This window comes from Phocoena sinus, chromosome 11, assembly GCF_008692025.1.
Source record: "Phocoena sinus isolate mPhoSin1 chromosome 11, mPhoSin1.pri, whole genome shotgun sequence".
In the NCBI taxonomy this organism is placed as follows: Eukaryota; Metazoa; Chordata; class Mammalia; order Artiodactyla; family Phocoenidae; genus Phocoena; species Phocoena sinus.
This window is the reverse complement of record NC_045773.1, coordinates 70619574-70688641: the sequence shown is the minus strand read 5'-3', so window position 1 is coordinate 70688641 and position 69068 is coordinate 70619574. Positions and strand designations below refer to the sequence as shown.

Genomic DNA, 69068 nt, shown 5'->3' with positions numbered 1-69068 from the left:
CAGAATATGCATCTCCCATCATCTCCAGTGGTACAGGGAGGGGAAGGGGCCTGCCTGCACAGAGTAGGGGAGGGATCTGGAGGACAAGCTGCTCCTTAAACTGACTTTCAACTAGTTTGCTTTTTTTTTTTTTTAATAGACTTTATTTTTTAGGGAAGTTTTAGGTTCACAGCAAAATTGGGTAGAAAGTATAGAGAGTTCCCCTATACCCCCTGCCCCACACATACCCAGTCTCCCCCGTCATCCACATCCTCAGCCCAGGGGACATTTGTTACAACTGATGGACCTACAGTGACGTATCATTGTCCCCAAAAGTCCATAGTTCACATGCAGGGTTCACCCTTGCTGTTGAACATTCCATGGTCCCATTGGGTTGGGACCAATGTATAAAGACAAGTATCAACCATACAGTCTCACAACGAGTATTTCCACTGCCCTAAAAATCCTGTGTTCCATCTATTCATCCCTCCCTCTTCCCAGCCCCTGGCAACCACCCACATTTTACTTTTTAAAATTCACCTTTAGGGCTTCCCTGGTGGCGCAGTGGTTGAGAGTCCGCCTGCCGATGCAGGGGACACGGGTTCGTGCCCCGGTCCGGGAGGATCCCACATGCCGTGGAGCGGCTGGGCCCGTGAGTCATGGCCGCTGAGCCTGCGCGTCCGGAGCCTGTGCTCTGTAACGGGAGAGGCCACAACAGTGAGAGGCCCGCGTACCGCAAAAAAAAAAAAAAATTCACCTTTATCCCTACTTCTAGAGGTAACCAAGGTAACCCATGCCAACCCTCCCCTGAGCTCTGGGCCCTGAGTGTGGAGCGGGGGGAGGCAGGGAGATTGCCTCTCAGCTGCCCTCTTCACTGGCTGAGGACTCAGCTTTCTCTGCCCACCCTCTCTCCAGCTTCTGAAACTTGTTGCTGTTGTCTTCTCCCTTGAAACTTGTCTTCTCCCTTGTCCTTTTTTTTTTTTTTTTTTTTTTTGCTGTGCCATGCATCTTAGGGGGATCTTAGTTCCCCAACCAGGGATCTTGCAGTGAAAGCGGAGTCCTCACCACTGGACTGCCAGGGAATTCCCTCCCTTGTTCTATTCTATTTGTTTCTATGAGTCTACACCCTAAAACAAGTCCCTCTGCTGTAGTTTAGCAGGGCTTCAGATGGCTGGAAGGGAAACGCATGAGCTCAACTGGCCACCTTTAATTAGAAGCTGCTCCAGCTGGATTTTCTGTTGTCACCTCAAATTCAACTTGACCCAGACACCCCTCCCCCACCCGCCCCATCTTCTCCTGCAAAATAAGCTCCTTCTCTTAGGAGATTCTTAGTAGGTTCTGATTTCTGCCAGTGGCTTCCGCTGCTCTGTTACCTAAGGCTTAACACCATAGGGTCCTCTCCGCACCTGTGCGTCCCTTGCCTCCTGTTCATGAAACTAGTCTCCCCTCTGGTGTCCTTCCCATTTCCCCTCCTCTGTTCACAGAGGCGGCCAGATCCAGCCTCTCACACCCAGGCCTGAAGGAACGGCCTGTTACTGACCTTCAAGCATCCTCCCTTCACAGTTAACCTACGAAATGTCTTCAAACAAACTTGCCATGGTCATGTCATTCACGGCTCCAAAATATTTTGTCTAGAGTAAAAAGTGCCAATTTCTGAGTTAGGTAGGGGAGTTTCTACAATATGACTCCTATCTGCCTCTCCTGGCCTCATACTCCTGCTAGGACCGCTGGGCATGGTTACGGCCACTCTGAACACACTGGCCCTACCTGACTCTGTTCCCTCTGCCTGCACACCTTTCAAGACTGAGCTTAAATGCTGCCTCCGACACAAAGCTTCACAAGTTATCCCGGGGAAGTTGCCAACACCCTCTTCTGTGTTCCCAACCTTAAGTCGAATGTCCTAGTGCCATTTTTCTTTCTTTTTTTTTTTTTTAAATTAATTTATTTATTTTGGCTGCACCAGGTCTTAGTTGCGGCATGCGGGATCTCTAATTAGGCATGCGGACTCTTAGCTACAGCACGCACGTGGGATCTAGTTCCCTGACCAGGGATCGAACCCGGGCCCCATGCATTGGGAGCGTGGAGTCTTACCCACTGGACCACCAGGGGAGTCCTGTATTGCCATTTTTCGGCTTACATATCTGTCTGTCTTTGGGGTTCTCTGAGGGGAGGGACTCTGTCTTATCCATCTTGTACATTCAGGGCTTAGCTTGGTGCCTAGTACACATTAAGTTCTCAATAAATGTTGAATGTATGAGTGATTGACTTTATAGTTACACTTCATTATTTGTGTCTATTCTTTTCTATGCTGCTGCCTTCATTATCACCATATTAATAACCCTTTGATAGGAAGATCGTTTTAATAATTAAACTCCCTGCAAGTGTCATTAGAAGGACCTTCTTTGTACCAAAGATTGTTCACAGCAAAAGGGAAAAGAGTATGTTCCTTCTGCATGTTGCCTAGCTTCATTTATTATTTTACATATCCGTGTTCTTTCTCCAGCTGCTCTGTAAGCCTCCCGAGGGCAGGGCCTGTGCCTAGCTCTTCCTTCCAGCATTCTCCATAGCACCCAGCACCAGCCTAGGTAGAGAGTAGGGGCTCAGTGAAGATTTGTAGATGGAACGTGTGTGCTCTGAGGGGGTGGGGAGGATAAGTGGGCCGGTCTGGGGTGACTCTCTGATGTGAAGCAAAATCGGGAAGCCCAGCTGGGCCTGGGTCAGGCCTGGGAGGAGGGAGATGGCAAGGACCAGCGTGGACCATGGGAGAAGGCATCCGGGAAGAGCCCATCACAGCCAAGTGTTCTTTGGGAAGCAGGGAGAAGAGGGAGATGAGGAAGGAGGGAGAGGGAGGGAGGAGAGGAATGTGTGTGAAGCGAGTGGCAGTGGGGTGGGAGGTGGCCAGTGCAATGGGGGAGGAGCTAAGTGGGTGGGAAGGCCTCCAGGCTCAAGGCCTCAGGGCAATTACTTCACTCTAGGGGCTGACCAGCCCCGGTCCCCCCACTCCCCTGCCTCTCGTTCGCCTCCGGAGCCCCACTTTGTAGTGTGGGCATCAGAGCCACCTTCAGCTTCACTGCTGCTGAATCTTTCCTGCTCCCTCCGTCCTCCCCTCCCTCCCTCCCCTGGTGAGTCCCATGACCGATTCCAGACTCTCCCTCCCAAAGGGGGCCCCACCCCTCTTCCTGAGCAGCTGTGGTCGAGTCCTGGGGGAGATACTGAGAAAGGAGATGTGAGAAACACCTAATCTGATGGAGCAAGGAGGGTCCACTCACAGGCACTCATGGGAGAATCAACCCGAACCTCTGCTGCCCTCTCCCCACCCCGCTTAAATATGTATCAGAAAACACAAAATCATTACAGCCGAGAAAACTAATAGCAAAACCTTTTCTTGACATTCCGTGGCGGTGTCTCCTCCCCTCCACCTCTGGGGTCCTTCTTCTCTCTCTCCCTTTGCTGCTAAACTCAGTGAGAGAGAGATTCCCCCCTCGCCTCTGTTTCTGCTCCACACAGGGACTCCTTCATGCAGCTCTCCTGTGCTCTTCCTCTCCTCGGAAACTATGCTGTCCTAGGGTGCCAGGGGCCTCCTGTTGCCAAGTCCATGTTGGTGTCGGTGGCATGGAGCCCGAAGCTGTCCCTGGCCTTGCCTTCCGTGAGCATTGCAGCCCTGCTACTGCAGAGCCCCTGCCTTGGCCTCGGGACCCCCTCTCACCAGTTCTCCTCCCTCCTTGCCCCCTGACCATCTCTGTCTTCCTTCACAGCCACGCCTCTTGCCCCATGACCAGATGTGGGCCCAGATGTGCTTCACCAAGGTCCATCTCTCCAGCCCCTCTGCACAGGGCCAGCTGGCCATCCTGCCCCTCCCTGCAGGCCCAGTTGAACATCGAACCTCTTCCTTGGCTCTGTCTTGAGCCCAGAGAGGGGCTGAAATGAGATTTCTTCCTCTGGCCCAGGACCCGAACCTTGGAATCATTCCTCTTTTGTTCTTAAATGAAATATTCCAGCCACACAAAGGTACAGGGAACAGTGGAATGAACCCCTGTGTTCCCACCAGCTGGCTCAGCAATAAACCATTATCGATATACTTGAAGCCCCTTGAGTACCCCTCCCCAACGCATCTCCCCTTCCCCAAAGAGGCAGCCACCATCCTGAATTTTTTATCATTCCTACAAATTCTTTAAATGTTCGCTACATGTGTATATGCCTTACATGATATATAGCATTCATACGCATGGCTTTAAGCACTATGTAAATGGCAGCACTATGTATCTTTCTTCCACCTTCTCCCCTTCAAATGTACCCTGCTGCTGACAAGTAGCTCTGGTGTATCCCTTTTCTCTGCAGTCTAATATTCCATTGTGAAAATGTGCCACACTTGACGTCTCCCCGTCCTGTGAATAGACATTTCAGATAACACTCAGCTGAGGTCATTCTGGACCTCTCTTCTCTCGTGCAGTCGCCTGGTCCCAGTTTCTACCCTGTTGTTCAAAAAGCTTCCTGATACCATTTTCCAAAGCAACCTCCCTATTTGGGACTCCTTCGCCCGTCACCTGGACAACCCCAGTAGCCACCTAATGGCCCCCGCAGCCCCAGCTTAGCCCATTCGCCCCACAGCTACTTTCTCCCCGCACCTGATGTCAGTCGGTTCCCCTCTGCTCTAAACCCTCTCCTGAGTGCTGCCCCTGGCCCCCAGCCTGGACTCCCAGCTTGCCTTTGGACCCTCCAACAGTCACTCCCACTGGCTTTCCAGTGTCATCTCCCAGTCCTGCAGCCTCTCTGGCCTTCTTGACTCTCCCCTAAATGCCCTAACCCATCCCGCCCCTGCTTTCTCTGGGTGGTGGCCCCGCTCGTCAGGCTCTCCTGCTGAGCCTTACCTTTCCCTCGAGGCTACTACAGTGCCGTATCCTCTCTGAGAAGCCTCCTCTGAACACCTCTGCAGGCCACAGCATGGCGTGATGGAATCACGGATTTCGCCCCTGCCAAGCTCACTTATGTATTTATTGAAGTACCAGACTGTCCCCCTCTGAGGTGAACTCCTCCGTGACATGGGCCACAAGTTTGAATCTTCAGCAGCACCGCTGCTGACAGGGTATCAGGAGGCGTGGGCCCGTATGCATGCTTCACATCCACGATTCCATTTAATTCTCCCCTCGATCTTCTGAGGAGTCAGGGCTTCTGATCACCACTTTATAGATAAGGACACTTCACCACAGTTCACGCGCCGGGGGCCTAGCCCGGTGCCAGAGGAGGTGAGTGTGGGGCGGCAATGACAGCGGTGGGCTGGGTTTCTGCCAGTCCACTGGCTTCTCTGCCCCTGCCTCTCTCTCCTCACTCAGCCCTTTGTTTTCTGCCACGTAAACCTTCCCAAAGCTCCATCTAGGTCTACCTACAAGCTTAGAACGTTTCTCCTCTCCCCGCTTCCTACCCAAGTTTCCCCCTCCCAGCTGCAGCTTCTCTTCCAGGGGGTCCTCCAGGAGCACACTGGTCTCCTCACCCCCATGGTAATTGGCATCCAAGACCACATTTTGTTAACAGCTATTATGTGCTGTGGGCCTAATATGCACTAGACATGTTTTGATATGCTGTATAATTAGTCTTCTCAACAAGCCAGTGATGATCGTCCCACCCGAGTCTACAGACAAGGAAACTGAAGCCCAGAGGGGTCAATAAGTTTTCCCAAGGCCACAGAGTCAGCAAGTAGCAGAGGCAGGATCTGAACCCCTGCAGGCCCTGAGTTATCTCCCCTGCAGTCCTTGGCACTTGGCCGATCACCGTCAGTTTCCCAGCCAGAGAACCGGCTCTCTGAGAGCTGAGTCCCGCGCGTCTCTGGTGTCTGCCCACCCGTGTTCCTGCGTTTGGCCTGCTCCTGAGCCCAGGCAGTGCCCTATGGAGACAGTCTGAGTTCCAGGTCTGAGAGCAGGAAGGGCCCTGACCCCTAGCAGGGGTAGAAGCCTTCTACTCAGGGCCAGGAGCTCCAGAATGCCCACCCCACCCTGTACCAATCTTGCTAATTTGACCCATCTCCCAAAGGTGGCCAGTGCCCCCTCCCCACACCCCCTCCCCGGCCCCTCTTGGGTAGGACGGAGGGCCTTTCAACCTTGGCTGCCACCGTGACCACCTTCTTGGGAGGGGCTGTTTTTCTAAACTTTTGAACCTGAGGTGGAGGCGGACCGCAGGCGCGGAGGGGACCTGGGCCTGTGTGATGGGATGTCACTGTGACTACCGTGTGGTATGTGTCCCTGCCCTGGCTGGCCACAGCATAATTGCAGCCTTTCAAGATGGAAGGGACTCTTGGTGTAAACGTAGCTAGCTAACCAGCAGCACGTGTGTGTGTGTGTGTGTGTGTGTGTGTGTGTGTGTGTGTGTGTGTGTGTGTCTGCAGCCACTCCCACCCCTGCCCAGGGGCCTCTTTGCCTTCACTGCTCAGACTCACTCCGTTTTCCAGCAGAAGGCCCCCCAGTACCCCCCTCCCAGCCTGATTAGTTTTATAGAGCGTTTCAGCCTTCTTTCTCTGGTTCCCTCTGTCCCTCAGTGACATTCCAAGCCCCAACTCACCTCATTCTGCCTAGAGAAGAACAGCATCTGGGGAACTCTGAATTCAGGGCCTGATTCCTGGCTCTGAGGCACTCTGTACCTCAGTTTCCCCTTTGGGAGTCTCCAACAAGGGGTGGGGGGCAAGCCAAAGTGTATAGCGTCACTAGAAAGCTGAGACTAAGGCACCGAGCTGCTGTCTTCCCTTCCCCCACTGCAAACCAGATTCCTCATTCATAATGCTTCATCTGTTAGCCTCTGAGTCCCTGAGTCTCAGTTTCCTCATCTGTCAAACGGGGATAATAACAATATCTAACTCAGAGCTGTTGTGAGGATTACATAGAATATAGGGCTTCTAGAATAGTGTGTGGTATGCGATAAGAACGTTAAATGTTAGTAATTATTGTTACCATTAAAAACCTTTACTGAGCCCTTTGTGGTGCGCAGTGAACTAGGCTCCAGAGGCATCATCTCTCCACATCCCGCTCATCTCTCTTCTTCTATTTCTGCTCAGGGTGCTTCATACGTCACAAGTTGGAGGGGGTCTGGAAGCTCCCAAACAGCAAGAGGAACCCTCTTCTGCCCTAGGCTAGAGACTGCTCTCGGGGACATGGGGTTGTAGGGCCGTGGTTGTCACAGGAAGTTGAGCGCCCTCTCCCCACACCCCAACCTCCCATCCTCCCCTGGAGGGCAAGTTTGCCCAAAGAGGAGCAGAAGCTCGGCTTTGTCTGAAGCGCCCTCTGCTGGCCATCGGCGAAGGCCTTGGTCAAGGGCAGCGAGTTAAATAGAAGGTTGGGAGAGAGTAGAGCCTTCTGAATGTGAAGGGAAGGGGACTTCTGCCCGATGCAGAGCCCACAGTGCCACCTTCTCACCCTCAAAATGCCTGGCTTGTTTTTTTGTTTTTTTTTTTTTAAACCAGCCTGAGAACAGTTTCCAAAGACAGCTTCTCTCTCCCCTGGTAAATGCTGAAATAGACCAGGGCAAGCAGCCAACCAGAGCTAACAACCTGCCCCGCAACAGCTGCACAAAACAGTAGGAAGGAGAGCAGCTAGACAGCATGCAGAACTTCCTGACAGCAAAACATGATTGGGGGCGGGATGCGGGAGGCGGTGCTTATTTAGAAGAAGGTAACGATGTAATGATGCGGAGGAGTGTCCCGCGTGGGATCTGTCAGATCAGAAAGGAAATAATTATTGAGTCTGTACTCAGAAGACAGAGGCCCACAGCAGCCTCCTGTTCCTCATATTGTAAGACCTTCTTCTCTGCCAACACCTGGGCTAGATCTTCACCCCATGTCCAAATGTACTGACCAGACATTTGCCGGATCCCTGTGGGAAGGAATCAAAAACATGGACTCAAGTTTGAAGCAGGAGTTAGATCACTGGAAGGACTGTCCTGGAAGTGAGGCTGGGTGTATCCTTGTCCCTCTAGTCTCCCACGTGGGAAGGATGCTCCCAGGGCCAGCCTAGAAAACAAATCTTCTTCCGTGGGTGGAGTAGGGAGTTTGGCAGCCAACACCTCTGGATTTTCTAGAAGGCTGGTGGGATCCAAGGGGAAGGGGGGGAGGGGAAGCGGCGGCTGCAGTGGAGCTGAGGGTGACTGCTTTATTGCGTTGTGGAGAATGCCGTTATCCACACCAATTACAGTTCTACCGTACAGAACCCTGGCGGCCTCCACGGAGGGCGAGGTGGGGCAGATTACTATATCATCAGTGCTACTTGCTCATAGCGTCTGGCGGGCGAGCTGGTGGGTGGAGGGTGGGGATTCTGAGCCCCCAGGCTGAGCTCCCCTGGCCTGACCCAGCTGGCTCCCTCCTGAGATGCCCTCTGAAAGGAGGGACAGGGGATTCACCCTGGGCTCTCCAACAGTGTCCAGAGGATTAGAGCAGGGGGAGGAGGCAGGGTGGACAGAAAGTGGGGAGAGTGAGACAGGACACAGATGATGGCTGAAAGGAGCAGGAAAGGCCTGAGACCCGTAAGTCAGCGGAGACTCCAGCTCCAGCTCCTGCTGGCTCTTTTCTGCTCTACTTCCCTCAAGCTTGGCTTTCGGAAAGTTCCAGCAGTTTGGTGATGTGTGGGGTTACCGATGCCAGTTCTGCTGCTTTCTCAACGTCTTCCCCCCTCTCTCCGCACTTCCATCAAGTACACACACTCCTTCCTGCGCCCTGCTCTGGAGGAGGGAGTGTCTGGAAGGTGAACACAGTGCGGGGAATAGGGAACTGGCCGATAACCCAGTAACGGCACTGGGGTCTGAGGAAGGCGGAGGGAGCTCCCTTGTTGGGGTGGGGCAGCAGATGGGGAGCCGGGACTTAACGTGGGCCAGTGTGGTGGTGCCCCCCACCCCACCCCTTTACAGCCTGCACCTTTTCCTCCCCCAGCTGTCGGGGTCCAGACTGCATGGGCTAGAATAACCTTTTTCGACCTGAGCCCACCAGTGTATGACACCGCACACAGGGGTGGGCGAGCATTTCAATGCCGCACACACACACCTCTCCAGGTAGCCCCCAGGAAGACACCGGTGATGGGCCCAGAGGACACCTGGGCATGCGGTCCTGCAGCAGGAACCCTCTCCATCCCCAGAGGAAATCTACTCCCTGATGAAAAACATCCAGGCCAGGAACCTGGATTTCAAACCCACGAAGGAACCGGGGCAAGGAGCTGTGACCTTGAGAGAAAACAGGAGAAAGATGCAGAGACCTGGTTTGAAATTTCCGAGAATGCTAAGATGATGGATGGAAAAGGGGGCCAGGCGGAGCAGAGAGGAGCCAGAGCCCTGGCTGGGATGAACGTGGAGGTGCCGGTGCCCGGGGCTCAAGCCCACTCCCGTACTTGCAGGAAGTGCCCTTTCAGGAGCCCCCAGCTGTCCAGAGCCATCCTTGTGCTTTCACGCCCCTGCCCTCCCTCCCCTTGCTGACACACGCAGGGCCCTGTGAATAGAGGACGTTTAATATTTCTGTGCTGGTCAAACAGAACACAGGTGGGGAGTACATAGGGGAGGGGGCGGAGGGCCCCCTGCCTCTTGGGAAGGGTGGCTTGTGAAGGGGTGTATGTGGGGGGTTTCTTGGGAAATAGTCCAAGGAGTCTTCTCAGCAAAGGGGCCTGGCCTGGGGTGTCACAAGCATCAAATACACCCAGTCCTTGGCCTTAAGTTGGGGTCCCCCATAGGGGGTCTGTGGAGAGTCTCACTTTTTTTTCCAGCTCCTTCGCTGGAATCCACACTCCCAGTGCGATGGGGGACTTGGTCCTGGAGAGAGGGGTCTGGAGAGCCCCCAGTAAGCAGCCCAGGGTTGGGAAGAGGGCTCCCGTGCCTACCGCCCAAGGGGCCGAGAACCCCGCGGGATGCCGAGGGCTGCCCCTCTCCTCCCCTCGGCCTGCTTTCCTTCCCCCGGGCTGGGCAAGAGCAGAGGGGAGGTGAGCAGGGCCGCCAACCTCTACTGAGTCCCAGGGTCCTCAGGGTGGGGTGGAGGGAGGGTGGAGAGAGAGGGTCTTGGCCACCAACAGACACTGTAAACTTTGGTTTAAAACAATAACTTAAGTTGGGGAGGGCTTCCAGCCTGGGGCCGGGATGGGAAGCGGGATGAGCAGGGGGTATGGGAGGCGACAAAGGAAAAAGCCAACAAAAAAGTTTTGGTTTTTGCTTCCGGCATAAGAAAGGTCTTTGGTCATCTGTGTAACTGGGGGGTGGGGGCGCAGGGAAGGGGTGCTGAGGGCGGGTGAGGGAAGACTGCGATGGGGCACCTGAAGGCTGGGGTGGGAGTGACCTGCCGGGTCACAGCAGCCGCCGTGTTCATCCCACCCGCCCCTCAAGCCTGCTTTCAGCCTGGCCTTTCCCTGGACACAGGCAGGTGCTTCCCGCAGTCCTGGCACCCCGTGGGGCCCCAACTCCAGCCTCAAGGGCAGCTCGGCCGCCTTCAGCGGGTCCACCTCTACGAGTGCACCGGGCACAGGCCTCTGTGGAGGAGGTGGGCACCGGGTCACTTTCCTATGCTCCCTGGCCTGGGGGGCAGCACCCAGCAAATGGGAGTGGAAGCCCAGTTCCGCCTGGGGGGTGGACCTGGAACCAGGCAGCCCTACTCCCACGGAGCCCCCCAGGGCACTCCACTTGTCCCCCCCTCACCAGCTGTGGCTCTTGATCCGGCACAGCTGAGGGGCAGGTTTTTTCTGGGGCTGCTCTGAGACTGTAGCTGCCCCCAACCCAGGCCAGGGCAGGGGTAGGAGCGGGGGTGGAGCTACTTCTTCACAGTCAGGACAAGAAGGTGGAAGGGAGCACAAATTAGGGAAACGGGGGCCTCTGGCCAGAGACTACTGCCAGAGCAAGATGGGGGGGCCCTGGGTGTGAGAGGGTGGCTCAGCCCCGCCTGCGGGTCTCCATGGCACTGAGGGGCCCTGCGGGGGCGAGCTGGTGGGGGAGGAGGGCCCTGCTGCTGCTGCTGGTGGTTGGGGGGCGGGGGAGGCGGGATTCGGATGTGGGCGGGGGAGTCTGAGGAGGGGTCTGGGCCCTCCGTGTCCTCTGCCAGTCCCAGACCAGGGGTTCTGTGTCCCCTAGGGGGCGGCCGGTCCCTGCCCCTCCCACTCCGAGCGAGCGTCGTCGTAGGTCAGGTCACCTTGGGAGTTGCTGGCCCAGCCCCCCATCTGAGTCCTGGAAGTGCCTTGAGGTTGGGCGGGGCGAGGAGTCGGGGTAGGTGGGGCCTGGCTTCCGGGGGAGGGAGGGGTCTCACCCCTGCCCTGCCTGCCCCTAGAGGCCCTTAGGACAGTTCCTCTCCCGGCAGCTCCTCCTCCAGGTCCCTGTCTTCTGGAGGCCCCGAGGTGCTGGGGTTAGGGGGCCCCAGGGGGGGTCCCGGCCGCCTGTCTTCCTCCGCCTCAGCTGGCTCCTCTTTCACCTGCACCTGGTGGCTGTGACAGAAGGGATAATGTGGACACCCTGGAGGTCCTCTCCTGCCGGCCCAGCCCCAAATGCATCCAGGATCTGGGGGCGCAGGGGTGTGGCCAGAGTTTGCCTCCCCAGGACCCCCTCATCTCTGAGCCGCTGGGGCCTGACGTCTCAGGTCTGGTCTCCCTTCAAAGGAAAGGAGGTCTTGGGATGGATAGAGATTGCTTATGGTTGGGAAGGAGAGAGGAAGGGAGATGACAGAGGATGGAGAAGGGAGGGAAATAAAGAGTGGGGGGGGGGATGGGGGCGGGGAGGTGAGCAATGAGAAGGAAGAGAGGGGCCACCTGCCCTGGGAAGAGAGCTGTGCTGAAGGCGACAAGATGGGGATCCCAGCTGCAGGGGGAGAAGATTCTGCCTTCCTAATGTTTGCGGGGAGCACGGCGGTGGGCTGGGGTCCATGCCATGGGCTCACCTGTACTGGGGTGGGGAGAGGCGAGGGGGGCTGCTGCTGCCGTTGCTGGGCAGTGGCTCCATGGGGGCGCCCATGTCATCATGGCTGAGGGGCAGGAGGCTGCTGGCGGAGCCAGGGTTCAGCATGCCAGGGCTGTTGAGGAGGGGGAAGCTGCTCTCGGCCAGGGCAGCCTGGAGGGCACAGAGTTGGGGCCTGTCAGCGGGCTCCACCCAGTCAAGTACCGTCCCTTCCCCAGCCCTAGAGAGCCTCCCGTGTGTCCACGGGCTGCCGGATCTCTGGCACCCCCTCCCAAGGCCAGAGCTCCGAAGCTGAGCTGCCTCCCAGCTTTCCTGAGAACCTGGGCCTGACTTCTTCCCTTCCCGGGAGACAGAGGACCCCCCCACCCCCTGCCCCCGCTGCCACCCCAGATCTGTAAGCCAGGGAAGGGATCACCACTGGCTATGCCAACCTACCCGCTCTGTGCCCCGTCTCTGCCAGGGAGGGTGGGGGAATGTCTCTTCTGAAGACCAGTGTGCTGGAGGGAAAGTGAGGGGGTGGGAGGGCACTGGGCGGGGGACCAGTCCACTACCTGGTAGCTGGCGTTAAGTGCTCCATAACTGAGGCCCGAAATCATGTTCTTCACCAGCGTGGGGCTCCTGGAGGAGAAAGAAGGCAGCGTCTGCTTCATTCATTCGCTTGTTCCTCATTCAGGTCTGGACCCTAACTGAGGGCGTGCTCTGTGCCAGGGACTGTCCCATTCATTAATCCTGGGAGGCCAGAGTCGGCTGTGCCCCATCTTATTCAATCCTCCCACTGACCTGGCACATCTGGGACCGAAAGCCCCCTTCACAGGTGAGCTGCCGGGGCTCCTAGGGGCCCTGGAATGTGCCCAGGGTCTCAGGGCTGAGAAGTAGGACCCAGACCCCTCCCAGTGTCTGTCTCCACGTCAGGTGGCCCAGTATTTTCTCTCCAGTCTAGATTTCCCGATGTCTGGCAAGGTCCGAGTGATAACCTCCATCGTCCCCTACTATAAAATCCACTTTCTTGCCATCCTGAATTTTGGGACATCCAATAAGCTGTGTGCTCAGCCTGTGCCCACATGCTCCACAGCAAAGGCTTTTCTGCACAAAAAAGTGTTTAGGAGTTGGGTCAGGAAAAGCAATGGCTTAAGGCCATCCTTCCACAGTGACTATCCCCAGTTTAGAGGGTGTCTCAGAGAGGTTAAGGAACTGGCCCAAGGTCACACAGCTGGTGAGAAGCAGAGGTGTAATTCGAGCCCAGGTCTTCTGATTCCAAGCTGATAAGGGGACAGGAAGATTCCAAGCATTGTGACTGGCACATGGGGGCACTCAGAATGGAATGGCTTTCCTTTTCGGGTCCCAACCCTGCCCCAGCACCCACAGCTGCCTGAGGGTAGAGAGGCTCTTGTCTGGGGTGAAGGAATCTTTGAGGGGCACAGGCACGCACAGAGAGCCATCTAACTTGCTTCAGAGGCCCAAGATGTGCAGGCAAGCCCATGTGGGGTGCTCGGTGTGGGGAGGTGGTGGTGCTGGAAGGGAGGCTGAAAGAGGAAACCTCCCCCAGATTCCTCAGTTTCCACTGAAGTGCTGCATGGTAGAGGTCAGAGACCCAGCTCTGCCAGGAATCTGCTGTGTGACCACCCTCCAGCCCCTTGTCCTCTCTGGGCCTCCTCTCCCTGTAAAATGAAGAGGCGGGGGCGGGGGGCCTGGAGATCTCACAGACTGGCTCATCCAGCAATAAGATGGGGGAGAGTGGCCCTGGGGATGGCAGCCCCCTCCCCAACGGCCACACTGGCTGCCATCTGCCCATGCCCCAGCTCCGGCCGGGGCTACTTTGGGCTTCTGTCTCTCTCTGGTGCCAGGTTCCCCTCAGCTCCTTCCCTCAGTCAGAAGCAAAAGACAGAAATGCCCTCTTCCTAATCATCTGTCACTTCCAGATTCCAGGCTCTCCTGGGCTCCTTCACCCCTTTCCTCCCCCCACCCCCGACCCCACAGTGGGAAGGATCCAGGGCAGAGAGGTACCCTGGACAGGTCTGGGGGGGGGTGGGCCCACGTACCCCGTCATCTTTGGTGGTCTCCGCTTCTGGTACTCCCGCTCGTCCACGGTCCACACGGCGCCCTTGACGTTCTCCACGCGCACGAAGCACTTGTGCAGGCTGAGGTTGTGTCGCACTGCATTCTGGGGGCGCAGTGACAAGAAGCAGACGCTCAGAGGTGGCCCCTCCTCCGCTCGGGGGAGCACAGACAGGAGGGTCCTCAAGTCCCACCTGGTCCCACCTTCCCCAGCAACAAGCAAGGGGAGGGCCGGGCAGGAGAAGATGCAGCCGGAGCCGAGGGAAGACCCCACTGGGCCCTTGGAGCCAGGGGCTCCGGCATCCTCACCACCGCCAACCCATTGTATTGTCTGCTCCCTTCTCCCTGCCACGTTTTGGAAAACTCTGTCTACCAAGTGAAGGATACCTCGTTAGCGATAATCTGTTTTCTCAACATCGTTAGATGCATGTAGCTGTTAGGGCTTCTGAGCGGCACGAGACCACACTCAGGTCCTGGCACCTCAGTGAGCCTGGGACACCTTACCTCAGGTGCACACAGAGTTCCCACTAAGCCTTTGAAAGTTTTGGGAATAACTCAGGAAGCCTCACTGCAACCTTCCTTGACCACCTTGGAGCGTGGGAGCCTTGACTTTGGGCTGTGGCTCAGAACAGACGGCTTACTGAGAGCATAAGGTATACAGTAGAGGCCTAATACATACTTGTTAACATAAGGAAGCTGAGAGAAAGGAGAGCCTGGGTTTAGTGACTGTACAGCAGAAAGAGGAGGGACAAGTCACCTTGTCGGTCCCGCCTCCTCCCAGCAGGATAACTTCAGGAATTGAGGTCATCCGGTTTGTAGGACACTTGGGTGGGGGCAGGGGTGCTTGGCCCAATTCCCCCCCGCACCCCGGGAACCTGGGCTAGGGCCCTCATCCACCCCCCCACCGCCCACCATGTGCCTCGCTCCTGTCCCCACGCTCTCCTCTCTCAACTTCACAGCCCCAGCCGTCCCCGTCCCTGTTACCTGTCCCCCCCTCAGCCTCCCGCACCTCATCTCCATCCTTGTCTCCTCTTTACATTTCTAAACGGGGAAGAAAGCAGGCTGGGCAGGCAGCCCATGCCCCTGGAGATCAATCCCCTCTCCCTTTCTCCCTTCCAACTCTTGCCACTTGCAACTGGCCCGATTTCATTACCAATTTTAATTTGCCTCTAATTAAATCCTGTGTATTTTTCCGACTCGCTTGCTAATCCACGAGGGAGGCGGGCGGCTGGAGTGGAATCTCTTGGAGCGATAATTACAAAGGGCCTAATCACGCCGGGGCTCCTGCCTTGGAATAAATTTGCCCGCATTACGGGGCTCCGATCCTCTGCTTTGCAAATGAGAATGACCCCAATTTCCAAGGATGGCCTCACTGGGGCTTTTTTCCCTCGTTTCGAAGCCTGATTCGTGATGAGAGACTAATTCATTACGCTGAAACATTAACGGCAATTTAAGGGGTCTGGCAGGGGCTGCGTAAACAAAAGGACAGGCCCACAACATGGGCCCTGGGAGGGGACAGACACGGCGGGGGGGGGGGGGGTGGCTGGCGAGTACCATCAGCTTGGCAGATGGCAGCTCTGTCCCCGGATGAACGGCAGCTGGCCTGGCCCACGCCAGCTCCCAACCCTTCTGCCCTGGTCTGAAGTGGACAGCATCCCAGGGTGGGGGCCCAAGAGAGTCAAGGAGGAGGAAGGAAAGGAAGCTGAAATAGTGGAGGAGAAGAGGAGGGACCTCAAGGGGCAGAGAAACGGGTCGGAAGTGGGGGCGGAAAGAAAATAGAATTGGGAGTAGACAGGGTGCATTTCCCAAGTGACGCGAATGGAAGCTTGGCAGCAAAAAATCCTGAAGGTCAGAGTGGACCGCAAGCTGAGGTGGATTCTGCTGGGCCACAGGGAGGGCGCAGGCAGTGCCCCCAGTGACAGAAGCAGCAGCAGAGCACAGTTAAATGGGAAGGTCACTCAATGAGCTGGCTGCTTGCTGGGACCTAGACTAGGGGAGGGGAGATGGAGGTGAAGACCTGGGAGGGAGACACGCCGCTGAGATGACCAAGGCTGGGCCACCAGTCGAAGGTGGTATGAGGCCCAAGGGGGCTGGGCTACAGGAGAGGTGGCTTCAAGATGGTCATCGAGGGGTTTAAGAAAGTCACCTAAACCAGCTCCTCCCGACCTCAAGAAAGGAGAGAAGTAGAGACTGCAGAGGGTGATGCAGTTAAGAGAGAACAAGAAAGGAGGGTAGGTGGATGAGAGGCACTCTGCCCCCAAGGAGGAGGTTGTCTAGGGCAGTGAGGCTCCACACTGACTCCCCTAAAGGTAGACGATTAATATACAATATTAAAGTCAACATTACGTAACAATTGTAATGATCCCTAAAGTCTGTTCAGGACTCTATCATTTATGAAACGTGGTATCCAAACTGGCCTGCAGGTTGGAGACTGAACCAGGTGGCTCCAAGAAGGCCCTGATGGCTCAGAGAGAGGGCAGGACTGTGGTTGGCAGGAAATGACATCACTCGCAGCCAATCACAGCAGCTGTCCCAGCCTTGCAGCCTCTTGGCCAAGCTTTGGGAATTGGGCACGGGGATACAGAAGGCCACGGAGCAGTCTCTCCTGCTGCACTTGGCACAGAGAAGGCAGAGAAGGCTGGGCCCTGTACAGACCCCACCTCGTCCTGGTCACTGGTAGGGAGGGGGCCCTAGTGACACTTGTTGAAACCTGGTGGGATCGGGGAGGTAGGCTGTTTAACTGCAGCTTCTGCACTGGCCAGCAGAGGGACTCAAGAGCCAGGGATCCAACTCAGGTCTTGAGATGTGGGGGACTCTTTCCCGGGTGTCCATCCTTTCCCACAGGGTACCGACACTCCCTTCTCCTTCCCCTCACCCCCTCCCACCCTGCTGCACAGAACCTAACATTCTCACCCATCAGAGAGCCAGACTCATACCCCCTGTGCTGGCTCTAGAAAAACAAATGGCTTAGCGTCCCAGCCCACAACTCTTGTGTCCCATTTTCCTAGGTTCCCTCCCTTGTCTGTTTCTGATCCCCCAGGAGAACTCGTATGGCTGAAGGTGTTAAAATGACTAATTGGATGAAGACAATTATCTTCCTGCTACTGATGGCAGAGCTGGGGAGAGTGTGAGCGTTTGTGTTTGTGCCCCAGTGTATTCCAGTCCAGGGTCTCGGTCCACCCACGCGTCCAGGCCTGCGAGCCCCCTCCGTCCACCCATCCTGGGCTTCAGACCATGCGCCTTTAGCCGAGGACTCTGAACCCTGTGGGTCTCCTGTGAATGTAACCCCGGCCTCCCTACCAGGCTCAGGCGCTACCGACTCCCGCAGGCCCTACTTCAGGGAGCTGGGGTTTTTGGGCCCATGCAGGGAGCGCTCCAGAGAAGTGGAGGTGGAGGTGGAGGGGTCCAGGGCCCAGCCTGGGGCCTGGTGGGGCCACTTCTATAGAACTGCCACCCCGAGGGGACTGTTAGGTAGCCTTGGTCTCAAAGGGATCTGGAGATGTCCAAGGCCGCCTGGGGCCCTGGCAAGGAGGGACGGGCATGCCTCACCTTCCAGGTGGCCGTGTTTCTCCGGAAATAGGCGAACATCCTGGTGAACCAGTTATAGATCTCATTCAGGGTCAGCTGCCTGTCGGGGGTTTCCAGGATGGCCTGTGGACAAGGAAGAAGTACAGGGACCCTCAGTCTGGGCCTGCAAGGGCCACAGGCCTGTGTGCTCTGCCCCAGCTCCCCTCAGCCTGGCCCCTAACTCATCTGAGAGCAGAGGAGACCCGCTGCGGAAGCATGTGGACAAGACCGGGGGTGCCTGATGGTCCCCTGAGAGGGGCAGGCTGGTTACAGCCCAGCCAGAGGCTAAAAGGAACACGAGCCTCGAGGGCCGTGCACTTGTGCGAGGAGCACGTGAACTTCTGCTGCAGGGAAAATGGCTCCAAGGGCCCCTGCCCTAGACTGGGAAGGAAAGCAGTATTCTTGGGAGAAAGAGGTCCGGGGGTGGGGGCTGTTTGGAATTTATCCTGGTTTTTGTAAAGGGCACCCTCAACATGAGATGGCGTGTGGATGTGTGTGTGTGTGTGTGTGTGTGTGTGTGTATCTGAGACAGAGAAAAGGAGACAGACTACAAGTGACCATAAGTCTATCAGAAAATTGTCTCATGGGAGTGTGTGTACGTGGAAATGAGGGTATGGATGACTCAGGGGGTGTAAGTGGCATCAACAGTGTGTGTGCTCCCACAGACAGGCCTGAGTGACCAGCAGGATGGCTCAGCCGAAGCCCATGTGAGGGGCCGTCTGGCTGAGAAGGAAAACGCAGGTGTGAGTGGGAGGAGACAAGTGTGAGATGGAAAGTTACGTTCTCTGGTCCCGGGACCCTGAGGGAGGGGTGCAGACTGTGTGCCTCTCCCCACCCCACCCCCCGGACTCCGTCTACCTTCCCACACTCACCTGGCGGATGAGGGAGGCGTAAGTGAAGGGGGGCCGGACGTCGGCGTTCTTGTAGAACTCGTGATTCTGGGCCAGCTCTGGGGGAGACAGGCAGAGGCTGAGGTAGCCAGAAGGGGGGCCCAGCTTGGGGAAAGACACCCCTCCCCACGGCCCTTACCTGAGGAGATGGGGGAGCAGAACTTGTCGCTGGTCCTCCGCCGGGCGGGTCCCCCACTGTGCAGGGAGGCAGAGCCGAGGCCAGGGGGCCGTAGGGGGGTGACAGGGGCAGCGGCCGAGGTGGGGGGGTGTACGAGACCATCTGGGAACGAGTCCGCTGCGGACACGGTCACCTTGGAGAATGAGGAGGAGCCGGGGACTGGGTTCAGCTGTGAGCAACGGGGAGGATGCTGAGACCAGTGCCGACAGGATGAGGGGTCCCGGGCGAGGGGGGGGGGGGCGGTTCTTGGAGGGCCGCAGGGAGGGGAGAGTCACTCACTGGCTGGCTGAAGGGCTTGGGCTCCGAGGGCCGCATGTGCAGATGGGCCATCATGGCCTGCAGCCGCTCGCTCTCCTTGGCGAGCTGTGGAGAGGTGGGAGGTGAGCAGGGGTTGTGCCTGGTGGCGGGGAGGGGCAGTCGGGCCCTCCTCCTCCACATACCAAGGCCGTCACCACCATGCGCCCCCGCCCTTGGTACCCCAGCTCCCTCCGTCCCTTGCTCCCGGAAGACCTTGGCTTTTCCCTGCCCCTCTGGCCCCTCACACCCGCAAAGCCAGGACTGGGGGCTGCAGGCTCCATGAAGCCCTCCCCGCTTCTCCAGACTGTGTGTCCCCAGCCTAGACCCCCGCACAGCCGCTGCACTCTGGGGGGCCTTCTTCCCAACAGCACACGCCTTTCCTCCCCCTCGAGAGCAGAGGCTGTGGCTGAACAACACCCAAGTTCAGTGGCACTTGTGTGTGAGAGTGCCCTCACACACTGAATGGAGATGCAGGGATGGATGAAGGATTCATTCACCCCTCTTCATAGATTCAATAGATCTTTTACAACCACCCTCTCGCGCAGGGAGCTCTGCGAGGTGCCAGAGGGACATGGGTAAATATTGATTGACTGCCTGATGGACTGTCCTGAGTAGCCTCCTGAGTATTCCGTGCTGCAGAGTGTAGACTCCGGAGCCAGACTGCCCCGGTTCCAATCCCAGCTCTGCCACCCACTGGCTGAGTGATCAGAGGCAAGTTACTTCACCTCGACGCCTCTGTTTTCTGTATCTGTAAACTGGGCACGACAATAGTAGCTACCAACCATACAAGGCCGTTCAGAGGAGCCCTCGCGTCACATAGGTATTTAGTAGAGCACAAGGTAAGGGCTCAGTATGTTAGCTATGCATACCATTTTTGCTGTTTGTGTTAGTATGGGTCTCTTCGGGACCTCGCATCAGAGAGGCCCCCAACCCTGGCTTCCCCCTCAGAATCGGACTGCCCTCACCTTACAACCATGGTAACGAGGACCTAGAAAGCATGAGATGACCCTTCCATGGGACCCCCTAAATCCCTCCTGGAAAGTGAGTGCTGGGCGGGAGCCCCCCCACGCCCCTCTCCCGCAGCCTGAGGCCACACCTGGATCTCCAGCTGCTGTACCACCTGCATCTGCACGCGGCACTGGGCTGTGCTCCGGTCGTCCAGGGCGTGCTCGGTGTTGAGGTGTCTTCCGGGGGAGGAGGGGGTGGAGAAGAGAAAGTTGGCCCTGGTTCTGCTGTCACCACCCACCCCATCCCACCCTGTAATCCCGCCCACAGCCTGGAAAGCAGACAGACCAAGAGACACAAAGAAGGGAAAGGGATGGGGAAAAAAACAGAAACAAAAACAAAAACGGGGCATCGGAGGAAGCCGCCTTCTCGTCAGCCTCCTTTGATGTCTTTGCTAAAACCCCAGCTACACAGAGATCTAACTGCAAATGAACTAATTAAGTAAACCTCTGACGAAGCGTGAAAACAATTTGTTTGACCCTGATGCTGCAAGGGTCTGGGAGACAGCGGAGCTAATCGGTCAGTGACAGAGCCTGGCACAGCTATGGCAGCTGGCTGCCTGCTGCCAGCCGCCTGTCCGCCAGGCCCGAAGGCCGTCACTAGGCCGTCGCTCTCCGGGGCTGGGGCTGGGGGAAGCCGGGGTGGGGGGGCCGTGGGGGAAGTCTTCTCCTTCTCCTCACACCCCCAACCTGCTGGCCCAGGAAATACAGACCGCAGACGGGGTAGGAGTGACCGGGGAGTTGATGGGGGGCAGAGAAGGAACGAGGCCCCCCCCGCTGGAGTGAGGATGGCAGGACAGCTGGTGGCTGAAGGCGCAAGAAGTGACAAGCTAGGTGGCAGGCTGGGGGATGAGGGGCCCTGTTAGGGGGGGCAGGCTGGGGGGCGAAGGAGAGTGGGGCTGACACCTACTTGATAAACTGGCCCAGGTCTTCACACAGGGTCTCACAGCCTGGCCACTTGCACTCTCCGTGTCCGTAGAGGGGGTGGGAGCCGGGCGTCTCCTCGTGGGAGGAGCTGGGAGGGCAGGAGGGAGATGGTGGTCAGGGACCCTGAAGACCCCGGCAGCCCTGGGTCCCGCCCAGCCCCAGCTCCCCTACTGACGACGTTTCTGTCCCTCATACAGGCTCCCCAGAGGCCAGGCACAGTTGTGCGTGCCCCGGGAGAGGCAAACCTGCCCATCCCAGAGCTCCACAACCCCACCCCAGCCTCTACCACAGGTGCCAGCCCTCAGGGTCAAGGCCAGTCCCCGGGCAGGTCTGCAGCACCTCCTCCCAGCCGGAGGCCCATACCTGTCTCTCCGAGGTGTGAGCACAGTGGGCTGTCCGTTGGGCAGGGTGTGGTGGGAGAGGGGGGGTGAGACTTTGGGGGGGGCGGCGAACGAGGTAGCGGTGGTGGCCGTGCCGGTGAGGTCCAGCCCCTCCTGCTTAACGCTGTCCTCGGCGGGCTGCCCGGGGGCACCCTCGCCCTTCCACAGCTGGGGCAGGTCCGTCGGGCACACGGCTGCGATGGGAGGGAGAGAGAGGGGAGGCTGGCCGGGCCCCAGGAACGCAGGGGGCCCCCGCCTCACTCCCAGCGCGCGCGGGGACAGCAAGGGCGTGGGGCTGGGGCTGGCCGGGGGCGGCACTCACCTTGTGGGAGGGTCTGGAGGGGCCCCGGGGCTCGGCTGGGCTGCAGGCTGAGCGGGGCTGGGGCTGGCTGGGGGCGGCACTCACCTTGTGGGGGGGTCTGGAGGGGCCCCGGGGCTCGGCTGGGCTGCAGGCTGAGCCCCTGTCTCTGCAGGCTGAGTAGGTGCTGTTGCTGCAGCTGTTGCATTTGCAGGAGCTGTTGCTGGAAGGCCAGCTGCTTGTTCCCCAGGGCCTGGTGGGGGGCCCGAGGGGGCGGGCAGAGAGGGGTGCCGTCAGCCTCAGGTGTGCCATCTGGCCCCCACCCTGCGGCCACCCCCTCCCAGGGCCTGTCGGCCCCCGGAGCTGTCGTCGTGGTGTCTGCAGCCGCAGCCTCCCTGCTCCCGGCCCAGCTTCCATAGGGCTGCATGCCTCCTCGCAGGAAACACGCACGCACACACACACACACGCACGCACGCACGCACGCAGACACACACGGCCAGACCCAGACACGCAGCACGACGCCCTCCCCGCGCCCGCCTCCCTCCTTCCACCACAGCTGTGCTCGCCTGGGAGGCGCGGGGGGCTCTCATCACAATGATGGATGAGCCTGTCAGATTCCAGGGGCCACTCCCGCCTGGCGGGCACCCTTCCCACATGCCCGGGGTGCCCCCCTTCCGCTCTGAGGAGGGGGCCTCCTCCCCTCCAGCTCCTCTCCCCTCTTGCTTCTTAGATATCTACAGAGAATCAGGGCGTCTGACGGGACTTTCAAAGATCAGCATCGACAGGTCATCAGGACCCAGGCTAGGGAACAGTCACATCACTGCTGCCCAGGTGCCCGCCGCCTGCCCGCACTTGTCACTCTGCTCTTAGTGGCTCCCTCTCTCCTGCTCTGGCCCTGCTCCCCCCGCCCCCCCCCACCCCCAGATTCAGTACTTCACACAAGCACTGACAGTCAGTCTGTCAGCGAGCCTTTTCTGAGCCCCAGGAGCCGAGCCTGTCCCGGGCTCTGGAGGCAGGGATGGCTCAGCCCACCTGTCCTGGAGGTGGGGTGGTGGGCTGGCTATTCAGCCTAGAGACAATGCAGAGAAGGAAGCAAAGAGGAGACCTTTGTCTCAGCCTAGAGACAATGCAGAGAAGGAAGCAAAGAGGGGGAGGCTGAGGGCGGGAGGGAATGACTGGGTGTCAGCAGGGCAGCCTCCTGGGAAGAGGCAGCTCGAACTTGGCTGTGGTTTGGCCAGCAGGAGGGAAGTGCGTGTCTGGGACACGGGGTGGGGGGGCACTGCAGGGCCTGGTATGGAAGCTCAGAAGGCACTGTGGCCCAGATGGGGCAGGGGGTGCAGGCTGGGGAGTTCTCTGGAGATGCAGGGCAGGATGTTACAAGAAGCAACAGAAGTTGGGGCAGGGCTGAGGGGAGGGACTGAAAGATTTTCAGAACCAGGCTAGAGGGCTGAGGTGCTGGGTCACTAACAGACAAGCAGGCAGGAAGAGGGCATGACCACGAGGCAGCCGGTCATGAGTGCGGACCACCCAACACTCACATACCCGTCTACGCGCATGTGCTCAGATAACACAGGGCTCAGCCCTTCTGCTCTCCTAATCCAACAACACAGAGCGAGGAGAGGAGGACTGAATGGGGTTGAGGGGAGGTGGTGGAACGTGGGCCTCCATCCCCCCATCCGGTCCCCGAGCCTTTCCTGGTTTTTCTGCTATCCCCACAAGACCATTCTGTCCTGACCACTTCGGGACTCCCAGCCCCTGGCTAGGAGAGGGCTGGCGCTGCAGGCGAGGGGCGGGGCACATCCTCTGAGGGGGCACATCCGGCCCCGCCCGAGCCCCTTACCTCTTTGGGTTGCTGCTTCCCAGCCTGCTGCTGCGTGAGGAGCTGTAAGTGGAGCTGTTCTTGCTGCTTCTTGTAATATTCCTGCAGCTGGGGGTCGACAGCAGGGTGGGAGTGGGTTAGCACAGGCGGGGGACTGCTGACCCCAAAGCAACGGCCAACCCTCTCGGGACTGGGCTGCTGTGAAACAGATGGTCCAGCAGGGAGATATCTGCTCCGAGAGAGGCTCTCCTAGAGCAGAGCCTGGACGGAGAGGGGACGGAGAGGGGACGGAGAGGGCAGAGGGGAGCCTCCCCGCACAGCGCCGAGCCCTCCCCCTCCCTTGGTGGGTGAGGATGAAGTGCCAGCATGTTCTCTGTCCTTCCCTGGGGTTTGGAGATACAGGTGGGGCGCTGGGAGGCCATATGGGGGTGTGTGGGAGTCTGCTGTGGGAGAGGCCCAACCTCTGACCCCTCCCCAGCTGTCCTGGAGGAATGCAGGTCAGTCCGGCCGGAGCGGTCTCTCTGGTTTCTGCCACCGCTTTGGCCTTTGGTGATGTTGGTAGTAAACAGGGTGGGAGTGGGGAGGCCAGTGCCTGGAACACCTCACCCTCCGCTCCCTGACCTCCCGGGCGGCCCCGGGACCAGGCTCACCTGCTGTAGCATGAGCGCCTGCTGCTGCTGGAGCAAGGCCTGCAGCTGTGGGGGCGACAGGATCTGCTGCATCTGCTGGGGGGTGAGCATCTGTGGCGACATCATGGCCACCGACACGGGCACCTGTGAGATTCGGCCGCGTCAGCCCCTCACCTCCGCCCCACCCCAGGGAGGGTGCGCGCCCAAGCCCCTGCCCACAGCAGGGCAGAGCAGCTCCGCAGTGAGCTGCCTGGGCTCACGTTCTGGATCTGCCACCTGCTAGCTGTGCGCCTCTGGACAAGTGACTCACCTCCCTTGTTCTTGGTTTTCTCGTCTCTGAAATGGAAGTAGCGACAGTGCCTGCCTCTTAAGGTCGTTATGAGGGCTAATGAGTTAGTACTTAGAACAGAGCCTGCAGGCGGTTGGACATTACTGCAGGATGTGCTGTCTTTGGTGCACGAAGATTGGACCCCAGCGACACTGGTTAGTAGAATCCATGCTTCGCAGGGTTTCTCCCCCAGTGATGGGGAGGGGCAGCACCTAGCCACTGCTGACTCCAGCTCAGTCCGTTCTGAGAACATGACCTACAAGGTGGGCCTGGCCAGGAGGGCAGCCTGCAGCCCACACGGCATGAGGACCTGGACTTCGGCCCCTCTCACGTGCGTGTCACGTGCTACAGCACACCTGTCTAGACGGCACACACAGTGACCGGGAGCTGACGCCCAGGGAGCACCGTGAGGGCCACCCTGTGTGAGTCTGTACGCGTAATCACCTAACTAGGTCCCAGTGGGGTGGAAAGAACGCCACGCAGAGACGCGGGGAGAGGGCAGGCTGCTCCTCCCCGCTCTGCAATGAACTTGCCAAGTGACCTCCAGCCATTCACTGGCTGTCTCTGGGGTGTCAGTTTCCTTCACCATAAAACAGAGATGCCTCCTTCCAGCTGGAACTTGCAGGATTCTCATAGTAGGGCAGCTTTCTGCCCCCTGTCCTGGGTGAGGCCTCTATAGGAGGCCCAGAGAATCTAGCTACAGGCAAAAGGTTCAGGGAAAAGCAGTACCATCATTCTTTTCCCAGTTCCCACCTCCCCTGAAACCCCTAGCCTGTGCAGTCATAGCCTGGGTAGTCCAAGCTGCAGCACTGCCTTGATGCCCTGTTTTAGCAGGACAGGTGTCCTGGCACGGCAATCGGCCACCCCCATCGCACTTCAAGCTCCATGTGCACAAGTCTCTAATCTCCCGTCTCACTCCCCAGCCCTAGCAGAGCTGGCACATGGCAGGCACTCGCTAGGTGTGTGCTCCCCCGAGGTGAGTTACCTTCTTGGCAGATCAACCCTGGGGCAGGGAGGGAGGGGTGCTGGTGGGCCAGTCCAGGGGGAGTGTCTCGCAGAGACTTGTCCTGGTCAGGACAGCACAGCTTATGTCCCCAGTGGATTCCTGGGCCCTTTCACCTTCCCCCAGCCCCACAGGTGGGGCAGAAGAGGAGGAGTTGGTTCCATTCAGGATCCCTGGCAGGGGCAAGGCTCAGCCTCAAGCCACCAGTGAGGGCATCCCCAGGCAGAGGAGCAATGGGGGGGAAGTGCAGTGGCTCCAGGGACATCGGTAAGTCTCACTGCCCCCACCTCTTCTTGCGCCCCCTTCACTAGTGGCTGAGCCCCAGCCCTGGGCTCCCCTCCTTTACTGCAGCCATCTCTGTGCAAACATCCCTGGAAGGGGCACCTAGCTTTTTAGCCACGGCCACGCCGTGTGAATGAAGGCTCTGAGGGGCCTCTAACGACGAGCCTTAAGTGGCAGCGTTGGGACTCACGTGCAGGTCTGTGTGCTCTGCAGTTCCCTACGTTCCCACATCCCACACCGCCTGTCTCCCCGCCGCTCAGAGCAGGTCTTGAGAAGGGTTAGGAGAGTGTGTGGAAATGGAACCATCCAGGGAGCTCAAGGGTTCGATGAGGCTAGAGATCCCAAAGGCCAACCTCTCTCTTTACAACTGTCTCCTGGGGAGGCTCGGGAAAACCAGGCTGCAGGGCTCTTCTGGTTCCCACTCTCGGAGGGGCAGGCCATGGCACACATCCAGCCCCCCTTGCAGAGCCAGCCTGTATCCTTTGCTGGGTGCCCCCGAGGCAGCTGCATACCTGTCCTTTGACACGGGGGCCCCCAACATGGTGGAGCTCAGAGCCCTGGATTTCTGAGTCAGACGACCCAGGTTCTTGTCCCTGACACTGACTATCCTTTGAAATCGCCAAGCCTCACTTTCTGCATCTGCGAACTGGGCTTTGGCACAGCTGCCCTCCCCGCTTCACAGGACTACCCAAGATGATGTTGGTGGCGGCTGATTACATGCCAGGCGTGCCAGGTGCTTGGCTAAGCCCTTTATGTGTATTATCTCCCCGAATCCTCACAGCAGCCCTGGGAGGAGGGTACCATCATCGTCACCATTTTAGAGGTGAGAAAACCGAGGCCTAGAGGGACAGTGGGGGAAGAAGTAAGTGAAAGTGGTTTGTATGGCCATGAAATTCTACACAAATGTAAAGAAAATTACTTTTTAAAACATTCCGGATTTTCCTTTCCCCTTCTTTCCCTCCCCTCCTCCACGAGCGCACCTTAGGCGCACCAGGGCCCCAACGTTCCGGCCCCAGGGCCATTACGTGGCAAGGGTCACTTTGGGCAAAAGCTCTGGGCCTCCCATGCTCACGGCTGTGAGAACTGAACTAGAGGAGATGGACAGGGCCCCCAGCCGAGGAGACTGAGCCTAGACACCCAGGAGGTCTTTCCAGGCACCAGGGGTGTGAGTCACTGCGAGTGGCCTGCAGGAAAGGATGTGGTATTTCCTTCCTTGGGGCTTTCCTACTTGGAGGCAGGGGAATGGAAGAGATGACCTTGGAAGGCCTCCCCGGCCCCTGCTATTCCTGCCAGTTGGCTGAGCCGCAGGCTGGAGAGGCGGCTGCGGTAATCTGGATGGATTACCTTGTGTGTACTTGTCTTGAAGGTGGCCCAGCAGGGTCAAGAAAGGTCAGTGAGGTGGCAGCTGCCTGCTATCTCCTGAGCTGGCTGAGCCCATCCCTTCCCCTCACATCCCTTGGGGGTTCTGAGGAGTGAGCTGGAGCTCCCCTGGTGTCCCCACTGACCCCTCACCAGGCTGGGATGTGTCAGGATGGGCACTGTCAGCTAGTCAGCCCAGCAAGGCCCGTGAGTCACCATCTGGAGGGCGGCCAGGGCAGCTAAATGCTTACAAAAGCCCTGGCAGTGTGAGCCCCGGGCAAAATGCCGACAGCTGCCTCCAGCCCCTCCCTCGGGGACCCTGCTCAGGCCTGGAGCCCTCCGACCACCATGTAAATCACCGTGGGGCAGACACTAGGTCATTTACAAAATCATCTCGTTTTATCCTCACCATCCTAGGGGACAGATGCTGTTATTAGCCCCATTTTGCAGATGGGGCAACTCAGGCTAAGGTTAAGAAACCTGTCCAAAGTCACACAGCTGAGAAGGGGCAGAGCCAGGATTTTAACCCAAACAACCAGCTCCAGAACTCACACCTTCCCGCATACACTGTGATGCTGCCGTGTGCTTAGCATAGCAGTGAACGGCAGTCCCCAGTACAGGGCCCTGGCCCGATGGTTCTCTGGGCTTGGGGAGACGGGGGTTCTTGGGGCCATGTCTGAACTTCTCCAGGAGCCTGGAGCCCCAACCCTGGATACCTTCCTTGCCTCTCATCCCCACCCTCAGGTTCATAATCTCCAAGGAAGTGGGGCTTCTGACCCCGTATGGGGTCCAGGGCCTAGAAATAGCTTTTCTAAGAACTCAAGGCTGGTGGTGGGAGAGGGGAGAGCATATTTTGTTGATCTGGGGCCTGAGTCAAGTGGGTAATGCCGATCCATGGCAGCCTCTTTCCCAGTGGTCCCCAACTCAAGGCGGGATTGCCTGCCCACTCACCTCCCAGCCATGTTCACCACCCCTCTCTTAGAGCCAGCTTCAGAAGAGTTTCTAAAACCATATTGGGTCTCCAGCTCCAGCCTGGAGACTGCCTGGTTTGTCCCTGCGCCTGGGCCCCAGGCAGGGAGAGCTCAGTCACAGAAGGCAGCACGGGTAGCTGGGAGTTTGGGCAGAAGGTTGGCTAGGGCAGGCCCCTTAGCTGTGCCCAGTCTTCGTCTCATCTTCTCAGCCCCCTTGCCATTTCTAGAAGTTCTTCTTGGTGTCTCACCATGATCTTTCTTGCTGCAGCTCCAGCCAGGACTGAGGACTACCTTCTGGTCATTTGCAAGTGCAACTAAGCTCTGGCCTAGTCTCCCCACACACCCAGGGACCCCGATCCCCATATTTAAGAGGTTGAGTTTGGGTCCTTGATTCTGGCACCAAATTATATCCATCCCAACCCTCAGCCTCGAAATAAGCTTCCTCCGTGTCAGGTACCATCCCTGCTCCTCCCAGCCCATCATACATGGTGAGCACTCTGCAGATGTTGTCAGTTTAGGAAGTACTGAGTAAGTGTTTGTTGAGCGACCCCTCTCGTTTTTTGGGGGGGGGGGGGTGATCTCCGAAGGAAGATTCCACAGCCTCCTTTCCTTTCTTAATTATTTCAGATCCTACCCTTCTTACCCTGCTGCAAAGTCCTTCGTGATGTCTGACCTCAGGCCCTCCAACCAACATCCAGCTCCTTCCCTCTTACTTGGGTCTGGAGACCCTCTCTGGGTTGGGGAACATTCCTACTGTTCCCCAGCCTACCCTTCCCTGTTCTTAGAAGCGGGTACTAGGCTGGGCCCAGGGTAGAAAAATTCAGAACAGATTCAGAACAGTAGCCCGAGGGCCACTTCAGACCCAGGGAGTATATGGGGGGCTCCCGAATTCCAAGAGACCCAGTCCTGACACTACGGGGGCATGAGAACCTACTACCTCATTCCCGTTAGTGGCTTATCCGAACTGTCCTCCCCTTCCCCGCCCAGGCCACTACCCCTCTTTGCCCAACTCCTCCCCCCCGCGGGCTGTCTCAATTAGGTTGGAGACTTTAAAAGAGGGTCACAGCTCAGGCCCCACAACTGTCCTGTCCAGCACCTTCAACTTCTTGAAAGTACTTTCGGAATGTAAGCTTGTTTCACAGAAAATCCAGATATGCCCTTGGAGCCACAGAGCACCGGAACCTGCCCCAGGACAAACCCAGTCCCGGGTCCTTCTCCAACCACCCTGTACCCCCTCCCTGCCCCTGCTCCTCTCGTCCCCCCACTCCCTCAGCACCCCACCCTTCAGGCTTCAGCGCTTTGCGGATCGGATCGTGCTCACCCTTCCTCCCTTAGATAAACTTCCTTCCAAAGCCCCGTTTAGTCCCCTCCCCAATTTGGAGCCACCACCCCTCTCCCCCCACCCCCCCCCAAGAGGGGTGGGGAGGGCGAGGAAGCCTGGCTGTGGGGGTGGGAGGGGGAGGGGAGCCAGGCAGGGAGGGGAGCTAGGGGGAGGGGAGCGGGCTGCCCGCGGAGCTGTGACCCACCCCGACTCAGACGGCAATTCTCCCAAGTTCTTTGTGACACAAAAGGTAAACAGAAGGCCTGGCTTCACCCCCCCCCGCCCCAACCCCATCTCCCCTCCCCTCCCCCAGCCAGCCAGATGGGCCGGCACGCTGCGGGGAAGGGAGAGGGGGACAAAAAGGGCAGACTGTGCAAAGGAAAACAAAAGAGACACAGAGACATCAAGAGACAGGAAACGTGGGGAGACAGAGAGAGCTGGTGGGTGAGAGACGAGGAGGTGGGGGGAGGGCGTGGTGGCCTCAGCAAGTGAGACAGCCTGGGAGGGGAGCAGAGAGGGACGGGCCCAGTGACCCAGAAGTGCCAGGGAGAGACCCTGGGCGCAGAGGCAGGGAAGAGGAGGCAGGCGGACAGGTACAGAGACAGAGGGCTCAGGCAGACTCAAACTCTGAGCGACAGACGTGAGGCTTGGTAGAGGAAGGGCTGGGCGGTCAGGTGCAGATGAGAAGGTGGTGTTTCTTCACCTGCCCCTGCAGTGACTGCAATCCCCTCTGGAAAGCCGCCCCCTCTCTGGCACTGGGGATGGGGCCAGAGCAATTCTCCAGCCGGTGCTTCCCCGCCCTCAGTGCCAAGCCCACCCTCCGACCTGGCCCCAGCCCAGCCCGGTACAGCAGGGCATCCTCCTCACCTGCACGGCAGAGGCCGACTGCTTGCTGTCATTGTTCCCTGGGGAGCTCAGGCCCGAGGACTGCTGCAGCAGGAACTGCCTGGGCCACTTGGAGAGCCTGCAAGACAGGGAGGAATCAGTGCTCCGGCTGCTCCAGCAGACGTGGGAGGGCAAGGGTCAGTGCAGGATCCTGGATTCGGGGAGCGTTTGGAGAGAATAAAGGGGAGGAGGTCAGGGTCATGTAGAAGGTCTTGGGGATGAGTGAGAGGGTCACAGGGTCCACCTGGGCTAGGGGATAAGGATGAAGGTAGGAGTCACTGAGAGAAGCTGCCAGGCTTTGGGGATCAGAACCTGCAGGGACTCACTCCGGGACCTGGTGAGGTTTTTGTTGGGATCAATGGGGTCAGCAAATGGGTCAGTGATCAAAAACAAGGACCCAGGAGAAAGTACAGTGGTGGACTCAGGCTATTATAGTAGGTCCAATTTGTCGAGCATCTACTACGTGTCAGGTACTTTACAGGCAAGATGTCATTTAATCCTCTCCCGGGAGGGTGTGAGGTAGGGATTATCAGTCCCAGTTTGCAGATGAGGAAACTGAAGTTAAGTAATACGCCCAAGGTCACACAGCTAGGAAGCGCCAGAGCCAGGATCTGAGGCCAAGAAGCCTGGCTCCAAGGCCATCTGCCTTACTAGGTGGTCGGTCTGGGGGCTATGGGTAGTAGCATTCACTTGGAGTCAGAGCACACAGGTTGAGGGGATGAGGGTGGAGTCTCAGGGTCTGAGCGCTACGTGGCTTTATGAGTCAGGGCAGGAGGTCTGGGAGCAGGGCCTTGTGGCACTGGGGAATTGGATCAAGTCCTGAAGGGAGTGTGTGAGCTATCAGTGAGTTACACTGACTGTCGTGGTCGGGGCTTGGAGGCCACGGTGGCTCAGACTGGACTCTGAGCCGGTGGGATCATGAGAATGGGAGATGCATGGAGTCTGCAGGAAGTTCTCTGTAAGGTCAGCCAAGCAAGCCCTCCATCCCCGGCCACTCCAGGTCAGTAAGGGGCTCAGAGGCAGGGGATGTGGGGACCTGTCCTGAATCCACATTTCAGGAGCACAGAATATACCCAGGTTCCTCAAAGATCTCCTTGGTGGCCAGAGCAGTTGTGTCCAGGCCTTTGACAGGGGGGCCTGGCATCAGGCAGACCTGGGTTTGAAGCCCAGTTGTGCCGCCTACCGGGTAGTGTGACCTTGGGCAAGTTATCCCCTATCTTTGTGTTCCAGTCTGCTCTGCAAAACTGGGCTACTACCTAACTCTGAAATACGTGCGGGTGGGGGTGGGGTGTTAAAGGACCAGTGCTTGGCACTTGGTCGGCATCGTATCCTGAATCTCTCACTTCCTCCAGCCTCTCCCCAGCGCACCTATTAAAAGCAACAGGCCACCTGCGGCTTCCTCACACATCAATCCACACACACTTGTCTGTCCTCACGTGGACTTCCACTCTCCTACCCACCGCGAGCACCACCAAGGCAGACCTATAAGGTGGGACACGGATGCACTCATAGCCCCCCACCCCGCCACTCAGCAAACACTTAGGGGCGCCCACTGTACACCAAGCATATATACACACCCCCTTCACTGCTCTTGCATTGAATAGCTGAGCCTCCCTGAGGCTTAAACCTAGTTTACCTTAGGACAGTACCTAAATACACCCTGGTGTATCTATGGGAGCGTGTCCCAGGGCAGACCTGGTGTCCAGATTGGCATGCCCTTCACCAGCGCCCCAGATCCTAGGCCTCTTCCACACCCCTCCTCCCCGGGACCTCACACTGGGAGGAGTGGCCCGGGGTTGCTTCTCTTCAAGATTCACATCAGAAAGTAGAAATCTGACCTGAGTCAAGGGCTCTGAGAGGCTGTGGGAGGAGGTGCAGGGTGAAGAAGGGGAAGGAGGTGGCCAGCTGCTCATCTGGAAGGGGCCCTGCCTCTATGTGCCTCGTTTTTTAGGGACCCCCCCACCCAGGTCTAATGACACGGGCTGGACAGATGCTCTCTGTCCTCCAAAGGTAGAGATGGGGTGGAGGGGTCAGAGATCAGGGGGCAAGGTGGGTGAAGAGGATGGCTCAGAGGGGCTGGCAGCCCAGGTGACCCAGAGGGGATGCTGGTCAGGGTGGGGGGAGGAAGCCCCCCCCAACCCAATCCCTGGTGGGAAGAGGGGAGCCACAGGGGAGGGTTTTCCAGGGGAAGTTGGAGGGAGTCCCGAGCAGTCTCCTGGTGGGGGGAGTGGCCTGGGGGGCTAGATTCTCTCCCCACTGACTCACTTACTTGGTGGTCCCCTGGAGCATGAAATTACAAGATTTACAGGAAAAAAAATGACAGGGCCTTGCAATCTCATTCCTGTGAGACCTCCCTGCGACAGGCCCCACCCCTCCTATCACTCTGAGCCTTCCCGCCCCCCGCCCCCCGTTAGGCCAGGTGACAGGGGATCGGGTGAGACTCTAGGCCTGGCCAGGTTATCACCTCCTCTGACCTCCCACCCTTCCCCCCACACTCCTTCCTGCCGTTTCCTACGTGCCAGGGACGGTGCTAGGTGCTGGGGATACAGAGAAACAGAACTTGGCCCTGCCCCAGGGCTCAGGGCCTGTGCTGTGATGAGACGCCCGTCACAGACTGAGGTGGAGATGGACACCAGCACCGGGGCCCAGACGAGGTGGCAACGCTGACTGGAGGCTGGAAGGGCAGGCTCACCAAGTGGACAAGAAGGGTGAAGGGTTCAGGGCGTTCCAGGCGCAGCGACCCTCATACCACAGACGACTGAAATAGCCGGTGAGTCTGGGGGCCTGGAAACCACTTGCAGGGACAGAAAATTGAGCTGTGTTGGAGGTCAGTAGCCAGAGAGGCTGGAGAAGCCCAAGGGGTCTGCTCCTCTAGGCACTTCATTCGTTCATCCTTCACTTTCATGGCCACCCACCTCATACTGGCTTGGAGAAGAAGGGGAGGTGACAGGGGGCAGCACACGCTCATTTCATGGACTTTGCTTAACAGCCCAGCCTTGACCCAGTTAGGGACTTGGTACCACCTAAAGATCACCCTATAGGTGCCCAGGGGTGAGGGTGATGGGCAGACCCTGGGTTTGGGGCCCAATCTCCCCTCCCCAGATGGCCCGGACATGTCACTGACTGCTCAGTGCCCTGTAATGCTGCGCCATCCCCCACCCCCATCTGGACCCCTAGCCAGGGATGGTGCTCTGGGAGGAAGGGCGGGGGAGGCCCTCTGGCCTAGGATGTCCTCCTCCAGGGTGGTCACCCAAGGGATCAGGTAGGTCTAAGACTTTCTAAAGCCCCGAGTCACAGTCGCCACTCTGGCACACCAGGCATGTGTCCGCACTGCCTGCCGTGGCTGGGCCCTGATACACGGGGTTCAGTTTCTCTTCCTTGTGGGCCAGATACAGCTTTGAGTAGGAAGAGGCATTGAGAATCCCACCGGGGAGAAGGCATGGGGGTGCTCAGGGCAGAACGGGAAATTGGGAGCCATTTGGCCTTTTATACCATATTTTCCTGCTCCCTCCACCCCTCAGACTGAAAACCAAATGCCCAGCTCTGTGGTTTGGGGAATGAAGTCTAGTTTTCCTCTAAAGGAAGCAGTACTGGTCCATTCAGGGCCCGGACCCTGGTCAAAGGGATCTGGGTCCAAATCCTGGCTCCACCAAATACTGAGTGACCTTGGGCAAGTCACATCACTGCTCTGAGCCTCAGTTTCTTCCTGTGTAAAATAGGAAGAACCCTGTAGTCAGCTCACGGGTTTGCTGTGAAGAACACACGTGACGGTGTACATGGAGTACTCGGCACGGGGCTGGCAGTGGGTCCTGGATGGACATTAACTTGTGATCTTTCACCTTCCCAGGCAGCTCCTGATCATTTGTCCAGTGCCACCCAGAAGGACTTGTTAACCAAGCCCTTTTCCATCTACACCCACCCCCATTCCCCCTCAAGCCTAAGAACTCAGTCTCGCTAATGAAGCCGAACTCTCCTCCCCCAACCGCCCATTCAGAAGTCATTAGCAGGAGCTTCACAATTAGGAACAAATGGCTTATAACGGATGGCATCCGGGGAGGGCGGCAGGGTTGGAGGGGAATGAAGCTAGTGCTTTGAGGGCAACAGGGAGCTGCTAGGAAAAGAAAAACAAGTCTTGGGGCAGATGCATCTCTCATCTGCAGGATGAGACTACACCCTCATTTCTGTCTTGGAGAATTTGGGGGAGGACCAGCATATCCTCTCTGTGGAGGCCAGGTGCAGGGCTGTTTACTGGTTCTTTCTCCAGGCTGGAGGATTCCAGGTCTGTGTCGGGGTCCCAGCCTTACTCTGTGCGTCTGGGAGGGCGGGGACGTGGTGCTCAGGGAGAGACAAGCACGAAGGGCTGAACTTTGAGAACAGAGAAGCAGAGTCACGCAGGTCACAGACCTGGTGAGCTGGAGTGTTAGAGGGTATCTAGTCTAGTGTTTTCCCAATTGCTGGTCATGAGCTAATGGTGGGTCATACAGTATCAACTTAGAAGGTCAAAAAAATAGGAAAAAATACACACACACACACACACACACACACACACACACGAAAACATCAGAGTTACTAGGTAAGCATACGCATTGTTTCGTGAAACTCTTGTGTGCTGCCACTCCAAATAAAAGGCATTTCTTACGGCAGATCTCCAGCAAAAAGGTTTGTGAAACACTTATCTAGTTCACTTTATCGATAAGGAAACGGAGATCCGAAGAGGGGCAGTAAAGCGCCCCAAAGTCACACAGCGGCAGAAGCAGAACCTGAGTCCCCCTGGGCCTGACACGGGGCTCTGCACAGGGACGAGGAGCCAGGAGCTGGGCAGACAGGATGGAGGAACCCCCGCCCCAGCAAACTCTGGTCTAATGGTGGTAAAGAGGAACCAAAATAAACAAAACCCAAACTTCTTTTGTCTGCATCTCGCTAATTTGGGCAAAACTGGGATCTCAACTGTCTTGATAATTTCAACTGGGAGCTGGCTCCATTTAGGGGAAGGGGCCCTAGAAGGGTGTTTGGTGGGCCAGCCCACCCCAAACCTGAAAAGCCCTCCCCGGAAGGCCCATCACCTGCCCCCCCCCCCCGGATTATGACTTTTGATTCATTTATCTATAATTCAGCGAGTTATTTGTGAAGCCCCACAGGGCACTCACACTGTCCTAGACACTGGGGACATGGCGTATCTGCTTTAATGGAGCTCACGTTCTAATGGGATGAGACAGACCCTACAGCAAAGCGAAGCGAGCTGTGAGACGGTGGCCAGCGTTACGCAGAGGACGGCTGGCTGGTTACTTAGGTTGCGTGGCCAGGGAAGGCCTCTCCGAGGACGCGTTTAGGATGAGGGGGCTACTCTTTCAGGGGAGGGTATTCACGGTTGGAAGGAGCTGGTGCAAGAGCCCGGAGGTGGGCATATAAGGTTGGAGCGTTATGAACCAAAAAGGCCAGCGTGGCCAAGCTGAGTGGCCTGAGAAGAAGTCCCAGGGGTCAGCAGCGGCCACATCCCTGGGACGACGGCTTTTTACTGCCTTCTACACTCAAGGAAAAATTGCTGGAGGCTTTTAAGCAGGAATGGATACAATCTCTTGAGAGGAGATACCTAACCTACTGCTAGTAAACAGTAGGTACCTAATAAGTATTTGTTGACTTGAATTAAACAGGAAATGTCTCTCCATCTACCCCTTGAAATACAAGTCCTCTGGGACCAGAGTGTGGAGGGAAGGGGTGCAGGGAGAAGGGTCAGGGGTCAGGGGCCCCCACCACTAAGGGTGCTGACCTGGGGAGATCCAGGTTCTCCACCAGCCAGGCTCTATCCTCCAGCAAAGAGACATAAAAATGAAATTACACAGAGAAGGGGGGCAAGGAGGATGGGGGAGAGGAGACCATAAAACCCCCGAAGCGATTCTACACCTTTTCCCTTGGAAAAAAAAAAAAAAGCTTTTTGGAAAAGGCTGTAAATGTTTTTTACACCAGCCTCGTAAAGATGACATCGGTGCATTCTCAAATTAGAACCATTAAAATGAAAACCAGCAACGCGCAGATACAGACAGGCCCACGTGGGTGGGAGATGCACAGACCGGTTTTAGGACCCCTTCACCGCCAAGCCAGCGTCTTGAGAATGCCTCCTCTCCACAGAACAGAATTAACAAACGAACCCAACAGTGCCCCAAAGGGCAAGGCCCTCCCCAGAGGCTCCTTCCTTCCCTCCCTTCGGGCCCCCAGCAGGGAGCAGCCCCAGGCCCATCCAGCCCCTCTGGGCCCAAACCGGCTCCGCCAGAAAGGTCCAGCAGTGGCATCCGGGAAGGAGCTGAAATAGTGCGGGGCAGTCGCGGGACGGTGGCGCTTCCCCTCAGAGAGACTCCTCCCAGATGGGTCCCAGTAACTGGAGTTCTCCAGAAGGAGTTCCATTCCCAGGCCTGGGTTCAGCGCCACCCTCACGCTAGCCATTCCGCAGGGGCTGTAAGTGTGGGGTTTACAGTGGGGACTGTGGGGGGCATGCACTTCCCTCCCCACTGACCCCCACAGGGGATCCTCAGAATGAAGGGGCTCCAGTAGGAGAAAACCTAGCTCACCCGCTGGGCAGTGGCCCTGGGATGCGGCCTGTCCCACTTCAATCCTTCACCCTCAGAAGCGGAAACACTCACCCCCTTTCCCCAATTCTCCCCAGTCCCCAAACTCCTATCAGTAAGGACAAGAACTCTGGTAATAAAAAGGGGGTGAGAGGGGGAAAAAAGAGGGGATGTCAGAATTCCACAGCAGAAGGAAAACCTGGGAGCACAGTGGACTTGCTCTTCCCTAGTCCCAAGGAAACGGGGGCCTGAGCATCCCTTTCCCAGGCCCCAGGCCCTCTCCTTGACCTTTCTCTCCCCTCTTAGGGAAACTTCCTTTTTTGTTGGACTAGGGGGCAGACACACAAAACAGGGTGGCCTTTGGTTTAGTAACCCAGGAAGGGTAAGAGAAGGGGGGTTATGGGCTTCCCTGGTGGCGCAGTGGTTGAGAGTCCGCCTGCCGATGCAGGGGACGCGGGTTTGTGCCCCGATCTGGGAGGATCCCACGTGCCGAGGAGCAGGCTGGGCCCGTGGGCCATGGCCGCCGGGCCTGCGCGTCCGGAGCCTGTGCTCCGCAGCGGGAGAGGCCACAGCGGTGAGAGGCCCGCGTACCACCAAAAAAAAAAAAGAGAAGGGGGGATTAGGTCCTCTTCCCTGAGGCATCCTCTCAGGACCCTGCCTGTCACCTTACTACCCGGGCCCACCTCTCACCTGCTCTATTCCCAAGCAGGAGGGAGAGGTCGGTCGTTTCTAACACTACCCCACAGCTGTCCCGGGTCAGGGACCTCACCCACGGGAACTTTCTAAGTCTCGCCTCTGAGGAGTTCGGGTCCCAGCTCTCCCTCCAGGCCCCAAGTACTTCCTGGGAAGGGGTTCATTCTACAGAAAGAAGAGGGGAGTTTGGAGGGTGTAGGACTAGAGATGAAGGAGCAGAATCTGGGGCAGAAGGGTGGGAGTCCCAAAGACTGAAGAAATGGGCCCCAGACCTGAAGACGAAACGCGTGTGTGAGGTGCCTGGGCTAATTCACCTCTGAAGCCTCCCCTTTCCACCCCATCCCCCTAGAGAAGAGCCAGATGGGGGAGGAGAACAAAAATCTCTTCCATTCTTCTTTCCCCAGCTCCCTGACCCTCCCCTCGCTCCATCTCTATGGAGGGGGGTGAGTTAAAAGCCCATGAATGTGCAGAGCCCCCAAACCATTTTGAATCTCCTCACAGGATGTGAACAGGGTGGGATTTGGCCCCAGTTGCCAAGGCAACTGCGGTGGGAGTTCCCAGACGCTAGGCAACCCTCCTGTGACCCCCGCTGACCTGTCACCCCTGCAACCAGAAGACAATAGGAGTGCAGGCTCCGGAGGCCCAGGACGCCTTTCAGCTCAGCCGCAGAGCCAGCAGCCCTGCCCGCCCCCACTGTCTGGCCCAGTCCTCCTGGCCCCAAGTCCAGCGAGCATCCAGCCTGGTCCCCAAAACCTCCCCAGGCCCTCCACCTCACCTCCCCAGAGCTGGCACACACTTCTCCCAGCCCTGGCTGCCCCCCATCAGGGATATTTGTGGAGTCTATGGGGAAAGCCCTACACACTGGGAACATTTTAATACAGGTGAAATTAGATTAGGAGAAAATGCAGGGGCGACCTTCAAAGAAAAAAGCCATCCTAGAGGGGAAGTATGCGGCCGGGGGCCACTGAGGAAGGAGACTTTGTCTTGGTGAAGGAAGGGAGGGGGCTGACGGGCAGCTGGCACGCCTGTTCGGTTCAAGGCATTCTTTAACAGCAGCTGGGGATCACCAACTCCAGCGGGCCAGCAGGGTGCCAGGTGCAAAATAAGGTTCGATGCGTGTTTGCTGAGTGAATGCACGCTCCAGGGCCCACAGCGCTCTCCTCTCCACGCTTCCTTCTCAGGGGTGAGTCTCCAGGAGACTGGAGACCAGATGAAAGCCCCAAGGACAGAGTGGAGGCGGTGTGGCTCTGTCACTCCCCAAAAAGAGGGCTGGGAGGAGGGAGCGGGAAGCTGGGGCCTTGACTGCTGAAATGGGGCAGCCAGAGGGGGACCCTCTCTCCAGTCAGACAGAGCCTGGCAGCTGAGCCCTGTCTCCCCTACCCCGCCTCTGTTTAAACAAGCTCCCAGCCTGCTGTTGCATGGAAACAGGCGCCTGCTCTTGTTCCAAAGTGACGTGGCTGCCCTCTTCAGCACTGTTTGTTTCAGCCTAAAGTCCTGTCACCAGCCTGACTTCTGACTCGCCCTGTTTATCTCTCTCTCTCTTTTGTCAACTCATTACTCCCAAAGGCCAAGACTGCATTTCCAGGGCTTGTTTATCCAGAGCAGAGGGGCAGGGACTAACAGACCAACCGACAGACGGACCAAGAGGAGCCACGGAGGCACGAGGAGGAGGGACCCGGGCACTGCCCGAAGACCCGCTCACACCCTCTGCCTCTGGAGTGGCCACTCAGAGCCAGGGGCCACTGCTGCTTTTGTTGGTTTGTTTCAAGAGCGCTTTTAGATTGGGAGTGGAGTGCTCTCATTCACTCACCAGCAGTGGTTAATTTAGCACCTACTAAGCGCCAGGCCTTGCTGCCTCCATTTCCCTCAGGGGACTGTGAGTGTGGTGGGAGCTGAGCCCTGCACTAGGAACCGGGAGTCCTGAGATCTAGCCTTTCCCGTGTCCACCTGGGCGAGTCAGTGCTACCTCTGGCTGCCCCCTCATTGTGATATGGGAATAGTAACACCCATCTCCCCAGGATGGTGAAGCAATGAAAGACCCAAAGCACCAAACAGAGGCAAGGTGTTTGTTTGTCCTCAGAGGACTTCCTGGTGGGGGTCGAGGAGGAGGGGGCACTCGCTGGGCCACGGCCCTCTTTCCTACATTCACCCTATCCCACAAACAGTCAGAGACACTTGTTGAGGGGGGCCCAGAAAGTGTTACCCTCAAGCTCCCCCCAAAGCCTCGCTCATATATTGGAGGGAGAAGGACAGCCCACAGACTGTTTCCTTTTAATTGAAAATTTTGTAATTTTAATTTTGCAGGGTTCTTTTCATAGTTTGGAGCCAAGAAAACCTTTTTTAAGTCTCAAATATTTTCCTTGGCCCCAGGCACTACGCCCATAGTGAGCCCAAATGGATAAAACAGCCCTCCCTCCGCCTGCCTCCAAATCTCCACCCCAGTTTATTTGTGAAACAGATATAGGATTTTCCAGGACTTTGGGATATTCACCAAAACAAACAGGGATAACTGGAACGTGGAATATAGATGGTAGAACGTGGCCTGAGCGCAACGCAGAACAGAGAAACCTGATCGGTACAGACAGTTCTGTCCCTCCCCACCCCACACCTCTCCCCACTTATCCTGATATCTGTGTTCAGTCTTCTCTTTAAATAATTTTTTAAAAGAAACTTTCCAGTTTCAGTATTCCTCCCAGCCCTCCCCCGACATTCAAAATTTTTCACAGCTCTGTCTGCACAGAGGTGCAGGAGGGGAAGAGTTTTCACCCATACAAAATGGGTGGCCTTAGAGATTTCTGGTGGGGTGTGCTCTGTTATTATTTTGATGAAGGGCAGGGTTCTGCCCTTTGACCTTCTGTCCCCCGCAGGTGGTACAGATTCTGTGGGTCTCTTCCCCAGAGAACCTGTTTAGGAGGGCTTGGGAGATACCAGCAAACTCCCAAAGACCATCTCCCTGGAGAAAGGAGACAGGCCCTTACTGCTCAAGTTTCCACTGTTTGCAAGAGGAAGGAATTTTTTAAAGTCCTCAATTCTGTTCACATCCGTACTGACCAGGGATTTTACACCCAAACTGCATCTGATCCTAACAACCCCGGTACTTTAGGTGCCAAGAGGTAAGGGAAGCCCAGGACTGGCCAAGGTTGACAGCTGGGAAGGGGCAGGCTGGGGCTTAGCCTGGGTTTGTTCAGTTCCTGCATCAATGCTGGCTGACCAGCTCAGCGCAGAGCGCGGGGCCGGGCTTCTGACGGTGCTGCTTCCAGTCTGACCTCTAGCTTCAAGAAGTGTGGTGGTAAAGGGCCCCTTAGGGGCTATGGAGTCAGAGAAGGAGCCCCAGGGCAAACCTGGGAGAGAGCATGAGGGCGATGTGGGTACACACATCTGTGTGCATGAGGCGGGGGTGGGGTAGGGGCAGGGAGGAACATGCAGTACCCGAATTTTCCACATTCCCAGCAGAGCCCCCAAGGGGCAATGCCACCAGCAGTGATTCGAGGAGCAAAGTCAAATAAGAGGAGCATCCCAAGGCCAGGGCTGGCTGGGCCGGTTCTCCTGAACTTGTCAAGCATGATTCTCCCTTTTTCCCCGGGGTGGGGCCAGGACCTGGGGCCCCTGCTCTGTCATGAGCCAGCTAGGCTTCCCCACCCCCTAAGGCCTCTGGATCCTCAGAGAGGCTGGTCTTGGACTCCTGAACTCTGCAGTTTAGGGTGGGAATGATGAAGGGGAAGAGGGCGGGGGACGCAGACAGGGCTGCCAGTCTGAGCACTGAAAATGGAGGCCTGCCTCTGCCTACTGCTCTGGACCTTTTCCCAGCTGCCTTGACCCTTGGTGCCTGGAAGTTTAATCTCACAGCTAGCCTGCATCAGGGGCCCAGGCAGAGGTGGAGGTGGGGAACATTTTATAATGCAAATAAAATGAAGATACCACTGTGCACAGCCCCCCTCCCCCAAAGAGCACACACCTAGAGCAGGGTCTCCCTACCCCAACCCTGTTTGTTAACTTAGCAGGGGTGCGGGAGGAGAGCCCAGGCGCCCACCCACCCAAGACGCACACCCTCAAGCCTGCTGCCCAGGCGTCTGTCTGCCCTTGTGGGCATTTCTGAGGCTGTTCTAAGGTCCATGATCTCAAGGCGCCCAGCCCCACTTCTCTTTCTGGGAGGGCTGCTCTCCCCCTGCCTTAGTGACCACTCGAATGGGAGCGCACACAGGGGGTCCCTGCAGGCTGGACCTTCTCAAGAATGTTAAAGTGAGGCTGTGTGGCAGGGAGCGGTGGCCCCCAGGTGGCCAGGGTGTAGTGGGAAGAGGCCTGGCGCCCCTCTCCCCTCTCCTGGGTTGCTGGGGAGAGGCACCAGCTCCTACCTGTTGCTGCTGGAAGTGGAGCAGCTCCGCAGGGCTCATCTCGCCGTTGCTGTCTGGGCCCGCGGCCGCATCCCTGCCTGCGCTGCCTCCGGCGGGGGCCCCGCCACCACTGCCGCCGCCGCCGCCATCCGCCTGCCCGGAGAGGCTGCCCACGCCGTTCTGACCAGACGGAGCCGACCTGATTGTCTCCGAGGCGGATTCCACCATCATGTCGCTCTAGCGGGACCTGGAGGGGGAGGAGAGACACGGGGGAGGGGCTGAGGCTGGACAGGCAGGGCGGGTTCCACCCGGGGAAGCAGTCGGTGTCCTTCAACACCCCATCCCCAAATGACATAACCCCCACCAAGTCCTGGGGCGGCTTCTCCCTCTCAGCTTCCTGGAGGCTGATCCTGGGACCCCTGTTGCGGTGCAGACCCTCCCTCCTAAGGTCACCCTCCGCCCCAGGCAAGGGCAGCTCCAGACTGAATTGGAGGCCACCCGTTGCCCCCCTCCCCCACATTTCCTCGAGGAGGCGCTACCCCCCCCAACCCCCCCCACACCCAAACCGGTTCAGGCCTCTCCCTCCAGGCTAGTGTGTAGGGCGGGGGGGGGGGGGGGGGGGGGAGTGTCCTGCAAGGACCTGAAAGCAGGTGAGCTAGTCCCCAGAACCACCATATTGCCCCCCTCCCCAACCCGCCCCCCACCCACACGCACCTGTGATGGCCTTTGTGTTTGTTCCCCCCCTAGATGGGGAGTTCCCCGAGAGCAGGGCCTCCTTCCTGCACGCCCCCCCCCACCCCCACCTCAACACACACAGCAAAAGCCGCTGCCATTTTCCCAGCAAATGTTGGGTGCTAGACCCTCTGCTGGGCCTGGAGCTGTGCAACGAAGGCAGCTGGTGGTCCGACTTCTCTGACCTTCCATTCTAAGGCCTCCAGACCAGCACCTGGCCCAAAGCAGACACTCAATATTTACTGTCTCTACAGGCAGCAAGAGCCCTTCTCACAAGAATTGTGGGAGAATAGTTTTTTGGGGGTTTTAAAAAATGTATTTATTTATTTTTGGCTGCGTTGGGTCTTCGTTGCTGCACAAGGGCTTTCTCTAGTTGCGGAGAGTTGGGGCTACCCTTTGTTGCGGTGCGCAGGCTTCTCATTGCAGTGGCTTCTCTTGCTGCGGAGCACGGGCTCTAGGTGTGCGGGCTTCAGTAGTTGTGGCACGTGGGCTCAGTAGTTGTGGTACACGGGCTTAGTTGCTCCACAGCGTGTGGGATCTTCCTGGACCAGGGCTCAAACCTGTGTCTCCTGCATTGGCAGGTGGATTCTTAACCACTGTGCCACCAGGGAAGTCCCGGGAGATAATTATCATCTTGATTTTACAGATGGGAAACTGAGGGTCCAGACAGTCAGAGGATTTACCCAAGGCAGAGTCAAGGCCTGAATCCCGTATCTTCCCCCATCTCCCCCAACTGCCTCTCAAGAGTCGCTGAAACATGCTCAGAAAGAGAGAGGGTATGACTGGGATGGCTATGGTTAGCGAGGAGGAGGCCTGGGTTTCCTTCTACAACTCACGGAGGCTGTACTATCTCAGGGGCTCGTACACAGACTATGAAGCAGATGGGGGACTTCAGTATGCAGAGCTGTTCTCAAAGTCTGGGGTCTCCAGCTATCGTCAGATTCACAGCCCCCTGAGAGGAACAAAAGTTTCAGCCAAACAGGACACAGTTGGTATTCCCCACTGATCTTTGACATAAGTCTTAAACTCCCTAAACCTCAGTTTCTTTGTTTTTGTGTAAGTAATTACGCCAAGCCTCTCAGATCCTGTGAGGAGTAAATAAAACAGCACATGCAAACCACCTGGCAGAGTAAGCGCCAATAATGATGTGTCCCTTCTTCACCTGCCCTATTTGTAAGGGTGAACACCCTGGGCTCAGAGAGGTCAAAGACCTGGCCCAGATCACACAGCGATCGGGCTGGAAGGCAGCCAGCGTTCTTCCCTCCCTTCTTGATTACCTTTCGGCCTTGGCAGACCCCACAACCACACGGTGTCCCTGACCCAATAAACAGGTGCAGGAGGGCCTTAATAGAGAAACTGCTGGAAGGATTATTTCCCGAGTTCCTTCTCCGAGGTGGCAGCTCCCCAATTCTCTTTCACTCTGGAGGAACTCTTTCTCCTCACTCTATTGGGCCATTTGCTGTTTTTGTCCCCACTGTCAGCAGAGTGGGGAAGATAGTGAGAGTATCTAGGTGTGCTTGGGGGGTTGGGGGGACAGAGCACTGTGAAAGGCCCGTGGGGAGGCCACTAGTTCACGTGTGTGCCATGTCACCCTGCTCTTGTGACTCTAGGTGTCTGTCCCAGTGGACCTGTGTGGCCTCCTGGGTGACCCTGTGCTGCTGGAGTGTCCCACGTTTGTGCATTTCTCTGTGTTCCCAAGGGCTTGTTGCTCCCCCACCCGCCAGCTGCTGCTCCCAATCCTGGGTTCTGTGAGGAGCTGGGCCAGGGGCAAGGGCAAGGTTGGGGGCAACGGTTCAGAAGAGACTGAGCACTTGGTCTCCGGCCTTAATGGTCGTGTCAGCCCCAGGGCCAGTAGCTACCAAATGATGGATGGGGTGGGCACCGTCCTCCATCCGCCAGAGCACAGGGCTCCAGCCCCTCCCCACAACCGCCCACCCGGATCCCTCCCAGCAGCCCACAGAGCACCTTCCCTCACTCAGGCCTGGGCCCCAGCTACACGAGGGGGATGGGGAGACAGCAGGGGCCGCTCTGCTCTCCCTCTGCCTGACCCTGGCCCTGCTGGGGGTGGAGAACAGCTGCCTGCCCCGATTCCAAGTCTACTTCCCTGAGATCTGAAAACTCCTGGGCCCCAGGGGACAAAGACCAGAGCCTCAGGGGTGTGTGTGCACAGGAGAAAGGAGAGAGAATCCAGCAGTTTCTTCTTGGGGTAAGGGAGAGTGCCCCCCTTCCAACATTCACACACACCATAAAGTTGATCAGACAGCAAGTTTGGAAAAGGAAGAAAAAAGGAAGGAGGATGCAAACAGAGGTGCCCTTTTCTTTTCTTTTTATTGGGGGGGGGGGGCGACAGAGCGACACCCAGTGAACAAAGTAATTGCTGCAATGTGGCTGTAATAACAGCTATTCAAGGGCTGATCATTCATATTAAACAGGGTGAAGCCAGCCTCTCATCTGCATGCTTGAGATTATATGCACTTGAAAAGTCATTTCCGCAGGCTGTACGAATGGCATTAATTCCCACGTGGCGCGCTGCTCTGCCCCCTCCCGGGGCCTTCACCTCCTTCCAGGCTCGCGCCTGCCTGTCCACCAATACCAATCCAAACCTGCAAGTGGGTGCTCCCAGGACTCTCCTCACCTCTGTCCTGAGACACCTGTCCTCCTGAGAAGCACAGCGGCAGCCTCAAGCCTCCTTGCCTGTCTGTGTGCAGGTGTTGCAACAGCACTGCGGTGCTCCCTGCACTGTGGGTGAGCAGGCTCTGGGTGCCTGGCGCCCCGCCAGGTAGGGATGGGGTGGGGTGGAGTGGGGTACTGGAGGCAGGCCTTGATATCCGTGCCCTGCACCCACCACAAGGGTGTGGGCTGGAGGGGGGAAAGGCAGAGTCCATGGGAGCCTGGACTCTGGCTAGAGAAGGCAGGGGACTGGGTGTCAGGGGGCCTGAGCTCAGTCACAACCAGCTGTGACTTCTCTGTCCTCCTCCTTCTCTGGGCCTCCATTTCCCCATCCCTACATGGAGAGGTGGTCTTGAAGGTCTCTTCTGACTTGAAAACTCGAGGAGGAAAAAATCCCTCGTCAGTATGTACACAAGAAGCCACCGTGTTCTAGCGGCTGGTGAGAGCCATGGAGGCTCCACTTAAATCACAGCTGTCCCTTTCCCAAAGGGAAATGTATGCCTCAAATTTCCCAATGGGGACCAGGGCTGCCTGCTCTGGTACCGAGGGGGACCCTCCAGGAGCCCCCTCCTCCATTCACTCCCACCCTTTCGCCTCTCTCCACACACTCCTATCCTGCCAATCCGTGCTCCCGCCCCAGGTACCCATTTCCTCAGCAAAGAGCTGCTGACTACCTGCAGAAGTGGAGAGGCGCTCTGGGAATGAGACCATCAGGTTTCAAGGGCCAGCTGTGTGACCTTGGGCAAGTCACTGGGCTCATACCAACAAGTAAGGAGAGGAAATTAGAAGGCCTTTCTAGGATTTGCTAAAATTGAGGCCCACCCCTGCCTTCCCTGCACCCTCTCCTACGCTGTGCTGGGGGCAGAGGCCAAGTCATTTCCTGTGCTCTAGGATTTTTTGTCTGGGGCGCTGGTCCTGTCCTTGGGTAGGTCCTGGTCTTCCGTCTCTCAGGGTTCCCTTGGGGAGCCAGGGCACCTCGGAGCCTTTGGCCAGTACCCCGACGCTCCCGCAGACGACGCCGTCGAAAGGAAGGAAGTAAGGGAGGGAGGGAGGAAGAAAGGAAGCAAGCCAGCAAGCAGGGTCAAAGCCACAGCCGCCTCTTCCGCTCCGCGGGAGTCTGCGGGCCGCCGGGGGGGGGGAGGGTGTGCGTGGGGGTCCCACTTCCCGAGGCTCCTGGCCCTTCGAAGAACGCGGGCTCTCAATGAGGGCCGCCTCAGAACGCGCCCGGGTCCGCCTCTGTCCCCTCCCTGGCCGGAAGTGACGAGTTCCACCTACCTTGGGGCCAAAGGGAGGACCCAAGGGCTAGGGTGCTTTCGGGGGAGGGGAAAAGGACGGGGGAGCCCCACACGCGTAGAAACTTTTTGTGCCTTTTCCGCGGGCCCATATGGTGTACGGAGTATTAATTACCGTAGCTTTTTAATTAACAATCGCTTAATCTGAGCCGTAACATTTGCCACGACACCCTACGCCTCGTTGCGAACCCGCGCCGCCCGCCCTGCCAACTCATCAATTAATTTTTATTGACGTTTTCTTCCCCAAACAGGCACAATACCAGGGTTTTCCAATTAACACCTCCGCGATCTCTAATTAGTGCAATTAACAGACTGATGGATGCCCGGAGTTTACCCGCGAGGGAGGGAGGAAGGGAAGGAGGGAAGGGGCGGGGCAGTCCCCAGCGCGCTCTCTCTCCCGGCGCGCGTCCCGCAGGGCGCACACGTGCATGCGCTCAGCCTGAGATGGGGCGCACCCCCAGCTCTTAGGGGAGCACGGCGGGTGGGGACGTGACCACAGGTAACCTGTACCCAGAGCAATGGTGGTGATTTGAGTTGAAATAGCAGACACAGCCCTTTTGGAAACCTAGAACCTAGTTGGAGAGACAGCTGAAAGCCTGAGACTAGAAGTTGGGAAACTGGCTTCTAGCCCCAGCTCTATCACCAACTTGCTGTGTGACTTGGGCCAAGTTAGTTCTCCCCTTTTCTTCTCTGTATGATGGGGGAAACTAGACTAGATGTAACTACCAATTTATAATGCATACCCCTATCAACTTCCAAGAAAGACTGGGAAGCAGACTGCAATAAAAGACAGATAAAGCTACTTAAAATGTAGTATCATGGGGTAGTAGGAAGGGAGAATAAACAGGCCGAGATCTTAAGCCAGAGGATCTCACACTTGAGTGCATCAGAATCACCTTGGAGGGCTTGTTAAAATACAGATTCCTGGGCCCCAGGCCTGGAGCTTCTGATTTTAGGTCTCTGGAATGAGCCTGAGAATTCATTTCTAAAAAGTTCCCAGGCGATGCTGATGCTGTCTGTCCAATACAACAGGGCTTCAACGATGAGCACTGGCTTTCGGTTATGAGCTTCCTGGTGGCCAAAACGAGATGACCTACCTCCAAGACCATTAATTCATTCAACATGGATTTCGTGCCCCATTGAGCTAAGCACTGAAGACCTATCTGCAGGAAACTGAAATTCGGTCCTGGACCCCTACAGGCTTACAAAACACAAGCCAGTACAGGTGTCCTGGCTGCTTTGAGGGCAACTGGTAATAATGGAGGTCCTATCTCCCCTCCCTTTTTTTCCTGGGTAAACCTGGCATTTGCCTTTTCGAAAGTTTAGCCACTAGTGGAGTTATGGTCATGAACAAAGTCATTCTTCTCTCTCCTCTGACGCTGGCCAGGAGAATATTTCACCAGCAATGACCCTTCATCCATTCATTGGTTCAACAAATATTTAAGCACTTACCCATGTGCCAGGCTGTGTGTGTGCAGACCTGAACAGAACAGGGCACAGGCCCCGCTCTCCTGGAGCTAATGTTCCCAGGAGGTGAGGCAGATGATAAACAAGGACACAAACAGATAAGCTCAAATAAAATAAATTCTATCAAATATGAGTGCAGGGAATAAACAGGGGGATCTAATTTACACGGGGACAGGGAAGGCTTCCTTTTAAAATGGCATCTATACTTAGAAAAGAATGAGCGGGTATGGGTCAGGTACACTGAATGCAGGGGACCAGCATATGCAAAAGCCCTTATTTTACAAGAGAAGTCACTGGTTTCAGACCTTCTTCGGAGCAAAACGTCTTTGAAATGGACACATTTCTAGATTATATAAAAAGACACCTAAGTGGGTACCACACAGAACAGGGCATGAGGATGCCCTCTATTTCCTTCTTTCTCTTTCTTTTCCTTTCTCTCTAGCTGTCCTGCTATCAGCTCTTACTTGTGTCAAGGGACGGAAAGCAGAGGGCTTTTCAGAGCAATGAGCACTGACATTTCAAGTAACTTGGGATACTTCCCAATCTCTCATCCCAAGACCCAGGGATCCCCTTCCCCATTCAGCTCAGGCCCCAAAGGCCCACTGGCTTCAGGCCTCCAGGTGAGGGAGGGCTCAGGCAGGAGCCACTTTGGGCCTCAGACTTTCTTATCAGCCCCTCATTTGGCATCCTACCTGCTGACCCTGCTCTGATCTCTTATTACCTCTGTAATTAGAACATGAGCAGTGAGGTCACCATTCTGAGCCTTGTTTTCCTTGTTTACCATACGAAGCTAATACCAATAACCCTTCCTTTCAGGGTTGCTGTGGTATCAAATAAAATACACTGCCAGAGAAGGTGTTCAGAGAAGGGTATTAACTACAGTTATGGGGACCCAGCAAGTCCAGATCCCATCCCCTCATCCTAGCCTTATGGTTTGGCATTTGAGGAAAGTGAGACAGAATCCAAGGGTTAGAATGTCTCTGTAGCTCCAAAATGGGTCCCCACACCAGAGCAGGGTGATGTGAGTCACACGACTACTTGGTTCTCTGATCAGCCCGGCAGTGTCTCTCCTCAAGCAGATGGGGCTGTCAGAGTTCCAGAAGAAGCTCAAACCCTCTCCAGGCCCATGCCCTCCCTGTACTCGGGGACTCTCCCTTGTGTGGGTCAGAGGCTGGCACCCTCGGTTTTCTCCCTAAGACTCCCACTTCAGCCTGAGAGTCTCCCTAAATGACACACTAGGAGCTATCTGGTCCAACTTTAGGGACCATTCAAGGCCTCTTCTTGGCACAAAACTTCCAAGCCCAAGGAGCTAGTGCATGTGGCAGGGTGAGGACACACCTCTAAAAGGCTGCAGCAACCTCTGATTTAGAAGGGGAGCCACCATCCTGGGCTGTCTGTTCCAGGTTCTCCCCCAAGTTTGTTTATTTATGGCTGCGCTGGGTCTTCGTTGCAGTGTGCGGGCTTCTCATGGCAGTGGCTTCTCTTGCTGCGGAGCAAGGGCTCTAGGTGCGTGGGCTTCAGTAGTTGTGGCTTGTGGGCTCTAGAGCACAGGTTCAGTAGTTGTGGCACACAGGCTTAGTTGCTCTTAGCCACTGTGCCACCAGGGAAGTCCTCTCCCCCAGATTTCAATAACTTTATTTTCTAATCATAAAAGTAAGATGTCCTGGTAGAAGAATATGAAGAAAAAGTAAGGAGACTTATAAGTACCTCATAAGATCCTTTTGGGATCCACCCCTTCCAGTCTCATCCATTTTCACCCTCTTTGGGCATATAAACATGTAAAACGTGAGCTTGGGCTCATAATCTGTACATGGTTTGAATTTTTCTGTTTTCCCACTCACCACTTATGGTCATAACCATTTCCACATGACATCAAATATTTTAATTAACAGTTTTCAGTGGTCACAGAGTCATTTGAATGGGCTGTGTGTTCCAGGATTTATTGAGCAAATCCCCTAAAGCTGGACATCCAGGCTGCTGCCTGTGTTTTCGCTTAGACACTGTAATAAACGCCCTCACGTGAACAGAATATTCTCCATTCCTAGTTGCTTAGGATACAGGTTTAGGTAGAATTGTACAGTTTTAAGGCTCCTGATACACTTATTCCTTAATTGATGTCCATAAAATGTGTGCTGACTTTGCCCTACCTTCAGCAGTGCACCCCTGTCCCAGAGGACTCACAAGCTTTTTTTTTTTTTTTTTTTAAGCTATCTTCCTCCATTCTCCTCAGCTCCTTCTTCAGGGGATTCTCAGATTCTGCTTATGGTATTGAGAACCCAACACTACCGACCCTGTCAAATCTGGGCACATAGCTGGGTGATGGGCCTCTCTGCCTGCAGCTGACACTGGGCACAGTGGGTACTGGCATTTGGACACACAGAGGGGGATAAAACACAGCCCTTGCTTTGGGGGGGTGGGTTATAGTTTGGTGGAGAAAGGAAGACATACAGACAAACACAAGCATTTAAAAAATACACATACTGGGACTTTCCTGGCGGTTCAGTGGTTAAGACTCTGAGTTTCCACTGCAGGGGGCGTGGGCTCAATCCCCTGACAGGGAGCTAAGATCCCACATGCCATGCAGTGGGGCCAAAAATTAAAAAAAATCATACCTAGGTTCCACCCCAGATCAATTTAATTGGATTATCTGGGATCCAGGCATGGATAATTTACAAAGTTCTTCCAAGTATTCTAAACTTCAAGTACAGCCAGGGTTGAGAACCTCTGCCCTACAAAACACACACAACTTTACAAATGTTAAGTAGATACTGGGGGGTGGCGTGGTTGCTAGCTATGGGTGCCTAGAGGGAGTGGGGGTGCTCCGGGAAGGCTTCCTGTAGGAGGTGACTTCTGAGCTGAGTTTTATGGAAGTGAAGCCTGGGCACACAATTTGTGAATATATTTTAATAACAACCATTCCACTCAGAGTCCTTGAAAGTTCTTTCCCATACCCTGTCACACACAACCTGCACTCTGACAGATGAAGGAACCATACTTCAAACATGTTTAGTGATGTGTCAAGGTCACTTGGCTGCTAGGAGGTTGAGCCAAACTGAAACCCTATAGCTCTTCTGACTCCCAAACCAGTGCTCTTCCCCAGAATTCCACCTCAGACGTGGCAAGGCCCAGAGGGCGGTCACTCTGGAATTTCCCTGGAATCTGAACCTTTCCCCACCACCATCACCACACCCCAGCGCACTTTCACTGGCTCTGGCCCCAAAATGCTCCCAGCAGGCCCTTGCAAGGTGGCCTCCCTCTACACGCCTTCCAAGTACCATGACCAAAAGGAAGAATTAACAAAAAGAAAAAAAAAAAAGAAAAAAAGAGAACCAAAGATCCCACTCCATCTCATTAAGAAAGTAAACATAAGAGCCATCTAAGTGTCTAATTAAGCTTCTAATTAGTCCCTGCTTGTTACTAATGCAAATTAGATTACTCCGCTTAACTACAGCATGTCCACAACACCCTTGTTAATTGCGGCCTTTTGAAATTAAATTACTCCCTAATTAGCATATCAAAGCCATTGATTCGGAGCTGGGAAAGATGAGGGCAAAAGGAGCCGAATGCCAAGTTTGGTTAATCAGAGACGGCTAATTAAATAGTGCCGTCTTTCGTGGGGGGCCCGCTGGTTAAGAGGTGGGGTACTCATCCCGGGCCCAAATGGCCATCTGGAGCCTGGTTCTGGTAGTGCCCTTGGCACCAGGGGGCTCCAGCTGGGCTGGGACAGACCAGTAGTCTGGCCTTCTCTGGGGCCCTGGCTGTTCTGCCCAGCCCGCCTCTGACATGCCCTGGCCCCTTCCTTTGTCTCTCCTGATGATATCTAGGGTGGCATTCACAGGGATCTTGGGTACCAACTCAGGGGCATCCAAAAAACACACCCATATTCGAATTGCAAGATTCAGCATCCTTCCACATCCCTCTCCCTGTTCCAAGATGAATTCTGGAAAGGTGACTGCTCCCAGTGCTTCTCTAATCCCCACCTGTGGTTCCATTCTCGGAAGAAAGTCTCCCCATCCCCAACAAAAAGTACATAAATTTCGGGGGGGGGGCAGGTAAGAGGGTGATGACTTTCACAAAGGGGGCTCACCTGGGCAGGGATGGGCTGATTTCAGCTTGGAACAGACCCCTCAAAACACAAGACCCTGTAATTCCCTCCGTGGTAGAAGGAAGGGGAAAAAAAATCACCCACCACCATCAGTTCCTAAGCAGCTGTGCAAGAATTAGATTTGGGTCAGGGTGTCCTTCAAGGTCTTCTCTGCGCTCTCGTACAGACCCTGCAAAGCCTCTCAGACACCTGCCCCCCCCCCCCCCAGCTCTTCCTAGAATACTGAGGATGGGCAAAATCTCCATGAAGAAGTTGCTGAGGGCTTCCCTGGTGGCGCAGTGGTTGAGGGTCCGCCTGCCGATGCAGGGGACACGGGTTCGTGCCCCGGTCTGGGAGGATCCCACATGCCACGGAGCGGCTGGGCCCGTGAGCCATGGCCACTGAGCCTGTGCGTCCGGAGCCTGTCTGTGCTCTGCGGCGGGAGAGGCCACAGCCCGCACCGCTAAAAAAAAAAAAAAAAAAAAAAGTTGCTAACTGAAACGCCCTCAGGAGCTAGGCGGGTCCCCAAGAGGGCCAAGTGGGAAGTGGAGGGTACTCAATCCCAGTCTATCTTTACCCCACAGAAATGCAGGCTCCAGTGTTTGATAGGGTTTGGGTTTTTCAAAAGCAGCCAAGTGGGGATATTTATGTGAAATTTACCACCGTAATAAACTTTGTGTGAGCCGACAAAACACATAAGGGGTGAGGTTAGTCCATTTGTGACCTCAGCCCTTATGGTCAGCATTCTAGACAGGCAGGTTCCAGTCAGCTGTGTGACCCTGGACAAGTTACATCACCTCTCTGGGCCTGGGGACCTCACCTGTCAAACAAGAACAAGGAGGTATGTGAAATGGCAAAGCACAGTTCCTCAGTCAGGGTCTGGTGACCACCTAGTTCTACTCTGTACCCGCCATAATCCCTTCCCAGACTTCGGATGTCTTCTAGAACCTTCTTCCTCCATCTTCCATGCAGAAGGCAGAGTCTGGGCTTCCAGGTGTCCTTGGCAATGCTGAGGGCTTGTTCCTACAAATGCCTGACTTGGCAGCTGGGCAGCTAGGAGGTACACACCTATGCTCTCTGCCCTACATTTAACGGATTAGCCCTGGTGGGTGCAACAGATCTCAAATGCCTCTTCTAAAAAAGACAGAACTTTCACAAGAACAAAATCTTGACAACGGACAGGTCCCTAGCCTGGTCCTCAGTGTCCCCCTCCCCCAACTAGGGTGTGTATATGTGTGTGTCTGTGTCTGTGACTCTGTCCACAGCTCTCCTTCCCCCAGTTCTCCTCTCCAAGTTTCTCACCAGCAGCCCCCGCAGCACAGAGTCAGGGTCATGGCCAAATTCCCAAAGGGTTTGGTTTTGCTGATTTACCGAGGGATCAACCAGTGCCCAGGGGAGAGGAAGCCCCCGCCCCCACTCCCCAGTGCCCAGCTCAAAAGGGTGAATCTCAGGCAGTGCCCAGTCCATGGGTATCCATCCAAACCAAATTGGTCTAAAGGGCCCATAACAGTGGTTTTATTTTAGAAAACAAGTGAAATTTAAAGCAAAGCAGAAAAAGATAACTGGGGAAGGGGTGAGGCTGTCCTGGTGTGAGGGGGAGGGCGGAGTGGTGGTACGAGCGGGCCAAGCTGCTGCCCGCCTCGCTGAGCTCTCTCTCCCAACGAGATTCAATTAATTGATAACAAGAGGCATCAAATTAATTTCTGGAGGATGTGAGATTCTGATGAAGGGAAATCTCGTAGATGGGGATCGGGTGGGAGGCGGCGGGCAGCGCCCCCTCTAATCAGGCTCCACTGCCTAATTGGGGAGAAGGAGACTTGCCTGGGCCGCTTGGCCGTCTGCCCCACGCTCCACAGCGCCCCTTTCGGGCAGGACACGCGGAGGCAGTGAGCTCCGGATGCGTGGAACAAAGCGGGCCAGTCTCCTCTCACCCAACGCCCAACTCCCTCCTCCCCGCCACCAGCCCACAGCTGCAGGGAAGGGCGGGGGCAGGGAGAGTTGAGTGTGGGTGCTCCCTCACCAACTGCACAGTTATGAAAACCAGAGCCCAGAGAGAAGACTGTCACGCCTAAGGTCACAGAGGGAATGAGGAAGCTGGTAGCAGTGCGCTTACTGGTGCCCCTCAAGCGTGAGTCCCAGACCCATGCGACCCAGATGGGCGAAGTCATCCCCAAGCTCAAGGAGGTCAGCACACAGCGTGGGAGACCCTCCCTGTAGCTAAAAGATAGAGGCCACCCGCCCCCTCTTCCAGAGTTCCCTGGACCCCCAAACCCCAACATCTTAGGGCCGAAGACACCCGGCGCGTGCGCTTCCCCGCACCTCGCAAAGATGTGCTCGCGGAGGCTCAGGGTAACACTGGCCGGGCTAGTAACCCAGAGTGAGTGCCCGCAGCTGGGGGGCAAGGACCGGGAGCCCTGGCTCTCCTGAGAACCCTGGAGGCTTCCTAAAGGAAGGATTCTCCCAAGTGCCTCTGTGCCTCCGGCTCCAACCCAGAGATGTGGAAGCCTCCAGAGCACTGCGCCCAAGCCCTTACAGTAGCCGCCGCTCCCTCGGTCTCCTGCATATCCTGAGTTCCCATCTCTCCCCCAAATTCTCCTCAGCTGCGCCCGCCCTTTTCTTTCAGGGTGTGATACACATCTGCCCAAAGAACCCCCTGAAGGAGTGAAAGGAGGAAGTATATGCTACCCTCTTTTGGACCAACTTCTTTCGGCCTGGGTCTCCTGGAAGCCTGAGCTCCAGAGCTGGGAAAATGAATCCCAGGGAGCCCGCCCTCCAGCACACCCGGTTGAAGAAACAAGAACAGAAGCCCCTTCACCAGCCCACGAGCCATTTTCCCTTCACACAGCTCAGCCCTCCTGAAGGCTCTCCTGTGCCGGCTGTGGAGTGTGAGGACCGGAGCCTGCCTCCAGTCACCAGAACCTGTGGGAAAGATCCTCACTGGGGCACTTGCTCCATTTCTGATTTTCCAAGTTGTAAGCGAGCCACCTCTTATTAAACCTCTTCACCTAGACTCCTGTGGGCCACGGCACACAGCGATGGCTCCACAATGTTTGTGGAATGGAGAGCAGGAGTCCCGGTCTCCATGCCCGGATCCACCCTGCCCTCCTGTTACCACCATTTGTCCCTCCCTCGTTGCCGGGGGGAATTCTGGGTAATTTCCACCCGCTGACCCTGCCTACCTTGAACAAATGCAGAGGGTCACTGGTCTACACACCTCACTTTGTTACTGTCTGAGGAAAAACCATCTCCCCTCCCCTCCCCTCCCTCCCATTTGCACCGTAGCCCAGGTCAGGTGCCATCAGAAAACTCCAAGTAGGAGAGAAGACTTTCCCCATGCCCCGCACCACCAACGACTCCACACACCCTCAGGTCCCCCAGCTTGGGAGGCTTCAGCTGGGCAGAGGATGGGGCCTGGGGAGGTGGGCAGAGCTGCTGGGATTTGGGGAACAGGCTGCATGGCTATGACCAGGGCTGGGGAGAAGAAAGGCACCGGGCTGCACTGGAGCAAGGGACAGCCAGGTAAAGATCCTGGGAGGAGTCATCCTGGGACAAGGAACAAAGGAAGGAAGGGCATCAGCCTGGCCCAGGCTTGAATGGCTCACTCCTTTGAGGGACCAGATGCTTTGACTCTATGGCTCAGCGCTCTGTGGCCTTGTCCAAATGGGCACCTTTTGTGCTAGGAGCTCTTCATTTCCAGCTCAGGCAGGCATGCCCCGAGTCCAGGCTCTGCACAGGGCCCACGAAACGCCATCTCACAAGACCACTGCGTCTGCAAGCCTCAGGGTTTGGAGTAGAGGGTTCCTGCTGTAACCCCAGCAGGGCAGAACTGGCCGTGGGTGAAGGTGTGCATTTCCATGGAGAATCCAGGGAGGCAATGTTGAAAGAGGCGGAAACTTCACACTCAAGGGAAGTTTCTTTTTGCTTCTTTAAGATGATCCATCCAGGAGTAGGTCCCAGATTGACGTGAGACTGTCTGCCAAGCTTGTCTTCCATAACGCTGCATAAGCCAGGGTTCCAAACCATAAAAAGTCTCCCTTTTTGGAGAAAGGTGGTGCCGGCCATGTTTCCTCCTCTGTGTTCTAGGGAACTATCCCTCTCATTTTTGCTTCCATGAGCACCTTAGGATGTTGTGGGGAGGGGGATGACTGGACCTTCCAGGGTCATGTGCAGGTGGGAAATGTCAAGGTCTGAGCCCAGACCTTCCCCTAAAGGGAAGACAGGAGGAGGAAACCCAGCCCTCTCGTTGGAGGGCTGAGGGGGACGCAGGCCTGAGCTTTGGAAGAAGGGATGGGGAGTGGCAGGCCCTCCCATCCCCTCCTTTCTCCCTTCCCCACAGCAGAGTCTCAAGGCCTACCGGTTACACTGGGAGTCCTAGGAGCCCCACATGTCAGTCCCAGCCCTACCACTAACTAACTGTGTGACCTCAGACAAGTTGCTTCTTCTCTCTGGGCTTCATTTTCCAAACCCCTAAAATGGAGATTAATTTCCAGTATTCAGTCCAGCACGTGGCCTGGCGGTGCTGGGAATCTAATAATAAAAGCCACCCCTTGGTCAGTACTACCCTGCACCAGGCACTATGCTAGGTACTTTACGTCTGCTCTTCCGTCCTGCTCCCAAACAGGCTCTAAACGGCTATCACTGACCTACCTCACACATAAGAAAACTGACGTTCCAATAGCTTAACTAAGTTCTTCAGAGACCCAGCACCACTGGCAAGTTCCAAAGGCTTTTCCCCTGTGACCCATGTTCTGCCCTGGGGAGGCCTGAGTTCCTTGCCCTGGGTTCCAGGGTTCTGGAACCAAGTCATAGGAAGTCATTTCAGCCGTCGGAGCCTCAGAATCCTGTCAAAACCAGTGCCTGCCCTGCCTTGGTCTGGGAAGCTGGGAGATTTTGAAAGGAAACTGTGCGGAGCTCCTTGGATGGAAGAAATGATTACTTTGCACAGTTTGGGTTATTAGAAAAGTAAAGACATTGTGCCTGCTTGGGATGGGCATGGAGGGGTTTGCATTTCAGCTGGAGAGACAGGAAAGCCACCAAGGCAGTGGGGCAGCAAAGGTTTAGGATGTAGGGAAGGAGGGTGCAGCTCCTCCAGGTGTGGAAGATCAGGGAAGCCTTCTTGGGGAGATGGCCCTTCCCCCCTTGCACCTCATACCTCTCCTCTGAAACAGACACGCTGCTCCCACCCTCCTCTCTCTAATGTGATATCTTATCTGCCTCTCCTACCCTGACAATGTGCAGACCCCAGCCTTCACTGCTTGGGCACACCAGTGCCCAGCCTGGGACCTGCCCAGACAGAATAGGGGCTCAGCAAACCTTTGGGGAATTAATGGATTAAAGGATTCCCCCCTCCTTTCCGGCCCCTAAGGAAGAGGTGTGTTTGGAGTAGGGGCCCAGCAGGATATGCACATTCCTGGCAAGAAGGGATCTACCTGCCAGCAGCCAGAAAGGAAGTTTCTGGCTAAAGGCACAGGGAAGGAGGTTGGGGTAGGGATGTCTAGGTGTGAGAAGTGTACCTACACAGAAAGGGACAGGGACAGGTCCTTTTTCAAGTTAGGCCCAACCTGCCCTCCCCCCACCCCCCAGCACTGGTGTCAGGCCTTTCTCCCCGCAGGGCTCACGGGTTCACCAACTCCGTAAGTCCTGCAAAACCTGCCCAGGACTGGGAGAAGGACAGAAAACCCCACCCAGGGGCCCAGCACTTAGTGCCAGGAGAGAAGGTTCCCATGGTCCCCCCCTTCAGTTTAGTGTCAAAACTGGGACGGGGCTAAGGTAGTGTGGGGGGGGATCCAGGAGAGATTCACATCTTACAGGAGTCCTGAGTTGGCAGGGAGCACTCTCTAGAGCCACCTCCTCCCCCTGCCACGTTGCCCCACTGATGAGAGGGGGAGTGATGCCAAATGGGGAGCCCCATGAGACATAGCCCTGCTTTTGAGAGCCTCAGATCTAAGGGTGCCAGAGCGAGCAAGCTGTCCAGGTGCCCACAGCACAGTCTCAGGGCCCTCCCTCCCTCCTGCCAGGTGACAAAGAGCCCCAGAACCCAGGCAAGACAAAGTTAAAACAAAAATAAAAGCAAAATAAGCCTGTGGATTTCCTATCCCCTGCAGCGGTTTTCTGCCAGGTTGGGCAGGGGTTGTCTGGGGCAGGGGCTGTCTGAGGTGGGGGGCTCTCCTTAGGGCAGCTGGGGCCTGGCCAGCTTGCTGGGCCTTGGGCCCCTGCACCCACCCACTAGCTCACCAGGAGGGTCATCGTCTTGAAATGCCCAGCGCCAGCAGCGCTCAGTCCCAAAAGTGAGCTTCTGGGTTCAAATTCTTGGTGTCGAGGTCTCCATTGCCCACTGTGCTCCACAATGGGACTGGTCAGACCCTCCCGTGGCTACAGGCGGTACAGATGATCCCACAGCTCCTTCCTTCTGGGTGGGAGAAGGGGGCACCCAGGTGAGCCTCCAGCTCCGACCCTAGCTGCCTCTCAAACTGCGCTCCCAAGGCCCTCAATCCCAGACCCAACACAGTTCGCCCTAGGACAATCCAGGCGTCTGCTTTAACACGGGATGAAGGTGCTGAAGTTCAAGTGAAAACCCGCATTGGCCAAAATGCTCCTGGGCTTTCTCAGCCACCACGGAGATGACAGCTTCAGACTTGGGTTTTCTCCTCCGGGTACCCCACCTCCAACCCCTGCTCCAGGCTCCGAGGTCAATAAGCAGGGAGACCCGGCGCTGGGGTGCGAGACACGCGGTGATCTCCAGACGCCTTAAACCCCAGGCACGGAGTGAGCGAGGAAATCAGTCAGGCGGGGGATGGCAAGAGAGGCCCGCGGTGCAAAGGGACGAGCCGGGTGTTCTAAGGGCTCAGGGTCTCCGCGCTCCCGTATCCTCTTCCCCTAACCTAGACAGTCCGGGTGAGACGCCGATGTGTTCACGAGGTCGCCCCAGTTGGAAAGAAGGAATCCGCAGCCGTCAGGGCCTCTGACTCAGAATCCGCCTCCCGCGAAATCGCATAGTCCTTTGCCGGGGACGCCGGGACCCCAGGTCGCTCAGGGCGCCCCGCATTCTAGCGCCTCGAGCTGTAGCTGGGCTCAGCTCAAGTTAGTTAGTTTGGCGTTGATGGGGAGCGCAAGACTCGAGAGCTGCCGAGGTGACCGCCTCTCTAAGAGAGGTGTCTGCCAGGGGGCTGTCCAGGGGAGAGGCCACAGTCCTGGATCTGTGGGGGGTCTTGCTTGGTTATCCCGGGGCACTCTTCCCTGGCGGCCTCCGAACCCTGCTGCCGCCCTCTCTCCCCACTACATGGTGAGGCGGGGCTCTCCCCAAATGGAGTGAATGAAGATATCGGCCGGGTCAACCCCCCACCCGCCAGCACCGGCGCACAAAATCACAAGGGGCCGTTTCCAGACGCTCTCAAGTCCCCAAGAAGTTTTCCGCTCTATCTCCCAGCCGACCCAGGTATGGCGGAAAGGCGTTGACTGGCCCCGGGACCTCCGGGGTGCGACCCCAGCAAACCAAGTCCCCTCCTCACCTAACGCGACGCGTTGGATAGGACCGCGGTGCCCCCCCATCTATCTGCCTCCGGCGCGTCTTGGGGACTGTGGACAGACTGGGGTTGGGGGAGCCCACTTCACCACTTCCCTCCCCGGCTCAGGAAAGTCCGGGCTGGGAAGTACTCTTTGTCTGACTCGGGGCGGGGGGGTGGTCGCGCCCCCAGACACCCCATTCCTCGCGGCCAGGCCGGGAGGAGGCCGGTCCTAGATTCTTGCGGGGAGGGCGGGCCTTAGTAGCCCTTCCAGCCCCCCCAACCCCTGCCGACCTCCTCTGCCCGCCCCCCCCGGCGCCGCGCCGTAGCCCCCACCTGTTCCCCAGGCAGCTCCGGGCCACGGGGGCCTGAGCCGGGGCGGGGTGGGTGTCGCGGCTGCGCTGGGTCAGGGCGCCGCAGCCGGCCCCGGCTGGAACAAAGTGCGCCGGCCTGGGCCCGGCTCCTCCCGGCGCGTCTCCCGCGGGCAGTTTGCAAACACAAAGTGAGCCAGTGAGCGGGCGAGAGAGTGCGCGAGCGAGGGAGTTGGTCTGGTCGCCGGCCCAGCCCCCACCCGCGTCCCCGAGCTCGGCCAGCCACCTACCTGTCCGGCCCGGCCGCTCCGTGCGGGCTCCGGCCCGTCAGCCCGCGCGGGGCATGGGGCTCGCTCCGGTCGCCGCCCGGGCCCGCCGCCGCCCGCTGGGACTGCCCCTCCGCGCCGCTCGGCGCCGCGCAGCTCCCGGGCGTCCTCCCTCCGCGCCGCGCCGGCCGGCCGCCGCGCGCCCTACCCTCGCCGGGGCATCGCACTTTGGGGGCAGCTCGGCTTGCTCCGGCTGTGCTCCTCCTTCCCGATCCTCCCGCGACGCTTGTTCGCTCGCTCGGGCGCCGGGGCTCCGGGACCCCGGCGTCCCCGCCCCCGGCCCAGCCCTGGTTCCGGCCCGGGCTCCTCCCCGCTGCGCCGCCGCCGCCTGCGCCGCGCCCTCCTCGCGGGCTGGGGGCTACGTCCCGGCCGCCGGCCGCACAGTCCGGTCCGCAGGGGCGGCCGGCTCCGGACTCCGAGGGGCTGCGACTGAGCCCGGGCAGCGAGTGGCTGCGAGCGGGCGGCGCGCGGGCGGGGCGGGAGGGGGCAGGGAGGAGGGGGAAGGAGGGAGCGCGCGGAGAGCGAAGGAGGAGGGAGCGAGCGAGCGAGCAGCGAAGGGAGGGAGACCAACTTCTAGCGCTACCATAATTCACCTAAAACAGGTGCAGCAACTTTCACCCTGCCCGGCAGCCAAGTCGTGAGCGAGAGGAGACCACGTGGACCAAACTTTAGGGGTAGAAAAGGTGGGGATCTGGGGAGAAGACGTAGGGCTGCGATCCTGTAAAAAGGAGGGGGGGAGGTGGAGAGACCCCAGGGATTCACACTGGCCTTGCGAATCCCTTGGCGCGCTTTGCAAACTCCAGCTTTTCCCTGGAGTCTGGAGGTACGGCCAAGCCCTGCTCCCACACGGTTCATTGGTTCCCGGCGGGCTGCGCCCTATGCAGGGAGTGGCCGGGGGGCCCAGAGCCCGGAGCCGGTGTCCTTCCTCCTCTCCCTTCTGCGCCCCACTGCGTGGGGCTGGGGGTGGGCTTTTGAACCGGGGGGTGGGGGAGGTGGGAAGGCTCCTTCTGGGCTTTGTGAACGGTCACCCCGGGCGCGCGCCGCCTCCCTCTCCGGAAGGGGAATTTCCCATAAAGTGCTCTGCGAACCGGTGAAGAAAGGGCCCAAAGCCGGACCCACGCGGGCAGAGCGGAGTGCAAAGTAGAAGCAATTATCCGGACAAATTAGATTGTAAACAAAACTCAACGTCTCTTGCCTGAGGGCGGGGTAGGGTGCGGGTAGGAATCGGAGGGATTGTGGCGGTAGCCAAGGTGTGTATTTGGGTTGGGAGGGGGAAGTGTGTATGAGGAAAGGCCCCAGATCCAAGGGGGAGGGCTGTGCTGGTAGCAGGCGCCCCACTCAGAGACCAGTGGAAACCTGAATAAATCCTTCCCCCGCCTTCCACCCCCAGAACATCTCCGGTCTGGCTCTGTGTGTTGCAGTGGGGAGGAGTGAGGGACACCTCAGGGGTTGTCAAAGGAGTGCCCATGACCAAGGGAGGACCCAGCCGTTGGGGGAAGGGCAGGAAGGCCGTGGCTGTAGAAGGCTCTCCTGCCCCAAATCACCCGAGGCAGGTGGAGACGGGCAGACACAGGATGATCCGGTGGAATGTGAGCTGGGGGTGCTTCAGGGATTGGAGCTTAGGATATGCCAGGGCTGTGGCCTGGGGAGAGAGGATTTCTTGGAGGAGAAGCCTCTCCAATGGGGCTTGGAAGAAAAAGAGAGGAGGCTCCCCCTTGGGTTCTCCATCCCTTATTCCATCCCTTTTCTGTGGGTACAATAGCCAGAAGGAGCTGTAATGCCAGTGCTATCTGTCCAGGTCTAGATCCTCTGTATTGCCCTACACAGGGCAGGTGTGACAGGCATATTCAGCTTCTGCTGGAGTGCTTCAAATAGCTAGGTGTGAAATTGTTGGGAGGAGGACCCTAAGCACCATTTATGTGGATACCACAGGGTCCTTTCCAGTGTAGCCAGAACAGAAGCAATAAGAATAAAATAACCACAGCTAACCTTTGAGTCGTACCACATGCCAGGCATGGGACTCATTTCATCTTCACAATAACCCTATAAGTAGATAGTACTATTACCTCCATTTTACAAAAAGGTTAAGTCACTGTCCAGGCTTACCCGGCTGGTAAGTGATGAAGCAGGATTTCAACCAGAGCTGCTTCTGTGAGGCCTTTAAAGCAGTACTGCCTGCTTGTGGGTTACCTGAGGAGTATAGTTTGGGAGAAAGGAAGCCTTTGGTGGTGTGACTCTATTTATTTTCTATGGAGAGTCAGCGCTGGTGGGAGTCAGGGTGTGTGGACAGGCCCGGGCATGGCCTGGAGTTGGCAGATTCTTGTGTAAGCCCAGCTGGATTATGACCACGCCATGCCCCTCAGGTCTCCTTTCCATCCATCCTACAGAGGCTTCAGGTCAGGTGAGAACTAGGGACTTTCAATACAAAAGAAGGAATGAGGTGACCTCCAGTGGGCTTCTCTGGCTGGCTGTCACGCCCACTGCATCCTTTCCCATCACCTTCCTGCGGCAGCCCTCCATACCTCACACGTGGATTCACGTGCCCAAAGGGATTTCCCTAGGAAATGCTTTGGCTTTCATTTCAGTTTACCCTCATCTCCAGGCCAGTTCAGTTCCCAGCACCCTGTGAGTCACAGTGGGGGGCCCAAGGGAGGCAAAGGATCCTGTCTGGGCCTCACCTAAAGGGCATTTTAATGAGGAAGCAAAGCCTCAACGGGGAGAAGTCTCACAAACAGAGTGTTAAGCATAAAACCAAAGAAAGATACAGAACGCACACCCCAAAGTTAAAGCAGCCAGTCCAAAGCCCCTCCTTCTGATGCAGGACCTCTAGGAGAAGGTTCAAAAAAGTGGCCCTTGGCTCCCGAACCAGAGTGCCTGGGAACAGGCAGGAGGGTCCTCTTTCTGCCCTTGTTCCTTCAAAAGGTCTAGGCTGTGGTGTGGCAAGAACCGGGACCCATGGCCTGTCCTACTATGGAGGCCATGGTTAAGAGCACAGAGACTGGAGTGAGACAGCCTAGGGTTGAACTTCAGTGTCTGTCACTTACCAACTGTGTGATCCAGGCAAGTTACAGGAAGGAGCCAGTTTCCTCATCCACGACATTGGGAGAATGCCTCCTGGGGGGTTGGGAGGGTGACATGAAAAAGCCCGGGCAAAGCATCTAGCTCTGTGACCTGTTCATCAGACACTTTCCATAAACACTCATTTTCCGTTTTGTGAGCTCCAGTTTCCTCACCTAAAAATGAGAATACTGACTTCACAAAACTGCAAAGCATACATACATCTGCAGTTGATACTTAGTAAGGGCTTGCTGTGTGTCAGGTACTTGATTCACGTGCTATTTGGCTGCATCGCCCCTGGCATAGAGGCTTTTCTCATTTTACAGTGAGGTACTCAAGCTCGGAGAGGTGAGGCAACTTGCCCCAGGTCACACAGCTAGAAGATAGTACAGCAAGGACTAACTCACAGGTCTTCCTGCTCTGAAGAGTTGCCCTTTCCCAGGGTCAGCTGCCTCCCTGTTGTGGGGATGCAGTGGGTTAGTGGGTGAGCTTGTTCTTAGTACCAGGCCTGGCACTGGGTGTGTGTGTATGTCCAGAAACATTAGTCAGTCCTTTTATTCCCACAGTCCCAACACATCTAGACCCAGGTATTTTATGTTTCCAGTCATCCGATTGCTTGAATTTTACATCTTTTCCCTCTTCAAAATCTTTTCTTAAGGGAATTCCCTGATGGTCCAGTGGTTAAGACTCAGTGCTTTCACTGCCATGGGCCTGGTTCCATCCCTGGTCGGGAAACTAAGATTCCACAAGCCACGTGGCGTGGCCAAAAAAAAAAAAAAAAAGTTCAAAAAACCAAACCGTTTTTTAGTTAATTAAGGAATAAAACTTTACCAGCATGATGTAGTGTCTCAACACCTAAGTATATACTAACAGAAATGCATAATGTGTTCACCAAAAGACAGACACTAGAATGGTCTTAGCGGCCATTCCACAAATAACCATCAACAGTGGAATGGGTGAATAAATGCTGGTAGTCTCATGCATGGGCTAGTACTTGGTAATGAGAATGAACAGGCCATTGCCACACACAGCAACAGGGAGAAGTCTCACAACAGAATGTTGGGCATAAAAGCCAGTCATGAGAGAGAAATTCCACCTATCTGAAATTCAAAAATCGGTCGAACAAAATCGAGGTGTTAGAACGCCGGAGAGTGGCTACTCTAGGCAGGCGAGTAAGTAGGGGTTCCTGGGGGACTGGGAATGTTCTGTAGTTTTTGAATTGGGGATTTGGTTACGTGGGTGTGTTCACTTTGTGACAATTGAGCTGGCGTACACTTAGGATCTGTGCACCTTTCTTTATGCTTTCAAAAAAAAGCCTACAAATTGTTGCTGTTAAAGTCAAGAACCTGCCATATCCTTCCCTCCCTTTCTCCATCCTTCCTTTGCCAGAGGTAGCCAGTTTCCAGAAGCTGGGAGGTAGCCTTCCCAAGTAAGTTTTACGCTCTTAAACATTTAGTGTGGCTTGGGTGTCTCGAAATTTTAAATAAAAACTGTCCTTCTGCTCCTTGCTTTCACTATTTATTGGTGGTATCATTTACTAAATTTCATGTTGCTGACATTAATCGGGTTTGCTGTGTGCATCCCTAGGTCATTCATTGAAAAGGCTTGCGTTCTATCACATCAGTTCACTGCCATTTCTTGACCCAGCCTCCCAGTGATGGACGGTTGGGTTGTTTCCAACGTTTGGCTATTGTGGTCACACTGCAGTGGGCTTCCTTCTGAACAGCGTCTCTCCACCCAGCCACCCAGGGCCTTCTGCTTCTCTCTCCTCCTTTGCCTCCTGACCAGTCAAGCTGACCCCCTTTCCTTTTGTGGTTCCTCCACTCTGGCATCTTCTCTCCTCCCCATCTCCCAGCTGCCCCTCCCCACCCTGCTTCCCAACCTTTCTGACTCAGAAAGACCGAGGATCTGTGCTGGGTGGAGGTGGGGGAGGGATGGAAGGGGGTAGCCTCTTTCTTTGCCACAAAGGCCCCTGTTCTCCAAGATAAATGACGATTTTAACAAAGAAATATTTCATTAAGGGTTGGTATCTTAATGAACTGTGCCAGGAACCTCTAAGGCACTCTCCAGACTCTCCCCCTTTTTAAGGGGGGGCTCCTACTCTTGAGGGGAAGCTTATCAGTTTACCATATTGCCCTGAGTAGAGGACCATGCAGTGTGGAGAGCTGTCCCTGGGGGCTGTGGAGGAGGGGAGGGCACCCAGGCCTGGGGGTGGGGCCTGGTTACCCCTCTTGGTGGCAGGGGCTGGGCCCTGGGAGATGTTTACAGACCTCACTTTTAGGGCCTCAGAGACTCAGGCCTTGTCCACGGGATGGTGGGCATGGGACTCCAGGCTGATTGGTGGAAAATCATTCATTAAGGATCGGGAAATGAACAATAACCTGACAAGCAGTGGACAGTTTTCCATCAATTAGAACACAGTGTCTTTGGGTGAAATGAGACCCCCTCCGTGGAGGGATTTCCGAGCAAGGAGAGAGCAGGACGCAGGCAGGGATGGGCCAAGAGAGCAAACTCGGCACCCTTTCCCTATCCCATGCATCACACCCAGCCATTCACCAAGGGGGCAGGGGGAGGCCGTGCCCAGGGACAAGGAAAGGCCAAGCAGGGGCACAGAGAGGAGTCTTCATGCGGTTCATCCTTCAAGAGCTACCCGAAGTCTTCCTTCCTCAGAAGAACGCTCGGATTTAAATCCCAGTTCTGTCGCTTTCTAGCTTGAAACCCTGAAGCAGGAGGGCTTAATCTCAGTTTCTTCAATTGCAGAAGAGGGAGAAAGATGAGGGTCCAGCAGAGGTGGTGAGTGAGTGAGTGTAACACCTGTAGGGTTCTCCACCCGGCGAGGCATCTCCTAGCTCAGAGCCATGATCATTATCTCTTGATGCTCCAGCCCACTTCCACCTCTTTCTGGCTCCTCCTTAGATGGCTGGTGTTGATTTTACAATGTGTTGTTGGCTAACTTTTATTTCATAAGCGCCAAGTCACTTTTAATACATTGTATTGTTTGTTCACTGTTTAACCATGTGTGCCTCATCTCTCTAACTAGATAATAAACTGAGGTCGGGGCCCATGATTTTAGTCATTTTGGGATTTCCTCTTGCAGCCCAGTGTGCTTTGCACAGTAAATGCACGTTGAATTGGTTTGATTGTAATTTGATGCTTAGTTAAAAAAAAATAGCTTGACACCTCAGGGCAAGTTGGTGCCCTGCAGGTAACAGTGAGGGGGTTGGGGGGGGGGTGGCATGCGGAGTTTTAGGAGCTACGCAGTAAAACTGTGTCTTCAGTGATTGGAGGGAAAGAGCTGGGGGTCAAGGTGGGGACTTGGATGGAAAATGGGACAAGGCAGCACCCTCACTCCCTCGGGGCTGCCGCCTCCTGCCAGAGGGCTGTGCCCCCCATTCTTCTCATGACTGCTCCCTGCACATTTTCTGCTTGTCCACGGGGGGCGGGGGGGATACCTTCAGAGCTCTGCACTCATCAAGGGAAGCATTCCTTCCTCAGGGAACCTGGAAGGCCTGCGTTTTGGGGTCTCGGCCAGTGGCACTGGAGGGTGAGGTGGGCTGTGAAGGAGGAAAGTCAAAGCCAAGGTGGCCTCACACTGGAAATAGCTACCACTTATTGAGCACCTACTGTATACCAGGCACTTTTCATATGTATCTCTGATCTCCACAGTAGTCCTAATGTTTGATTCTTTTGTTTGTTTATTTTTAAAGAGAAGGCAGCGCCCGAAATGGCAGAGGCAATCGATGTGGGGTGGAGATAAGGGGAGAGAAGAGAGAGTCTTTATATGTCTCTGATTGTGTGTGGTGTCTGGCAAGGCCTGTGGAGTGGGGCTCACACATTTCCTGGGCTCCTTCACGCTGGTTTGAGTCCGTTCCGTGCTGGGCCTGGACTCCAGCGCCCACCTCCTTCCCAGTTCTCCTGCACCCTCTCTTCTTTCTGGCCTTCTCTCTTCCAGATCCCTCTGCTCTTGACCCCTGGCCCTCCAGCCCCAAAGACCTCTCTCATGGTTGCTGGGTAGCAGGAAGTCCCTGGAACCAGGCATCCGAAGGCTGGAGTGAGGCTGGATCCTGATTAGAGAAGAACCAACTGTGCGCCCGTCCCTGTGTTAAAGCACTCTTCATTCATGACGTCATTTCATGATGTCATTTCACCTCCCACCAGCCCTCTGAGATGATATAGCAGATGCTGTTGAGTGCCCTGTCTGTGTGCCCTCAACCTGACCACTTATACCCCTAAGGCTTTCAATCACCTACCTGCCTATCTTTGCCTGAGGGCTTCCTCTGGGCATTGGACTCTGTTTTGTCACTATTGGGAGACCAGAAGTGCTGGGGAATTAACACCATCCAGGAGAGCCCCGCACCCATGACTGATGAGCATTGATGTGTGAATAATTGAGATGTGTGCTCTACATGTGCTCACAGGGTTTCCCCAGCAGGACTGAGCCACCCAAGGAGCCAGCTTGATAACCAACTTGATTGCTTTCCTTCCTTCCCTTATCTTATTTCCCCACTTCTCTCCTGGTGTCTCCTTTACCTCCTACATCAACCATGTGTACTGGAATAGTTGTCTCAGGGCCTGCTTCTGGAGGAACCCGGCCTAAGTCAGGTGGGTACCGTTATCATCCTCATTTTACAGATGACAAGACCAAAGCTCCGAGACGTTGAAACTCACACACAGTTCCACAATTATGTAAGCGAAGTGCCTGCATCCACACCCTGGCTTGTTAGACAGCAGAATGTCCACTTCATCGCTCTCCCGTATGCCTTCTTGAAGGCCCTTCCCCCTCTGCCCCCAGAGTCTTGTTCAAGGCCATTCCCCCTGGTTTCCTGCCTTGAGAGGTAAGAGATGAAGAGCAGGGTGGGTCGGGCGTACACTGGCCGGAAGTGGGGAGTGTTTACAGGTCACCCAGCTCTCCCCGCCTCCCCGTGGGTCCCAGGCCAGTAGTCAGAGCCAGTTCTTGGATCTCAGACAGAAAGAGAAGCAATGACCACCCACAGGACTGGACATAGGATGAACAGAAAAAAGTGAATGCTACTTGGAGTGCTGGAGAAGGAGAGGACAGAGTCAGGGGTACACGGAGGGATGGACTCGGGGCTGAGGAAGTTTTCCGAGCCTTTGCGTTATACGAGGGCCTGTGATCAGACATCCCCGCGTGCAGCAGCCCCTGTAAAAGACGAGCAGCCAGGGCGAGAGCTAGGAGAGGATTTCTTGATAGTGGAGTTTGCTCAGACTTGGGCTCTGGAAAGTCCCCTTCTGGGAACCTCAGGCCCAGGGGAGAAATCGGCCAGCATCTTCTATGAGTGTGGAGGTGGGCACAGCGTGGGGATGACCTGAGCCCCTCAAAGACAAAAGTTACACGGAGAGAACATCTTGCAATTTTCTACTTGGTTGGTTTTCACGACATCTTTGACTCAGTTTATGTTCTCCCAGAAGCAGACTCTGACGCAAGGATTCAAGCATGAGTTGGGAGTGGGAAAGTAGGGGGCTCGGCGGGGGTGTGGGTGGTCGGGAGGCCCACATAGGGAGTGTTAGCATGTACTGTGAGTGAGAGGGGCGCAGGCCTGCTGGGGAACCCCGGAATATGTTTGAGGCATGCCTCAAGTTGTCCATATGATGGGGGCAAGGAAGCTGGGGTATTTATCCACCAACTCCCTCTTTGCCATTGGTGGAGGGCTGCTTCCAGACACATTAACTCTCCAGCGCTTCCAGCTTGTCCTGAGTCTAGCCAAGGGCGTCTCCATGGCCAGAGGAAAAAAAAAAGAAAAAAAAAAGAACCCTCAGGCAAAGGGCAGGTGTTGGCAGTAAGCAGCCTTCTCCGTTTGGAGGTAAGTGCCGAGAGGCATAGGCAGAACGCCAGCACCTGCCACACTCTGCCACCCTCCTTGACTTCTCCTTTCCACGTGCCCTTGTGAGCTTGTGTCATTTCCCTCTTAAACGCTTCGGGCTCCCAAGCCTTCAGCCTTGACCCATGGCTCTCCTCAAGCTACATGT

At 56.4% G+C, this 69068-nt stretch overlaps 1 protein-coding gene across 3 annotated transcripts; it reads right to left on the bottom strand.

Moving 5' to 3' along the window:
- Positions 1 to 9428: 9428 nt before the first annotated feature.
- On the bottom strand, positions 9429 to 60262 carry FOXP4 (forkhead box P4). 3 transcript variants are annotated; one of them, XM_032649693.1, is made up of 18 exons: positions 59988 to 60262; positions 41661 to 41886; positions 30368 to 30376; positions 30038 to 30124; positions 23928 to 24050; positions 23299 to 23385; positions 21567 to 21711; positions 21144 to 21354; positions 20764 to 20868; positions 19946 to 20033; positions 18832 to 18915; positions 18514 to 18721; positions 18357 to 18433; positions 17467 to 17568; positions 13902 to 14023; positions 12414 to 12480; positions 11846 to 12015; positions 9429 to 11396 (listed from the first exon to the last, which is right to left on the bottom strand). In XM_032649693.1, the coding sequence occupies exons 2-18, from the start codon at positions 41868 to 41870 to the stop codon at positions 11249 to 11251; spliced, it is 2043 nt and encodes a 680-aa protein (XP_032505584.1). In that variant the 5' UTR covers positions 41871 to 41886; positions 59988 to 60262; the 3' UTR covers positions 9429 to 11248. The 3 variants fall into 3 exon arrangements, with proteins under 3 accessions (XP_032505584.1, XP_032505582.1, XP_032505583.1); XM_032649691.1 differs by lacking the exon at positions 30368 to 30376 and having other exon boundaries at positions 30038 to 30134; positions 59988 to 60258; XM_032649692.1 differs by lacking the exon at positions 30368 to 30376 and having other exon boundaries at positions 18514 to 18685; positions 30038 to 30134; positions 59988 to 60257.
- Positions 60263 to 69068: the final 8806 nt, after the last annotated feature.

Bases quoted from the DNA above. Each gene is read 5' to 3' on its own strand.
- FOXP4 (XM_032649693.1), bottom strand. From the start codon at position 41,870: ATGATGGTGGAATCCGCCTCGGAGACAATCAGGTCGGCTCCGTCTGGT. The intron at 23,386-23,927 runs GTGAGCCTGGTC...GTCGACCCCCAG, and splicing joins AGGCGCTCATGCTACAGCAG to CTGCAGGAATATTACAAGAA. The intron at 12,016-12,413 runs GTAGTGGACTGG...TGTGCCCTCCAG, and splicing joins CACTTAACGCCAGCTACCAG to GCTGCCCTGGCCGAGAGCAG.